The sequence below is a fragment of the Pipistrellus hanaki genome (genome assembly GCF_964339955.1).
Source record: "Pipistrellus hanaki genome assembly, chromosome: 3".
In the NCBI taxonomy this organism is placed as follows: Eukaryota; Metazoa; Chordata; class Mammalia; order Chiroptera; family Vespertilionidae; genus Pipistrellus; species Pipistrellus hanaki.
In genome coordinates this window covers 141,807,182-141,876,697 of record NC_140505.1, presented here as the reverse complement: position 1 = coordinate 141,876,697, position 69,516 = coordinate 141,807,182, and the positions used below count along the sequence as shown (strand labels likewise).

Here is a 69,516-nt window from a genome sequence, read left to right as displayed (position 1 = left end):
GGCGGAACTGCAGCTCAGTGACTGTGACTCTTCTCCTGCTACAGCAATACTCCCCTGGGGCTGCTGAACCTCTCCTGATGCTTATTTAGAGGCAAGAATAATCTGGATAATCCAACGCATCTGAATAATAAAAGGACATCTAAACAATTTAACCTGCCCTGGCTGGTTGCTCAATGATTAGAGTGTCAGCCCACAGACCTAAGGGTTATGGGTTCAATTCCCGGTCAAAGGTGTGTACCTCAGTTGTCCTCTGGCCCTGGTTGGGATGAGGGCAGGAGGCAGCCGATTGTGTCTCTCTCACATCAATGTTTCTCTTTCTTTCTCACTCTCACTCTCTTTCCCTCCCCTTTTCCCTCCCTCCCTCTTTTCTTCCTTCCACTTTGTTTAAATATCAATGGATTAAAAAATAAATAATCTAACTGATCTTAAGTAATCTGAGACCAAATTAGAACTTTGAAGGGACCTTATGTGACATTAAGGGTTCCCTCTGTGTGAGTGGTCTGAGACACCACAAAGATGCCTGGGGAGTTTCCTGAGGGATCTCAAGGACATTTGCCTGTCTGGAGGAGAAGTTTATCTGGACCTGTTGCTTTCCCTTACCTTCTTCAGAGTCACAAACTCATTCTCAATGTTGGCTCGGAGTTCTACCTCTTCTTCGTACCTGGGTGATTAGAATTTGGAGAGTGAGTTCTCATTCTGAACTGAGAGCCAATGACTTCCAATTTCCCAGTGAGCCTCTTAAGACCGCTCTGCTCTATCAGGAGTACAATTTCTTATTGTCCCCTACATGTACTCAGCCACTCTGTCCTTTCTTTAAGATCTTACATGAACCAGTAGCCCCCATTTTCTCCAAATCCCTTTAACTTTCTCAAATAGGATGTGGGGCCTGAAAACCTGGTCCATTTCTTTGCTTCTCTGCTAGAAAAGATTTAGAGTCATTGTATATGGCCAGAGAGGAAGTAGGACCCAACTTGTTGCTGAACATGGGCACTGTTCTTACAACCAGAGGGCTCTTTTTTTCTGGGACTAACTCACCCATTTCCACAGTGAAGATTAGGAAAAAGACATGCCCAATTTCAAGCCTCCTTTTTCTTTAGGACCTATGGAGGGCCTTCTCCTGCTCCCTTATATATCACTGCCCCCACATCTGTCTACAGACTGGGTATTGAAACCGGCATTCAACCCTGATCCTTCCAGCTGCTCTCCTCTGAGCTTGGCTGCTGCATTAGGACCTGCCCATGTCTGTCCTTGGTCAGTGTGGTCCAGATGCCACTCACTTCTTCTTGAAACCTTCAAGGACATCCTGCATGTTGTTCCTCTCAGCCTCCAGACGGGCCCGGTCGCTGCTGGCTGCATCCAGCTGCCTCTGTAGGTTGGTGATGTAGCACTCAAAAAGGGGCTCCAGGTTGCTCCTGGTACACTTTTGCTCTTGGAGGAAGTTCCACTTGGTCTCTAGAAGTTTATTCTGCTGTTCCAAGAACCGCACCTAAACCCACAGGGCAGAGAAAGGGCAATTGAAGTACTTGACACAGTAAGTTACATGCCCATCAGTTCTTCAGATGGTCAGAAATGACTCTCAACAGTGGTGACATTGTTTTCTCCTCTGTTGACATTCATTCCTCCTCTAATTCAGTAGAATATGGAAGAGTAGGCCTGTGACCCCTTCTTTGTGCTCAGCCAGGCTCAGCTACAAACAGAGGCTTTTGAACCAAAGAACCCCAGGACCATTACTTCCTTCTGTTCTATGAAAAAGGTGTAAACCAGTTCACTGGGAAGTTAGAAAGATTGATTCTGCCTGAGCTTGGGTTTGTCTGTGCCTAAAAACTGATGCCAGCCATTCTGGCAGGAAGTGAGAAGCAGGAAGTGAGGGGTAAGATATGTCATTAGGAGGTGGGAATTCTCAAGTCAGAGGTCATACCCATCATCCCAGATAGTCCATCAGCTGAGACTTATAGAGCTGGAGGAAAACCTAGGGATCATTTGTTCCAACCCCTCATTTCAGATAAGGAAAGTGAAAAAACTGTGAGTTTCCAATCTCAAATGCAATCAGAGCATTCCCACTCCATGGAGACATGGTTTGTGGGATGTCAGTTCCACATCATTGTTCCTCTCACCAGCCTGAAGACCAGGACTACCTGTGGTGATTCCCCACTATTTCCCTCAATCTGGGCAACTGGGCTGAATCTGGATACCCTATGTGGAGGTATGAAATTTTTTTGTTTTTTACAAAAATTACTCAACTCTATTATCCAATTTCCTAAGCCTGGTCAGATGTGGCCACCCAGCCTCAGGAACTGTGAAAACTTCAAAGAGAGCATGAGGGACTCAAAGATAAAACCTGTTAAATCTATATTAGGCAACACCTGGCCAAAGTCTACTGTTTCCAACCAATCTGGGAGATAGTTCTAAATGACTAGGTAGTAGGTCTTAGTTTGTCCAGATGCCTTCAGACTTGGCTGGAGATTCCTCTTTCCTCCAAAAGATGCAACCTCTGTGTCAGGCTAGCCCACCATGCAGCGCTCCTCAGGCCCATCCTTGCTCTACAGCAGAGTGATCCAGAAATCATACTGCAATGCCTTTGGTTGACACCTAAAGGAGTTTAGGGTCAAGGCCAATGCCCTAGGCTTGGGCTATTTCTTCTTAAGGAAAAGAACATCCGATGCATTTTAGCTTTAATCATCCCAGACCCAGGGGTTGAACTGTACCTTGTCGATGAAGGAAGCAAATTTGTTGTTGAGGGTCTTGATTTGCTCCTTCTCATCTCGCTTCACCCTCTGAGCATTGGGGTCAATCTCCAGGTTGAGAGGGGTCAACAGGCTCTGGTTAACAGTCACTGCTGTGATAGATGGGGCTGCTGGGACTCCAATTCCTCCAACTCTGTAGCCAAAGCCACCAAAGCCATAGCCAAGGCCACAGCTGGCTCCAAACCCTAGACCAGCACCACATCCACCACCAACACCAAAGCCAACTCCACAGGGGCTGGGACGAGAGCCTACAGCTGCTCTCCGGGGTGAGCATGATCCATAGGTGATGACGCTCCGACTACCAAAACTGCCAAGGCCTCGGAAGCTGGACCCACTCCTGCAGGAGAAGGAGCTGGCTCGGAACCTGTTCAGGTTCTGCGGGGCCATTGCTGAACAAGAGCTGAAGTTGCCCATACGGCGACCAGAGTTGACTTGGTAGGAGTGGCAGGACATGATGGCTTCTTGGATGAGAGCAAAGCAGCAACTGCAGAGTGTGGGGTGAGCTGGAGCTAGGAGTCCCTCTGAAGCTAGTGGATTCCTCTCACCCCTTTTATGTGTGTGGGGATCTCAGAATTGGCCCCATAAAAATGATCTCAGGATTGGCCCCATAAAAATGAAAAAAAGCCATTTGGAGGCATTTATGAGCTTGGGTAGTTAGCAGAAATTCTTCATGCCTATAACTTCCTTAACAATGTGCTAGTCTCAGGCACACCTATTCTCATTAGGATTAGGGCTATAACATCAAACCTATAAATATTAAAAACGCATAAACACAAACATTATAGTCCTATTTTTCCCCACAAGTCCACTACAATTGCCATTATGAGGATATTAATTTTCTTTGGTCATAAATCCAATAGACTTTCGCATTGCAAATGTGGCTAACCACCAGAAAGTTAGGATGGTGATAGCTCTAAAGTTAAGAGGCTCACAGGGATGCATCTATATAGACATATCTCTTTAAAGAGGTGGGATGCACAGAAGAGAGACAGAAACTGCAGAGTCCAACTAAGAAATAATATGGCACCCTGGCTGGTGTGGCTCAGTTGTTTGGGTGTTGTCCTGTGCACCGAAGGGTTGCCAGTTCGATTCCTGGTCAGGGCACATGCTCAGGTTTCATGCCAATGTTTCCCTTTCACATTGATGTTTCTCTCTACCTCTATCTTCCACTCTCTCTAAAAAGCAATAAAACTATTTTTAAAAAAGAGAAAAAGAAATAATATGGCAAGAATACAGTTTATTGCATTTCTGTAGATGAATTAAATAGCCCTAAAACCTTTAGCGGTATTTTATATATCCTCTATGATCTGGTTTGGCTGTTTACATAGGAGTTCAATATTTAGTAAAGCTGTTAGTGTAGACACCTGCCTAATTTGAGACACTCAGAGGAGATTCATTCATTCATTCACTCACTCAACTATGATCAGGTGCTTACTCTGTCCCAGTTAGTGTGGCTGGTACTGAAGGTACAGAGAGATAAGAAGGATGGTCTTTGCCCTCTTGGTGGTGGTGGAAGATTAGTCTTGAGTACTTCTGTCGCATAATTTGAGGCCAAAACACACCAATAATTTGGCCATTTGTCTGTGTGGAAAGTCAGCCACATGATTTTGAGCTCCTCCATCCCCAATACACATGAAGGCTCATCAATAGCTCTGTTCATGCAGGTTCCTTTAATTATTGATGAATTTTTGGTTAGATAGAGAGACACAGCAATAAGTATCAATATAGAAAACGAAAAGTTCTAAGCAACTGGATATTGTTATCATTGTTATCAATATTGCAGATATTTCAGGAGCTGGAGGCAGGTGTTCACCTTTTCTATTCTAGCGGGTGACATGGTTGGTCTCAACAGTCTTACCTGTGCCTGAAGAAACTTGTGCTTACTTGGACACTGGAATTTTGGGGGATGCTTGGGATTCTACTTGGAAGGGGGTGTGTGATTTTGACTGGAGCTCCTTTCTTCCTTCCTAATCTCTATACCTTTTCTTGCCTTATTGCAATAGCTATGGTTCCAGTATGATGTTGAAAAGTAGTGGTGAGAGGGGACATCTCTTTATTCCTAATTTTAGAAGAGAAGCATCAAGCTTCTCATCATTAGGCATGTTATTAGCTGTAAGTTTTGGGGTAGATATTCTTTATCAAGTTGAGGAAGTGCTCCTCTATTTCTAGTTTACCACTATTTTTCATAGGCCCAGTTACCAGGTATATGTTTAATGGGAGAAGAAGCAGAAAAATAATAACAAGAATATTTCTTGTGAAGATTATTATTATTCTTGTGACCTCCATGTTGCTAAATTTAGTGCTCTGTTCTCAGATCTCATTTAATCCAATTTATTAGCAAGTATTTGATATAGTGGATCATTCCTTTTCCTTGAAATACTTTCTTCTTTGGTTTTCAGATAGCAAACTCTTCTGGTTTTCTTGACATATTACTGGCTGCTTCTTTTCAGTCTTTTTAGCCAGTTCCTTTTCATATCTCCAACCTGTAGACACTGCGGCACTGTTGGACTCAGCCCTTGTACCTTTTCTCATCTTTATCCATACTCACTCCCTTGGTGAGATCATACAGCTTCATAACTTTAAATACTATCCACTGATGACTACCAAAGGCAAATTTTTATCCTGGACTTCCTTTTGCACTCCACATGTATATTTTGATCAATGTCTTTATTTGGATATCAAATAAGCATCTCAACCTTAATATCTCCAGCTGTTCTCCCAAATGTTCATGTATGTTCCAACTTGCCAGGCTAGACCCCGTGGTAGCTCAGGCCACAAAATCAGAGAGCCATCTTTATTCCTCTGTTTTCTCTATATCCCACATTCAAGCCACTGGCAAATCCCACCTTCATAGCTTATCTGGACTCCTACTACCTCTCACTATCACATGTGTGCCCAGGCTTATTGCTTCTCACAGGGTGATTGACATAATATTCAGTCTGCCTCCCTGTGTCTTCCTTTGCCCCATTCAGTCTTTACTTAACACCAGTCAATCATCCATTTAAAACATGTTAGATCATGTCATTTCTAGGCTCAATGGTTCTAATGGTTTCCCATCCAACTCAGAGTAAATGTGATACACAGTCTGCCCTCCCCTTTCATTGATCTTGTTGTCCTCAGCCACTCTGGCCTCCTGGTTGTCCATCAAACAGGCAGGAAAACTCCTGCCTCACACACTCCCCCACTTGCTCTTTTCTCTGCTGGGAACTCTTTTCCCTCAAATAGCTACATGGCCAGGCCCCTCAATTCTTCCAGGCCTAGGATCATAGGTCACCCCCTACTTCTCCCCTAAATCCCCCATATACTGCCTGTCTCCCCTCCTCACTCCCTTTTCTCCTTTGCAGTTCTCACCACTGAGGTCTTCTCCTGGGTGGATCTGCTGGCTCATAGTCTGTCTCCCTTGCTGGACTAAAGCTCCAGGAGGCAGGCACTGTGTTTTCAGTGCTTAGTAGAGTGGGGCACATGATTGAATGATTGGATTAAAAGCAGAGGAAAAGGGAGACAGCAGTGGGGTGTAAAAGGAAGGGGGATTTAAGCATTTGTTGGTGCAGACACTCAAGCATTCACAGGGGAACCAACCCAATTTGCCCTCCAGCTATTTCCTCTTGGGGCTTAAATCTGGCACTTGGAGGAAAGAGCATCCTCCTCCTCTGGGGATCCAGGAGACAGAGGAGGGAGCCCCTGCAGAAGTGAAAGGAAGAGGGGAACTAGAGGGATGGAACAGAGAACACCAGCTAGTGTGCCAGGCCCAGGACAAAAGACTTGACCTAGCCCTTGGAGTTAGATGGACCTAGGCACAGTGCCACTGTGGCCACCTCCCAGCAGCAGTGTGACCTTGGACAGGGTGCACTGAGGGCAGTTCTGCTCTAGGGAGCAGGCAATAACGAGTACTTGACTGTAGGGAACTTAAAATCAATAATATAACCAACTAAAAGTTGATCTGCTTTTTATTGTCACTATACACTGCTAGTCAGCAAACTCTATGGTGTACTAGTTATCTGGGAGAAATTATTTTACTTCTCTAAGCCTCAGTTTTCTAGTCTGTAGAATGGAATGATCCCTACTTCCCAGTATCTTGAGGATTAAATCTGAAAGCCTTTGGGTGTATACTGTGTGGTTATTGTCATCCATTCACCCCTTCCCTCTGGTGTCTTTCCTCTCTCTTTTCCTCTTTTTCTTCTGCCCCTTCTCTCTCTTGCACAACCCTCCCTTCCCTTTGAAGCAGTCATCCCTGTTCCAGTCCAGCACCCCACCCCATTCCCGCTCCAGCAGGTGTTCATTATCCCATCAGCCATTCTGGGGCTTCCCGAGTCTGGGTTCAGCTTCCTTCAACCCTGACCAGCCGGGTGGGGTGGTGGGTAATTGAGATCAGTCAAGCATAACCCCTGTTCTGGGATGAGCTGACAACATCAGCAGTTTATAATTCTCAGACATTATTTCGCCAGATCGCGCATAACACAACCCTCAGTCATTTTTAGGGGGTGGCAGGTGGGGAGAGGCTGAGGAGTCACCCTGCAAACCCCAGGCTGAAGGTTTTGCTGCTTCCGCAGTTTCTTCTTACTGCTGTCAGTCGGCCTGTAATGTAATCCTGGGGTCTGCTGGCCGGGCCAACCCACAGCACCTCACTTTGCTGCAGTAGTGTGGTTGCTGACTCATCTCCAAGCTGTGCAGTGGGGAGGGGAAGAGCTGGTTTGGAGGGAGGGGCTAACCAGGGTCTGGGAACCCTGGGCTCCCTGTGGCTGTGTGTGTGTGTGTGTGTGTGTGTGTGTGTGTGTGTGTGTGCGTGCCCAGGCGGAGAGTGACAGGGAAATCCCAGATGCTAAGAAGGCTTTGCTAAAAGCCACCTTCTTCAGAGTGTTTCCATTTTGCCCAGAGACAAGTTTGTGCTGGAGCGAGGCCCTCACAGGGAGGTGTTCATGCTGAGACCTGCCCTGTGGGCAGAAAAGCTGGAGTCCCCTGGCAGAAAGAGGGGCCAGTAAGATAGGTTGAGCCAACCCTGCCCTCTCTACCCCTTTGCCCTCTCAGACTGATGACCCTGAGATGGAATCTAAACGCTTCCCAGGAGAGATAAAGCACCCCTCTGGTTCAGACCCATCCCTATCCTCCAGGCGGGATGATTTTTTTAGGTTTAATCCCAATTCCTCTCATTGTCCACAGAGCTTCACCTGTCCAGGGTAAAATATTGCATCTCATAGAAATCAGGCAAGTTTGCTTCAACAAACCTTTATCGGGCACTGGTGTGTGCCCTGCTTTGTATTTAGGTGCTGGGATGGCTAGTGCCCAGCCCTCTTCCTCTGTCAGGCTCAGAGGTCCTAAGTCTCCTTCCTCTGCTTGCAGTCCCATTTCTGAAACCAACCCAAGCTCTGGGTGGGGAGTGGCAGTAAAGGGTGCACCTGAGGCCACTGACAGGGCTGGGATGAGGAAGGGATCCTGGAGAAAGTACCTCTGGGCGCCAAGGCAGAGAGCACCTGAGGGAGGGGCAGTGGGGGAAGGAAGGACCTTGTTGGGAGAAGAGAGGCCCGGTGAGAAGTTAAGAAGAGGGATGAGAAAATGGGAGACCTTCTGGGAGACAGACACAGACACAAGGAACTCTACCTGTATCCTCCCTCCTTTCCCAGGCCTTGTTGGGTGGTTCCCCACCATTCCTCACAGGGGCGCTCTGGGAGGGCCTGGATTTGGAGTCTTAGGGGTGATGAGAATACAGTGAGGCTTTAGCGTTACTCATCTGAGTCTCCCTTCCACCCCCAGTGAGGAGGAGGGGCCTGATCCTCTCTGTATCCCAGCATCTGTGAGGCTGCCCAGGGAGAAAGGAGCCCAGGAGGTGTTTGCCCAGGTGAATGGAATGTGAATCACTGGGCCACCACCAGGAGGCACCTTTCCCCACCTGCCTTGATTCACCCCCTGGGGAAGCAGGGAGGAGAGGGGTTACTGCTGCACATCACTAAGAGGTTCCCCTAGTGGAAGTGCTGGAGGGGGTTTGCCCAGGCTCAGAGCTCACATCCAGGACTGAGTGGGGCACCTTCACTATTGGATGGAGTTGTGCCTCCCCTTCCCAGGGTCCTGGGCACTCTGAAATGGGAAGTTCCACATGGACAGTCCTCAGGCCCAAGCCCATCTCTCAGTGATGGCGGGGGAATTGCCCTCCTTCTCCTCCTTTATTCCAGTAGGCGTTTTCTGGTTCCATAGGCAGTCATCTACGGGATAGAGGTGAATGGTCTATTGGGATCTCCTAGACAAGAGCTTTGAGTTATTAATCAGCAAGGAGCTTAGCTGGCTCTCCGGCCAGGTCCAGAGTGATGGGAATTCAAGTGGCAACAGAGGCTGTGTGGCCCCATTTTCTGTCCCCTCCTTTCATGTATCCCTGAACCTCAGACCTTAGGGCAGAACCCCTAAGCCTTGCTGTCCTTCAGGATTCAGCTCACCTGCCCCTCCTCCTGGGGACGTTCCCAAGGCCCCCGACTAGGGTAGGACCCTCAAATATGTTCCCCTTCACAATTCTCACATCTGTAATGTCCTGTTCCAGGTCTGAAGTTCCTGCTGTTTATCATTGAGATATATTTCACATAACACACAACTCACTCATTTTAAATTTACAGTTCAGTGGTTTTAGTATATTCCTAGATATGTGCAGTTATCATCACTGTCAATGTTAGAACCTCAAACTTAGTTATTACCCCCCTAATTCCCCCTAGTCTCCCCATCTTCTCCTTCCTCCAGCCCTAAGCAACCACTAATCTGCTTTCTGTCTCTTAAATTTCTATATTCTGGACTTTCATATGAAAGGAATCATAAACTATATGGTCTTTGTGACTTGTTTCTTTTACCTTCCGTAATATTTTCAAGGTTCATCCATGTTGTAGCATGTATTGCTCCATTCCTTTTATGACAGAACAATATTCCATTGTATGGAATATTGGTTATCCATTTGGTTATCCATTTGCCTGTTAATGGACATTTGGGTTGTTTCCACCTTTTGGCCGTTGTGAATAGTGTTGGTGTAGACATCCACATGCACATTTTGGTGTGGAAATGTGTTTTCCTTTCTTCTGGGTATATACCTAGGAGTGGAATTGCTGGGACATATGGTCACTCTGTGTTTAACATTTGGGGAACCACCAGACTGTTTCCCAACATGGCTGCACCAGTTTACAACCCCTATAATGGGCTCTAGGTGCTGTGTCTACCAGGTGAGTTGGCCCTGACTGGGACTGTTTTGCTCACCACTGTGTCACCAGCCCCAGCAGGTGCTCCGTAAATGCATATTGAAGGAAAGAAGTGAGTGGGTTCTTTTGAACCTGCTGCCCATGGATATGAACCCGAGACTTCCCTTCACACTCTATAAATCTCTCTCTGATCCCCTTGCTGGGCACAATCATCAGTTGCTCTTTTTCATAGCCTCACATTCCCTGGCTCTCCTCCTGTGTGACACAGAGTCCCTCAAGGGTTCAGAGGGTCTTAGTCACCCCTGTACCACCATCTCCTCATGCAGGCCTTGGTGCAGAATAGATGCTCTGTGAGGGGCTGTGGTGGAAGGGGACCTGTGCCTCAATGCTCAGGAGAGGGGAGCCACAGGGGTTGTTTTGGGTAATCAGTGAAGCAACAGGGAGGGTATCCAGCCCCACAGAGGGTGAAACTGTTGCTACCAAGTCTCATTCCCAGACCTTGGGCTCCCTAGAGAGGAAGAAGAGATGGAGGGCTCTCCTGCCTGGCTGGGCTGCCACTCATCTTCAGTGCTTTCCCCGGACCAGGAATGTCCTGCACGCAGACTGGTCCAGGATGGGGAGGCAGAACCCAGGCCTGGGAGCCTGATGAGAACAGACATTCTAGGGGTCCCTTGAACTTTCTCTAGGACACGTGCAGGGGACCATGTGGTGAGGAGCCTATGTATGACAGACACGTGGTTTTTCATGTGGCAAGCGACTTGTACACTATTGTGGTGTGATGTGCAGTTTTTAAGTGTAATTTGTATGGGTCCACAGGCCACTAGCAATTTGTTCCACAGGCTACTAGCAAATTTATTCCACAGGCCACTAGCAAATTGTTTATATGTAGTTTTCCCATTTATATAACAACCTTCCTTTTCAGCCCAACTTCCCCAGCTTCCAGCCCCAAAGGCGGCTTATTTGTTCTCCCTCAAAGGAGGTTCCTCCTCTCAGACCCACAGAGCAGGTTGAGTCATCCTGATTGCTGTAACCTGTGACCAGTTAGTTTATTGGGAACAGACAAGCCCAGAGGCTCTTGGCAGAGACTTGGGAGGGTGAGACTTCTGTGGATGCAGCCTAGGGGCGGGGCCTCTGGAGGGATGGGGTCAGCCCAACACCTCCTCCTCCCTCACAGCCCCTGAGCCAGAGCCTCCAGTTGGCTGGCCAGCCCCACATCGCTGCAGCCAGGAAAACACATTCATAGCAGACCCAAAGCAAGAAGAAGTAAAGGGAGAGGGGGTAGGAACCAGGTGGCTGTCTACAGAGGTGGGGGCGGGGCTTGACTTCATTGAGCAAATAATGTCAGCTCTCAATTGTCCCTATGTCAAGTAAATATCCCATGTCCCTTGCCTTTGTTCTAGGCATATCTCCACCATCAACAACCAATGCGAGCTCAGGGAAAAGACGCATTTTCTTAGCATGAGCTCAACACATTCGAGCAGGTAAATCTACTGCTAAAGGTGGCCTGGATTCTGTGTTAACTGAGAGGGCCTGGGTAGGTCCTGAGTGATCCCCAAATCCTAACTTTGGAATTCAGAATGGGATTTTGGAATATCTCCTTTTGACATTTGCAATAGTACATTTTTTTTAGGTGGGTGTTAAAGGAAATTCACTTTTCTTTCTTTTTTTTTTTCTTTAATATATTTTTTATTGATTTTTTACAGAGAGGAGGAGAAAGGGATAGAGAGCTAGAAACGTCGATGAGAGAGAAACATCGACCAGCTGCCTCTTGCACACCCCCTACCAGGGATGTGCCCACAACCAATGTACATGCCCTTGACGGGAATCGAACCTGAGACCTTTCAGTCCGCAGACCGATGCTCTACCACTGAGCCAAACTGGTTTTGGCAAAAGGAAGTTCATTTTTCTTAGGCACATGAGAATCAGAGGTAAGGGAGGTGGAGAACCTCCAGGGGTTGGGGGAGGCTGGCTTTGTGGGGAAACTTCCATGATTTAATCCGCAAAGCAGAACTGTGATCTGTGATGTGCGCAGTTGGCCTTCTCATCCGGAAGAGAAGTGTCCAGTGGCTGTTGCTATTCTCTTGGCCATGCTAGGGCCGGACTGTCAGTAGTCTAGGGGCATGGAGATTGCAGTCTCTGGCCTTGCATCCCGCTGCCGCCCCCAGGGCCTAGCTGGAAGTCTGCACACAGATAAGTAAAAGTGACTCTAGAAGATGTGATGGACCTGAGAAATGGCTCCCAGTGAAAACCTGAGATCGATACAGGAAGGGGAGGTTTTGGAATGTCCTGGTGTTCTGCCCTGGTAAGCATGGGCAACATCCAGGCTGAGGGCTAGTGCCCTGATCCTGGACTCCCAGCCTCGGAGGCAGTGCTAACACTTGTGGCAGGAGGAGCCGCCCCCAGTCCCTAGCTTCATGCTCGAGCAGCCCGGGCACCCCTGGGGCTCACAGGGGATGTAGAGTTCACCGGTGCTCATGGCGCTGCAGCCCCCACTGCTCTTGAGGCCACTGGTGCAGTATTCGGTCCTCAGCATGGGTGTGCTGACCACGCATGGCTCGTACAAGACCGCACCTTTTGAGCTGCTCACAGCTGCGGGAATAGAAAAGGATGCTCTGGACCCCACACTGCATGACTAAGGACATTGCCCTGAACCCTTCACTTGCTGCCACCACCTGTAAGCAACCTCCTCCTTCCCACCACCCCTCCAATTCTCACTCCAGCTGAAAGTGCCTATCAGGTACCCAGCGTTTCTCTGTCCCCAGAGCCCTGGCTTCTGCTTCACCCTCTCTGTTTCTACTTGTCTGAGCTGCTTCAAATCCTCTTTCTCCAGAAAAGCATTATGTTGTCAGACTTGCTCCTCATTCTGAATCCCAAAGACTTAGCTGCCCTGCAGGAGAGCTTCTCCCTCTGACCAGAGCTCCCGGCAGACAGAATCCCCTTTGGGACGGGGAGACAAGCTGAGGTCTGGTCAGGAGGTTAATCAGCCTCCAGGACCCCATAGCCCTTGGGAGACGCATCTACTCACAGATATTCACGGGCCCAGTGCCTTCACACAGCCTGGGGTGAGAGGAAAAAAGACACAAAATCACTGTATCAAAGTAAACAAGGCCAATAACTTTAGCTCCCCCACACCCACTTCTTCTGCCCAAACCACAGGTCACATTCATGAGAAGGGCCCTCAGACTGTGAGCTGTTCTGGGTTTTCCATGACTGCAAGATGGGCAATAGCCACAGCAACCCCAGGACGGAGCTTCTCCACACCTGGGGCCCATCCTTGACTAACCTGTGCTCCTCGCCCTCCAGCAGGCGCCTGTAGGTGGCGATCTCGATGTCCAGGCCCAGCTTGGAGTTCATCACCTCCTGGTACTCCTTGAGCAGGCAGGCCATGTCCTGCTTGGCTTTCTGCAGAGCGGCCTCCAGCCCCGCCAGCTTGCACTTGGCATCGTTGAGGGCTGCCTCACCCTGCTGCTCTGCCTGGGCCACAGCAGCTTCCAGATTGCAACGCTGGGGGAGGGGGCACAGAGGGCATTATTGGGGGCTTAGGAGCTCTGGGCTGACTCTCAGAGAGAATGTGGCCAGTGTGAGGTAATAGAATATATATACAGAACTCCTAAAACCTTTGAGATTTCCTAAGTGATAAGAGCATTGGAAATATCTTTTGTTTTAATATTTGGCTTTGGACCCAGAGCTCCTAAATTCCTTGAAATTTCCTGAATGACAGCAGTGTCTTTTGTTCTAATGAGTGACTCTGGGTGGGCCTCTGGGTGGTACCTTGGTGAAGGTCAGAGAGACCAAGCCATGATTAGAAGCCTGGAATTTTCAGTCTCACCCTCCGTCCCCCAGACTAGGGCGAGGGGCTGGAAATAATTATCATGCTTATGTGAGGAAGCCTCCACAAAAACTCCAAATGTGGGCTTCAGAGGCTTCCAGGGTGGGAAGCATGGGGAGGTGTTGGGACAGTGGTGCCCTCAGGGCAGGGAAGCTCCGCACCCCTTCCCATTTACCTTCCCTACGCATCCCTCCCATTTGCAAGTTCACTTGTATCCTTTATCAGCTCCTTTGATAACAAACTGGTAAATAGCAAGTCAACTGTTTTTCCTGAGCTCAGTGAGCTGCTCTAGCAAATTAATCAAACCCGAGGAGGGGGTTCCATGTGACAGCAGATTGGTCAGAAGCTCAGGTGACAACCTGGGCTTGTGATGGCATCTGAAGTGGGGCTTGTGGGAGAGCCTTACCCTGTGGGATCTGACCCTCTTTCCAGGTAGGGTCAGGACTGAGTTAAATTGTAGGACACCCCGCTGGCCTCACCTGGGCTTTGACATTCTCGATTTCTTGCTGCAGCCGCTGGATCAGCCTGTTCATTTCCTGGATCTCATTCTTGCGGTTGCGGAGGTTGTCACAGTGGGTCCCAGAGATCAGCCGCAGCTCCTCATACTGCGGGACTGAGAGGTCAGAACCCTGGGGCCTTGCTGTGGTACCTCCTCACCCGCTTTCTCACTGCCTGAGTCTCTCCTCCGATGACTCCCTGACTCAGGCGCTCTCTGATTCTCACACTTGCTCTGTTCTCCATCCCCTCTCCATTTCTGGTCAGTTTCTGAGGTCCTTTTCTGGGCTGCTCCTCACAGCCCTGCACAGTCAGGCTTATTGAACTTTCCTCCAGTCTCCAAGCTCCCCTCCTCTCTGTTTAGCTGTTCTGAGACTTTTCTCTCTGCACTGGAGCCCAAATGTCTCCCTCCGTATTCGATGTCCCTCTGGACGTTAGAAAGGGTTTCTGTGCTCATCCTGGAATGCCTAAGAGACAGAGGACTGAGGACAGACTATGTCACCCCCAGGGTGAGCATGACTGTATATTCTCCTCCAAAGCAATTGAAAACAAAGCAAAATTCTCCTTTGACATAGGAGTAACTCAGTTGCCATGTTTCTTTTGTCCTTTGCTTTTCTTTCTGCCAGGAATGAGTGTGTGATATGACAGTCATCTAGAGACAAGAGACAACTGTGAAGATCAAAGTGATGTGCAGGATGGCAGAATAGAAAGCTAGAAGGGGCCTGTGTCCCTGATGGTGACATAGACCCCCTGGGTCTAGTAGGTTGTCTATTTTTGTACTTCAAGTTATTTGAGAAAAAAGTGAAAACTGAATTGAACTATTTAAAAAAAAAAAAAGTCTAATCCTCACAGCTAATCATGATTTAAAAATAATAAGATTGTCTTTCTGGTTTTGACTTAGGAAGATGGGACACAGGTTGTTTCCTCTGAGCCACTTGTTTGATGGGCAGCCCAGGAGACAGCGGGAGGAGGGACCAGCCACCTGGTGTGGATGGGTTATGGAGTCACTGGGAACTGACCTCAGGCCAGCGTTTGATTCCTTTGTTCCAGGGCAGAACTTTGCTGGAGGCACTCTCTGAGCCCAATTGCCTTCAGAAAAAAAGCCCAAAGCATTTAACACAACCCTGAAGATTTGCTGTCATCTGGCCCCATGCTACCCCCTCCAGCCCCATCGCTTTGCGGTGCCTCACACTGGAACCTCACTGTCATGCTTCCGCATCCTGCTCAGCTGCCCCTCAGCTGAACGCCCCCTCCTCTCATGCTCTGCTCACTGCTATAGTGCTTGGCCTTCCAGATCCAGACCAACACCACTGCCCCTGCCTTTCCAGACACTTCCCTCGACCTTGTTTTTCTGTGTGGTTGGTTACACGCTTGTCTCCCGTGGACTGTAATCCCCGGGAGCACAGGGATGGTCTGACTCCTAGCGTCCTCGTGGTGCCACACACCTCGGTCAGGCCGTCCTTCCCTGACAACCTCACTTAAAATCATGTTCCCACAACACGCCCCATGCTTCACCCTGATTGACTTTCTTCATAACATGCACCACCATCTAACATACATGGACTTATCTGTCTTGCTTGTTGGCTGACCTTCCCTGGCCCTGCCTCTAGAATGAAAGTGACACAAAGGCAGGGATTGCTGTCTGTTCTGTCCCTGTTTAGAATCCAGCATCTATCGGGTCTAGTAATAATTAATGTCGTTTTCAACATTCGTTTAAAATCTTGCTTGGCGTTGACTTGTATTGACATAACCTTCAAACACGTGGTATCTACAGAACGTGTGAAGTGCAATTAACAAGTTTTGCTTGAAAAAGTTTGTGTTTGGTTTGGTTTTTGTTGCAGAACTAGGGCTAAGAAGATGGCGGATGAAGAGCATATTCGGCACTGCATGCTTTACGAGTTCCAATTAGGAAGAAAAGCAAGTGAGGCTGCAAAAAACATCTGTAGTGCTCTTGGTCAAGATGCAGTTAGTGCCAGAAAATGCCAGCGTTGGTTTGAGAAATTTCGCGAGGGAAATTTTTCGTTACATGACAAGAGTGGTCGAGGCCATGTGTCCAATTTTGATCAAGAAGCTCTTCAAGCTCTTTTGGTGCAAAATCCTCAAATTACCCAACAAGAGCTTGCGACAACTTTAAATTGTTCACAAAAAACAATTTCCAATCAATTGCGTGCACTTGGCAAAGTCCAAAAGTTTGGAAAATGGGTTCCTCATGAGTTGACCGACAACAACCGTAATCAAAGAGTCACAATTTGCAGTTCGCTCCTCTCTCGTCAAAACCGTTTGCCGTTTTTAGAGCAAATTGTTACCGGAGATGAAGACTGGGTGCTGTATGTTAATTTGAAAAGGCGGCCTCAATGGTTGGACAAAAATGAGGCTCCGCAGCCCACGCCAAAACCTGACTTGCATGCGAAAAAAGTGATGTTGTGTGTTTGGTGGAATTTTAAAGGAATTCTTCATTATGAACTTTTACCATCTAACCAAACCATTACAAGTGCAGTGTATAGTGCCCAATTGGAAAGGTTAGCCCAAGATTTAAGAGAAAAAGAACCCGCGCTGATTAATCGGAAGGGCGTAATTCTTCACCACGATAACACACGACCGCATACTGCAAGAATCACTGCTGAAAAACTGCGCCAGTTGGAATGGGAAGTTCTCCCTCAACCTGCATATTCTCCTGATATTGCCCCTTCCGATTACCATTTGTTTCGTTCTTTGCAAAACTTTCTTCTTGGAAAAAAATTTAATAATGAAGAATGCCTCAAAAATGCATTGACTGAATTTTTGCATCAAAATCACAAGAATTTTACAACAGAGGGATTAAAATGCTTCCTGAGCGTTGGGCACAAGTAGTAGAAAACAACGGCAACTATATTGTTGATTAAATTTTGTTGTATTGTTTAAATAAGTTCGATTTAAAAAAGTATTAGAAAACGACATTAATCATTACTAGACCTAATAGAACAGTGCTTAGCACGTGATGGGTGCTCAGGAAGCAGTTACTGAATGAGTAAGTGTACGAGAGAATGAACGAATGAATGAATTCATGGTGCCTTTCACAGATAGGGCAGGTGGGACTGGGATGATGATATTTGTTCAATCAAATTGCCCTTGGGGACACCAACTGCCCTTACAGCAAGCCCCTAATTATCTAAGTCTGAGGCCATCTTAATCACCTTCCTGCTCCACCATTAGTAAGCGCTCCATGCCATTAGCCTCCCCTGACTCCTTAAAGCCCAGCGTCCTCTTTGCCATTATTGCCAATTAGTGCTCCTTGAATTCATGTCAAGAGAGTCTCTGAGTAAATAGAGCTGGGGCCCCCTGGCACCCTGATGACAGGCCTGGGCGGTCCGTGGGGTCCACTCCCACATGCTCCGCAGACACCTGGCCTGGGGCCCGGCAGAAACAACAGGGGCTGGGATTTATGGGATTCCCTGTCTCTGTGACATGGCGTGACTCCTTCATTATCTTCTCTCCCACTTTTGGGGGAAGTGGGTCTAAGATGCCCTCCTCCCCTGGTCCTCACCCGGCACTGGTACCAGGCCTCCGCTTCTGCTTTGCTGCGGCTGGCAATGTCGTCATACTGGGCCTTGATATCAGCAATGATGCCGTCCACATCCAGCACCCGGCTGTTGTCCATCTTCACGATGACTGAGGTCTCCGAGATCTGAGACTGGAGCAGGCTGATCTCCTGGAGGGAGTGGGAAGGACCAGTGAGCTCTTTGAGAATCACAAGGGGAGGACCTTCCCATAGCAACTTTGCACAGACTGTGGTGGCTGTGACGGGCCTTCAATCACCAACCTGCTCCCTGTCCCACTCCAGTTACATAGTGTCTCGCTGCTGAGAGCCAGCTATCCCAGGCCAACTTCTCAGTCTGCTTGCCCTGAAATGTACCCACTGGGCTGGAGCTTCTCCACCATCGTTCTCATGAACTGGCCCTGATCTACCACCTGTGGGCAACATGGCTGCAGGTACCTCCTCGTACAGGCCTTTCAGGAAGTTGATCTCCTGGACCAGAGCCTCCACGTTGGTCTCCAGGTCAGCCTTCATCAGGAAAGCCGTATCCACGTCCTGTGATCAGAGCATTGACAACTGTAACCTGAGGCTGGGAGAACATGGGAGGGCCACCCCTAAGCTCATGTGAAAGTGAAGAGGTTACAAAGCCAAGAATGGAGGGAGGGGTCCACAGTCCCAGGACCACATGCCTGGGTCTGGCCCCCTATTGGGGAAGTGTCTGAAGGGCATAGAGTTTAAAGGAACCTTGAATGCAGTGTCTCTGAGCTCACTGTGTAGGGCTGGGGCCAGAGAATACCTAGCTATCTGTCTGAGAACTCGTGGCAATGGTTTCCATATTTTGGGGCTTGAGTCAAGAGTTTTCATTTGGATTTGGCATCATCTGCATTTCCAGCTCCTTGGGCAGGTGTGGACATAACCCTGACCAGCTTTGGCCCCTGTGAATTAGGAGGCACAAGCCCAGTCAGCCACCGCCCCTCAGCAAAGGATGGGAGAGGAAATGCCGGCCCCTCTTTCTCAGGGTCACTGAGGCTGGCACCGGGGCAGGAAGGGGAGAGACCCTTCGGCGGCGGGTGGGTTGCAGACTCGTTTGGACACAGTGCAGGGGCTGAGGCACGCTTGGCCAGCTCCGGGGCTTTCTCCCTCTCTGAGCCAGCTCCTCACCTTCTTTAAGGCAACGAACTCATTTTCCGCACAGGGCCGCAGGGACAGCTCCTCTTCATACCTGGTAGGATGGGAAGAAACAATGTTTGAGTCAACCCGTGGGGTTTGGAAGGGGCCTTGGTATCAGACCTGAGGGAAGGGGCCTTTGGGGGCACATCTGCCTCGCACTGGCTGCATGCCCCAAAGAGTCGCCAGGTGCAGCTCTGTCTCTGGACACTTCTCGCTGCTCCAGCCCTTCCAGACAGGTGATTATTACCATAGCCTGTCATTAGCCACGTTGCCAGTTTACCCCACTCCCCAGTCACCTGCTCCTGTGATAAATCTTCCTCTGGAAGTCCTTCCTCAGGCAAACTTCCTTCTGTCTTGGTGCTAAGGAAGCCCACTTTATCTGATCATTTCCTCTGGGAGGTGGTGGAAGCCGGCGGCCTGTTGCTGGCCTAGCTGTCTGTGCAGGGTTGTTCTGAGAGTTGGCTGTAGTCACTGAAATCCCAGCTGCCCTGTGCCCTCCTAACCAGAGAGTCCTGAGCCTAGCCCCTACCTGCAGCTCCGTTGCAGAGGTAGCAATTACCCACGTTACCAGACCCATACACACAGCCCAGCTATTTGCTCTAGGTCCTCGCCCACTCCCTGCCCCCCAAGGCAACTGAATCAGGGTCAAGAGGTTCCGTCTGGCCAGAATGACTCAGTTTGAAGAGCAACTTCGGTTCATTAAAAGCTTCGCTGCGCTTCCTGACGCCCAGGCTTCCTTGTCCCAGCAGAGCTCTGCTGCAGCATGCGCTGGCTGCTGGAGCCTATGCCCTGCTGTGAATCTGGGCTCATCAAGTGCTAGTCCCGTGACTTTCAGTAAGTGACCTGGCTTCTCTGTGTCTCAGTTTCACATTCTGTAGAATGAGGATAACACTGGTCCTGCCCCATGGGGCTGTTGTGAGTTAGCATATCACACAAGTTAATATCTGCAAAGCACTAAGCCTGACACGGGGTACGTACTATGTCAGTGTTGGTTATTATTGTTAAGATACCACCCCATCTCATCCTTCCACTGTTCCGCTTTTAAAATCCAGAGTCCTCGTCTTCAGCTGCAAGCCAAATCTCTGGCCACTGTGTGTCTTACCCCTTGGGAAGGCATTGCTCCTGCCGAGAGGGCTGTCCTTCACCCGCACCCAGCCTGGCCACATCTTGCCTGTAACTGGAGGCTAGAGTTGTCTCCTCTAACCTGTCACACTCTGGCCCTTCCTTGTTATCTGCTCCTGTCCTCTCTCCTTTTCTAAGCTCTACTCTGGACTCCTATAAGAAGTAACTGCAATGAAACATATTCTTCAAGGCCCTGAGCAAATGCCACCTTCCCCAAGATGCATTCCTAGGCCCCTTTTGCTCTCTCTCTCTTGGGATTTCTCCCCCCTTCTGGCCTGTACCACCTTGTAGCTATTGGTGTGTTTACACAAAGGTATGTGTTTACTGGGCTGGGGCATCTTGAAGGAAGGAGCCAGTCTTTTCCATCAACCATGAGTGGGCATGTGGTTGACACCTGCAGCAAGAGTGTCCCCTATGTGACTCTATGCCATTGACCCACGTCCCTTCTGAACTGTTGCTCTCAGAATACTCACACCATTTCTTGTTAATGGAAATGTGTCTCTCTCAGTCTTCCCCCATCAACATGTGCTCCGTGGGACTCTGGTCCCGGGAGAGACTCACTTAAGCAATTTGCTTTGGTCTCAGCTTCTTGTAAGCACTGGGTTTATAAGCCTTCAAGCTCTTCATTCATATATGCTTATCAATCACCTTTTCCTGCAGCGAGTCAGGCCAGAGCTGCAAGTCTGGCATGCTAAAGATCTTCACCAGGAAGAACTGGGCCAGGAGACAAGGGAGACAGAGGATCTGCTAGTGACAGGAGGGGTGAGGACTTCTAGCTGTGACAGAGGAGGGGCAGGGTGGGGGGGGGGGTAAGGGAAGGGAAAAACCAGAGTCAGGGGGTGAGAGGAAAAGTGAGATAAATTAATCTGAATGTGGTTCAAACCGATGATGAGAGGAGGCTTACGAGAAGAAAGAACAGAGGGAGCAAAAGCTTGGAAGGAAGAGGGTTTGGGAATCTGTTTGGGGAATAAGAAGTAGTTCGGGAAGTGCCAGGGGATTGGTGCAAGATGAAGACAAATGCACAATTTCAGAGTTTCTTCCAGGTGCCATGTGGGCCAATGGTTGGTAAGCCGAGGCTTGCAAGCCATATGCAGCTCTTTGGCCCTTTGAGTGTCGCTCTTCCACAAAATACCACGTGTGGGTGCGCACCTACAGTGCGATTGAAACTTCGTGGCCCATGTGCAGAAGTTGGTTTTCGGCCTGGGCGAGTCTATTTTGAAAAAGTGGTGTTAGAAGAAGTGGGGGTGTCAGTCGGTAGGGCGACGGGAGACACGGCACATGTGGAGTATGTGGCTCTCAGGCCGCGGTTTGCCGACCACTGCCCTAGACACTCTGCCTACATTATCCTGCCTATTCGACCAGCTGATGAACTAAGTTTTAGGTTCCAGATTGTGTACGTAGCTTGCCCTGGGATCCCTGGCAGGGTGTAGTCAGAGCAGACTCACTTTTTCTTGTAGCCCTCCAGTGTGTCCTGGAGGCTGCAGAGCTCCGACTCCAGCCCGGCCTGGTCCCTGGCCACGCAGTCCAGCTGCTTGCGGAGGGCGCAGATGTAGGCGTCGAAGATGGGCTCCATGCTCCTCTGGCAGCACCTCTGCTGTTGCATGAACTGCCACTTGGTCTCCAGCAGCTTATTCTTCTGCTCCAGAAACCGGACCTGCAGCCAAGAACAGGATGTCACTTGGCAGTGGGTTCCCTGGGGACCATGGCTTGGAGAGTAAATAAGTGGTGGTGTAGTCCTGATCGGTTTGGCTCAGTGGATAGAGTGTTGGCCTGCAGACTTAAGGGTCCCAGGTTCGATTCCAGTCAAGGACATGTACCTTGGTTGCGGGCACATCCCCCGCAGGGAGTGTGCAGGGGGCAGCTGATCAATGTTTCTTTCTCATCGATGTTTCTATCTCTCTCTCTTCCTCTCTGTAAAAAAAAAAAAAAAAATCAATAAAATATATTTAAAAAAATAAATAAATGGTGGTGTGGCAGTGAATCAGTTTCTGCTCTCTCTTCTGTCACACCGCCGCCAATGCAGTAAATGGACAGATTGGGTCTCTGCATAGACTGGCACATGAGGTTATGTCTCTGTGTCTCCCCCGCCTCGGAGAGCGTATAGGACCCACCTTCTACCCAGGGGTTGCACATTGTAGTGGAAAGAACATTTCCTCACAAGGCCTGGGCAGGTCCTCCTTCCAGCCCTGCCTGCCTCCACCAGCCTTGTGACCTTGTCCAGGCCACCCCATCCCTGTAAGCTTTGCTTTCTTTCCTAAAGCTCCTACTTGGGGCTATGCATGGGAAGGGCTTTAATCATACTAATGTAAGCAGGTGACATTCTAGCTGGAGCAGTCGGGCTCTCTTCAGTGACAGCCCAGCGACACTTGGGGAGAAGATCCTATCAAAGGCTCTGTCCCAAAAGCTTCAAGTTTCAAGCTCTTTCATGGGCTGCCCCATCCTGCATGGCTGCATCCTAAACAAGTCCCTGTTGCAATATTGTAGCTGCGGCCCCCTCCTCCATTTCTGTGCTTGGAAACTTAGATGAGGAGACGCTGAGCGAGTTGACCAGGTATCCAGCTAGATGCTGGCAGAGGAAAACAGTCTCTAGTCCTCACCCTGGGACTTTGCATTCAGTGCATTATTTCCCAGGAGAAGTGTAAAGGAAGTACTTCTGGTCAAGGCCATGTCACTAGGAGGCTTCCAGCCCCACAGAGGGTGGTGTGATGTTGGTGACAGCCAGGGCCCATGTTGTTAGAATGAGCTTAGAGCTTTGTAGAACTTATGGGTTTTCAAAATTAAACTTTGTGACCGTTCCCATTTACTAAAGCAAGTTTCTTTTTGGGAGGCTTTTGCATATACTACCTCCTTTAATTTTCCCACCATCATTCCCCTTCTTCCCTCCACCCTCCCCCGAGGCTGGTTTGCATGGGTCCTCAGGGTCACAGTCAGGAGTGAAGCCAACACCAGAATCCAGGTCTCCTGATTTCTGGCTCACGCCTATTTGCACTAAACCTTGGGGTCACCAGAAATGCCTGTTCAGGCCTTGGCATGTGTCCTGACCCCCAAGAGCCTTTCTGGGGTTGGGAACAGGCCTAGAGGCAGCCGAGGGAGACAGGCCAGTTTAGTGCCTCCCAAAGACAGCACACGACCTTCCCCGAAGGCTTTCAGAGGTGTGGCTCTGGGGTTGGCAGATATGACTTTGCTCACACCACCTTTATCCCTAGTTGTCACTGCTCCACCTTCTCATCACAGGATGAAGCTGATGGCAAATTCTGAAGTCACAGGCCCATCTCCAGGCCCGAAGGTCTTTGCTCACCTCTAGGCCCGAGGGTCTTGCCCCAGCTCAGGCACTTAGAAAGCAGCTCTATTGTTTAAGCCTAATCAAGAAGGCCTCGTAGGTTGTTCCTTTCAGTATCTATCATCGCTTTGGAAGTCCCTCTTGTAGTCTGACCTCAGGCAACTTTGGTAATTTTATCAGCTAATATCCAGAGAGAGATGTCAATGAAAACGAAGGATCAGCAAATAGAAATGTTGAGTGCTGAGCCTGATCTAACTAGCTTTCAATAGTTAGTGCTCATGAGTACAGGAGAAGCCAATAGATGAACTGTGACCTCCTCTTTGGTCAGTCTTTTCCCGTCTCCTGGGCCTGACACAAACTGTCCTCTGCATCCCATGGCCCTGGACCTCTTACCTTGTTGATGAAGGATGCAAAGCGGTTATTGAGGCACTTGATCTGCTCTTTCTCGTCCCTCTTCACGCTCTGCACCGTTGGGTCAATTTCCAGCTGAAGTGGAACTAGCAGGCTCTCATTGATGGTAACGGGAGTGATGCAGGCAGGAGACCCACAGGTAGCCCCCACTCGGTATCCGAAGCCAGGAAGGCCACACCTGGAAGCGACCCGGGGCCTCCCAAAACCCACGTTGCACAGGCTCCGTGAGCGAAGGCAGCCCAGGGCCCGAAGGCCCCCGCCACCCCCAGACTGGCATGGTCCCGAGCTCACTGCATAGTGGGTGACCCTCTGAGGGAAGACAGCTGAGCATGAGCTGAAGCTCCGACTGCCACATCTGGAGCCCTTTTGGTAGGATAGGCACGACATGGCAGAAGAGAGAGGCAGAGAGGCAGGCCCTGGTGGGGAGAATGAGAAGCAAGAGCTATCAAGTCAGCTCAGCTCCCACCCTTTTATCTGTCAGGTGCTAGAGGTCTGAGCTGGGTCAGACCCCCAATCACCATTAAATCAGGTTTATGAGCTTGGGAGACTGGCAGCTCTAAGTAACCAGGTGGATAATTAGAGTAGCAAAGAGTGGAGAAAAGGAGCCAGTGGTCAGTGCTGGCGGCCCTATAAAAGTCCCATGTGTCCTCCTTCCTTGTTAACAGGGGTTATGAAAGGGGCATATTCAGAGGGTCAGTCTCAAGGAAAGGGAGAGTTGGGACTTTATGCCAGTTCAAGGAGAGGGGCCATGAATTACATTCCCTATATGCCCTGGCTCAGAAGCCAAGTTGGATATGCTTGAGGATGCTCTCTTTCCTAAAGGCTGTTTTTATGTTTTTGCAAATGCTCCAGACCCAAGTCCCCTAAGGACTTCTAGGGGATCCTGGGAGTTCCCAGGGCAGAAGGGTTTTGGGTGGGAGAACCCCTCAGGCCAGCCTGGGTCCTGTCTCTGGCTCCCTTACCTCCTGTCTCCCCAGGGTTCCTGAGATAGAAGACTCCAGACACAGAGTCTTGTCTCCAGGGTCTGTTTAGTCCAGAAAGGCCACAGGGGACTCAAGAGGAGCTGCCTCATGCTTGAGGAGAGGAACGAATGCTTTCCCCCAAACATGCATTGATGCCAGCCATTAGGTTGGGGTTCCATGTGGCTATTTCTTTCCCTTCTTACCCACTCCATCCCCAGTCTCCCTGAGGTAGACAGAGCCTGCTCTGGCCCGAGGACATCTCTGGGGACAGTTGTTGCCCCCAGGAATTGTTTAGGTGTATTTGGGATAGAGCCCTTCTCCCCAGCACCAGGTCACAGCTCTTTGAAAATGCTCGAACTACTACCCTCATCCTGTTCTCTCCCCACCCCTCCCCCGCTCTTCCCTCAGTCCCATCAGTGAAACTGCTGCTGTGGCCAATGGGTCTTTCTCTTCTACATTGTGACTTTTTATAGATCAGAATCAACTCGATAATAATAATAATAATAATAGTAAGAACATTTATTGGGTGCTTACTATGTGCAGGACCACCCTGAGTTCTACATTTACTATCTCATTTAATTCATGTAATGTCACCATGATGGAGTTTCTATTTTACAAATAAGGAAAGTGAGGAGCAGAGTGGTTAAACTTCGCCAATACTGGATTCATCCCATTCTTTCTGACGTCACTGTGCTTGCTGTTCCCGTGGAGAGAAGCGAGTTAGGAATTGGATGCTGCCACTGTGCATTATATTTCCTCTGTTTCTCAGCTTCTACACTTATAGACTAGGAGACTGGAACTCAATGGGAAATTCTCAAACTGTGATATTTCACAGTGTCCCTTTTTTGCGTAGTCTTGACTTTGGTCCCCGCATACTGAGGAGAGAAGAGGGGGGCCGGGGCAGGTGAGGTTTGTCATGAGACAATGGGTAATGATGGTGTTGGTCCTGTGCATGGTGCAGGAAGAGGGGATTCTCACTGTGCCCTAAAGGAAGTGTCACAGAACTGGGCCCCAGAGATGATATTAGTGGGGATGGTGATGCTGAGAAGCCAGATGAGGGATTAGACTCCCTCCAGACTCCCATCAGAGGAAATGAATGAGATAGTGGGCAGACCTGTGAGGCTGGGTTCACTGGACACTGGAGAGCATCCCCCAGACACATCCATGCCAGAGTGTGGTCTCAATGACCATGTTGGACTCCCTGGAACCAGGACCAGAGCTCTGGGGCAGAGAGCAGGGTAGTTAATTGGAAGGCATCTGCTTCTGGAGAACCCCAGGTCCAAGGTTGCCCTTTGAATGTGAGATAAGACAGACTCAGTCAACACCCAGAGAGCTCGGTGACATTTTATTGAAGCTATTTCAGGGAACAGGTAGGCTCAGGGAGCCGGCGGTAGAGAAGGGTTTGAAAGGATTAGAGCGGGAGTGACTGTTCTCTGAAGCAGTGGATGCTCCTGTCTTCATGTCAGCAGCACGCAGCCTATCACTCCTCATCTTGTGAGTGCATTTTGGTCTTGAACACATGGCAGGTGTTTTGAGGGTTTACATGTCTTCTAACTAAATAGAAAACCACCCTTGGAAGGCCACCTCAAAAATATTTCGGTGCCTCCCCTGCTCCCCTGTTCTACCGATACCCTATTTCTGCTTCCCTTAAGGGGCTGAGCATCACATCCACATCCCTGGGGAACACCTAAGGAAGAACTGCCTCGCTTCTGAGTCTGCTCTCTCGGGCCTTCCCTGTGGGGCAGGGCATTTGGTGGACTGACTGCTTTCAAGAGTTTCAGTGGCTAAAGCTGGGGATGGGCAAGGCCACAGGCAGATATTTCAGAGACATGAATATAGAAGAATGGCCTGGAGAGAGAAAGAATGGGAACTGTACTGGCAAACAAAAGTGGGGAAGTGAAAGGAAGAAAAGAGAAATAAAGAGAGATGAGGAGAGGAGCGGGGAGAGAGAAGAGACACACTGGGTGGCAGAGGATGAGTAGAAAAGGACTGAGTGGGAAAGAGAAGGTGGAAAGAGCAGGGTAACAAAGGGAAGAAAACTTTCCAGAAAAGAAGTGATGTGGCAGCCCAAAGGAGGAGAAGTCCTGCGCCTGCAGGTTATTGCAGGGGGGCTCTCCCTGGGCAGTTCTAGAACAGGCTGACTTGGTTCTTTCCTCAGTGTGTCTGTTGTAGGCATCTGGTGCTGAACAGCCTCCCACACCTTCACATCAGCCTGCCTCCTCCCCCTCAGCATCAGGACATTTCTGTTTGGGCCCATAATTCTAATTTTGGCTTAAATGAAGCAGATTTCGGAAGAAGGGGGCTATAAAATATTATCAAATGCAGCCCTGGCTATGGAGAACTTTTGGATTCTTGAAGTATTGCATTCTCCTGTGAGTAACCAACAGTTGGCAATATTTTAATAGGTGTTGATTTCTCTCCCAAATATTCTGCTGCTGGTGGTTGTCAGGGGAAGTGGCTAGCGTCCTGGGTGAGGACAAGAAGGAAGGAAGTGCCGAAACCTGTTTGGCTCAGTGGATAGAATATTGGCCTGCGGACTGAAAGGTCCCAGGTTTGATTCCGGTCAAGGGCATGTAACTTGATTGCGGGCATGTCCCCAGTAGACGGTGTGCAGGAGGCAGCTGATCGATGTTCCTCTCTCATCAATGTTTCTAACTCTCTATCCCTCTCCCTTTCTCTCTTTAAGAAATCAATAAAATATATTTTAAAAAATAAAAAAAAAAGAAGGAAGGAGGTGAGGAGGCCATATGTGGGCAGCGTTGGCATTACTTCCAGGTCTCAGTGGCCTGCAGAAGAAGTGTTCTGTCTGCGTGAGAAAGCTCACGTGAAAACTCTGGCCTAGACTACATTCAACTTTCTTGGAGCACCAAGGTCAATTCTAAGCTTCCCGTGAAGGACTGTGATTACAGTGGAACCGGGTCAGACAGGAGGAGGGAGACCCAATTACACCCCCGCTCTGGAAGCTACTGAAGGGCAAAGTCCCACCCAGCCCAGGTCTTGGCTCAGAGCAGTTGAATCAGCATTAGCTAGAATGGATGCCTTTAGCCCTGGAGGGCCCCAGGGTGGGGAGTGAAAGGGGTCCCTCTGTAGGGACCTGTCTGAAGCAGAGGGACTGACAAGGTGATCTTGGAATGCATAGGCTGCTTTCCCACTCCCTGTGCGTTCTGCTGCCAGGATTGACTTTGTGCAGGGGTGTCAGCAAAGCTGCAGGCCTTGGGGCTGGGACCTGGGGGTCTGGTGGGTGGGGTTGGAAGGGGTGGGTGAGGCAGCAGAGGCAAGTGGAGCTCTTTAGCTCCTATAACTCTTCTTGGTGGATGACGTCTTGGAGATGATGCGCATGCTGGAGGTGCTGCCACCCATGTTACGGCCACTGGTGGAACTGAAGCCTCCGCTGCCACCACCATAGGAGAGGCTGCTGCTGTAGCCGCTCCCGCCCCCGCTGTAGCCTGTGCCTCCAGAGGAGGAGACCACAGCTGTAGAGAGAAGGCACAGGGCACTCTGGCAGTCTTCGCCAGTTTCCCAAGACCCACCCTCCCTGGGCCTGGGGCCCATGGCACTTCCTCAGGGAACAGGAATCTCCTCAGTCCCCCAGGAGCAGGGTCAGAGGGTGGACATGTGCTCCCCATCCCCATCATATGCTGCTCAACATGAGCATCTGTACTGGACATCGCACCTTTCAAAGGCCTTCACAGCTGAGACCACACTGTCTCAATAGGTCTGAGAGGACATTATTACTATGAGCACCCACATTTTACAAAGGAGAAACTAGAGGCACGAAGAGATCAAGTGGCAAGCCCAAGATCACACTTTCCAGAAACTAAGGTTGTAGGCTCCCATGCTGTGTTCACTCTTCATCTACACCAGGGGCTCTCACAGAGTGAAGGCCCCCCGCTGTGAGGGGTTCAGGGACTCCCAATCTGGAAGAGGCTGGAGGCCATCCAGATGACCTTTTCCAGGAGTCGAGTCCCTTCTACCGTATCCTGAGTCTAGCTTCTGCTCAGATACTTTCAGCAGCAGAGAGCTCACTATCTCTAGGTGCAGCTTCCACAGCCTGTCAAACATGTGACCTCCCTTTAAGTGTATGTTTCTCCAGGGGAATTTGTCTAGTTCCCTCTATTAAACTCTCCCCCATCCTGGTTCTCCAGCCTCTCTAATTCGGTCTGACCCATATGGGGCCCAATGGATCCACTTCTCATGCCTGGGATGCAGGATTCCACGAATGCCACTTGCTGGGACACCCTGGCAGATGACTCCTTCCCATCTCCCTGCCATTGCCTGAGGCCAAGCCAGGCCAATCACTGCTCTGCTTGTTCCATTAATTTGCTTCAATTTTTTACATTTAACCTATCTAGTAGCCTCTTGTCAGTTGTGTGAGTTTGAATCCCTGCCAGAACCAGCTGAAAAATCAGGGACCCATTGCTCTGCTAGCGGACCTGTCCTGAAACTGGGGTCCCTGGGGCCTGGCTGTAGTCATTCCTGTGGACATATGACCCCACTGGGATGGGCCCTAGGGATCAGAAATCATCACAAATCTCTCTTGACTGATTGAGATGAAGGGCTGGAGAAAAGAGTGGTCTCCGTAGAGCCTCTAAGAGCATCTTAATGATGTCCCTAACCCAGCCTGGTCATTTTATAGTCTTTAAGTCCTTGTGATGCCCTTAGCTTCCACTCTGTCTCCCACTTTCCTATCATCCCAAGGCATGTACTCACAGATATTCACGGGTCCGACACCTTCTCCACTGAGTCTGTTGCAGGTGGGAGAGAAAGAGACATTTGCTGAGACTTTAAAGAGCCCTGAGTTTTTTGTGTTTAGAGTCGTCGGCACAGAGCACTTACTGGGTGCCAGGAACTGTGCCTACAAGCTATCCATTCCTCTCATTAGCCTAAAGAAGTTAACGCGAATCTGTCAGAGGACATCTAGGAGATAAACCCAGTCATAATATGTTGAGGGATGGGGAGAGGGACCCCTGCTCACTAGAGAGAGCGGGGCAGTTAGATTGTAGGCATCTTTGGGCAACATAGAGCCCTGAGGCTTGTCCCAGGTGTGGCCTGGTTTGTCTTAGGGTCTGGGCAGAAATGGCCCTGCTTATGGCCTTCCAGGTAGTCATGGGCCACTTTTTCCTGACATCTTTCCCCTTGGTCTCTTGCACTGGGTCCAATAGGAGCTGTGGAAGGAGTTGTGACCTCAAGAGACCTCCAGGGAGCACTTGTGTTTTAACCATGTATCTACCCTTGGAATTTTTCCCCAGGGCTTGACACTGTGGGGCTCTTGACCGCTGTGGCATTGGTCTAGTGCTCCGGTGGAGTCTGTTTGAGCTATGGTGGAAGGAAAAGGTAGCCCACCTGCACTCCTCGCCCTCCAGCAGCTTCCTGTAGGTGGCGATCTCAATGTCCAGGGCCAGCTTGACATTCATCAGCTCCTGGTACTCGCGCAGCTGCCTGGCCATGTCCTGCTTGGCCTTCTGCAGGGCCTCCTCCAGCTCGGCCAGCTTGTGCTTGGCATCCTTGAGGGCCATCTCCCCACGCTGCTCAGCATCAGCGATGGCGGCCTGGAGCGTGGCACACTACCGGGAGGACACAGGAGTTGGTGAAATCCACAGAGAATGCAGAAAGATGTGGGCTTCGGGTTAAAAAGATGGAGGACATTTTTTTTTTTTAATGGATTTCATGCAAAGGTTACTAGAGCTTCATCATATTTAAAAATAAGATGAATCTCTGTCCCCCTTGGATGATTCACTCCTTAGCTAGGATAGAGACAATGATTTGGGGGGAGGGGAGAGGGGGTCCTTTTCCATACTGAATATCTCTGGATAGTGGGTAAGTAAAGCTGGTCAAAGTTTTGCCTTGGATGCCTCCAGAGGACAGAGCCCTTCCTGGAAGAATTGATGTTGGACAGAATTCAGGAAGAAGGTTATAACACCCCTAGACAGGCAGGAGACCACCTTCCTGGGTGGTCACTCATCTGGCGCGGCTTCACTCTGCATGGGCTGAGTTAGGACCAGGCCCAGGTCTGCCCGGGTGCAGGGACTTAGATAGGATGACCTCTGGGAGGTCAGTCCTACCTGCTTCTTCAAGTTATCAATCTCAGAACGCAGCCTGTGCATCAGCCGGTTCAGCTCAGAGATCTCCATCTTGGTGGTGCGGAGGTCGTCCCCATGCCGGCCAGCAGACCGCTGCAGCTCCTCATACTGGGGAGAAAGAGAGGCAGAAGGCAGGCAGATTCAGGCCAGAGACAAGGAGGTGGTGGTTTCCCAGGACCCAAAAGGCTTTCCATACACCACTGGAGGCCCCTCCCACTCCCCACTCCATTCTCCATCAATTCCATCCCCATCTTCCCTGGGCTCTGCTCTCACTGTGTCTACAGCTCAGCACCACAATCAGACCTTTCTTCTTGGATCCCATCTTTTGTTCTTCTCCCTTGACACCAGGCATCTCATTCTCAACCTGTAACTCTCTGCTTCTAAAGCTCCTTTGCACCAGATCTCATATTTCTGTGATTCCCCAACTCAGTGTTTGTTCTAACCTGGAACATCTCATTGTGTGACCCAAATCCAGTCCTTGTCCCCGCCTCCCCCCAAGTCCCTCAGATCCAGACAGTTCCACCTTTCTCCTCTGCATCTAGGAGGCTCAGCCTGCCTTTTGTTCCCACCCTCCCTCTCTTTTGTTCTTCCTGGCACTGGTGGCTGGTACTCTCCAGCTGTCCCTTACCTCTCTTCAGGGTGTTGGAGGTGTGTCCATACTCCTTGTAAGGACAAACTATCTCCTGCCTTCATATGGCTATTCCCCCAGTATAGCCCAAGAAGTGCTCAGTACAGAGGATATGCCTCAAGCTGAACTCAGATCTCTTCAATCCCATCTGATTGGGACATGTAAGAGGACAAGGCTCTCATCTAAATTGCCTTGGGAATCCCAGTTTTCCATAATTGTTTCATGAACTTGATGTTAACACCTCACCTTGGTCTGATACCAGGACTCAGCCTCAGCCCTGCTGCGGTTGGCGATGTCCTCATATTGGGCCTTGACCTCAGCAATGATGCTGTCCAGGTCCAGGTTGCGGTTGTTGTCCATGGACAGGATCACGGAGGTCTCAGAGATCTGGTCCTGAAGCTGAGCCAGCTCCTGTGATGGGGTCCAAGTGGGAGAGCTGAAGCAGGGTGCAGGAGTGTGCGTGCATGTACATGTGAAAGCGTGTGTGTGTGTGTGTGTGTGTGTGTGTGTGTGTGTGTGTGGTGTTTTGTATGCATGTGTGTTGGGGCACTGTGACCAGAACCCTGGAACAGATTTTGGCATCAGGGAAACATATGCACTGCTAAGGCCTAAAAAGGCTGGGAAGGACATTAGGGAGGTCACTCGGCTTACTCCCAGGCTTTATCATCAACTCATCACAGATAACTTTAGCTGCCACGTCACTCCTGTTGCCAAGGGAATGCACCTTGTTGTAACCTGCCAGTGCCATGATGTCTCATGTTCTGAGGAAAACGGCCTTTCACACTAAATAAGGAAATCATCTTGTGAACTAAAACTGAGTCAGAAGGAGCCAGAAAGCTTTGCTACGTCTCAGTTTTGTTTCCCAACTTCGCTTCTCCCAGCTCCTCGGGGACGGGAAATGGAAACAGCAGAAAGGACACCAGACTAAAAAATTCAAGTCTTGGATCTTCAAAGCAGGCTAGATAGCATCTCTGTCCCAGGGAGGAGCATTAAATAGTCCATGTCTATGTAAGATGGTCTTTGAAACAATAAACACACAATTAATTTGTTAATGATCACTCCTCAGATTCCTCTAGAGCAGTGGTTCTCAACCTTTCTAATGCCATGACCCTTTAATACAGTTCCTCATGTTGTGGTGACCCCCAACCATAAAATTATTTTCATTGCTACTTCATAACTGTAATTTTTCTACTGTTAATAAATAATAATGTAAATATCTGTATTTTCCAATGGTCTCAACCTGTGGGTCGCTACTGTGCCTGAAATGGTATTGCATCTGTGTGGCCTGTCTCCCCCACTGCAAGGAAGCTCCAAGAACTCAGCGGCTTGACGGTGTTTGCTCAGCGCTTTGCTGCAGCCCCCAAGAACAATGTCTGACTCTTAACAAAATGTGTCTTCAGGAGAACCAAGCAATGTGTTGTGTGCTTCTGGAAGCATCTAAAGACTCACTAACTGTCACTTGATTTGCATAATTGCATCATCCTGCAGCCAAGAATAACAGGTAAATTTAAGCTGAAATGGGTGAGCCGGTTGCTCAGGTAGTTCTATGGAAACCATGCATCATTCAATGATGGGAAGTTCCTTTGTCTGACCGACAGAACATGCTTGGCACAGGTGATCAAGATTAAATTTCTCACCTCACCTGACTCACAACTACTGGATAGAAACTCATTTTCTCTCTAGGTAGGGGAAGTAGCCTCTGCTCCATGAATTCCAACCCAGGGATGGGGTGGGGAGCAGAGAGGAGATCAGAGAAGCAGCTTGTAGCCTCTGTGCCCAGCTGAGGCCCCCCCTCTCCCAGCCTCCAGCCCCTCTGAGGGAAGCAGTGGGCCCTGCTTACCGCTTCGTAGAAAGCTTTCAGGAAGTTGATCTCATCCATTATGGCATCCACCTTGGCCTCCAGCTCTACCTTGTTCATGTAGGCGGCATCCACGTCCTGGGCACAGAACAGGCCATCACCCTGAGTCTTACCCAGTCAGGGTTAACCAGCTCCTCTATTGGGCGGGAGAACTTCAGTTCCCAGGGATGAAAGCCGTGTTTTATTCCAGGCTATGGAGTGGACTGGCATGGGAGTGGGGAGGGGGAAGGGGAGTCCATTCCCTGAGGACCAAGGCTCTCAGGGAATGCCCATCAGGTCATCAGCTATGTCATCTCCATGTGGTGAGGACAACCCCATCCTGGGCCCATGAGCTCTCCCAGCCTCTCCCTGAGGCTCATGGTGACTTCCCCTCTTCCTCATACTCTCTTCCCCTTCCTCCTCTCCATACACCATGCTCCATTCTCCCTGCTTCAGCTCAGCTCTGGGCTGGTTCTCCTCTCCCTCTATCGCCCTCCCAGCCCCATTACGCAGGAAGGTCCACAATGCTAAGAAACTGATCCCTGTCTTGTGCCCATCCCCCGAGCATGCCTTGACGTCCTGGAGACTCAGCTCAGCATCAGGCCCATTTGCTTCACCTCTCCCTTTCCTGGACTCCACATGGGAGGGGCTAGTGTCGGGACTTACGACTTGGACTTTGAAGCCCTGGATCCTGAATATCTGGGTAACCTGGGGCAACGTGCTTAACCTCCCTGATGATGAGTTTTTTAACTTTTAAAGTAAAACCTGTTCCCAAGATTGGTTGCACAAATGAAATAAAGCCTTGTATGCAAGGCCACGAGTTTAAATTGCAGCTGTCACTGCTGGAAGGGGCTGCCTGAGAGTCAGAAGGGAGCATCCCTGTCCCCTCACCTTCTTGAGCACCACAAACTCATTCTCCGCCACTGTGCGCTTGTTGATTTCATCTTCGTACCTGTGGGAAAGGTCAGACGTGGACTGATGTTAGGCACAGGGGCTCTGGGAGTGAGGTTAAACCAGGGGGCTGTAGGTGGGCAGGAGATGGCAGGTCTGCAGAGCATACCTGGAAAATGTGCTGCTAGAGAAAGGCTCTCCTGCCACACACATGCCCCCAAATCCCATATCAACCAACACCCACCTATCCCTTCTACACAATGCCCAAACCTCAAATAATAACAACAACCCCCCCACTCCCACCCCAGCGCTCATTCTTTCCTGAGTTTTTCACACAGTTTTGCTCCTTAGAGAGCGTAGGCCCCACGAAGGGGCATACATGTTTCCTTTTACACCCCGTGGTCTTGTCCCAACCCAAACAGAGGCCATGAGGGGAGAAACAGAGAGAACCGTAGGAGGTGTGCAGTCCTAGGCCTCAGCGGCTTCTGCACCCAGTGATGCCCTCATGCCTCTCTGTTCTGTTCTCAGCCACACTGACTCTGGGCTGGGAAGCTGAATCTTCAGGCTAAAAGGAGCGACCCACCCCCCTCTCCAGTTTCCTCTCTTCCCCTAGGCAGCATCCCCCTTGCTCACTGATCTCTGGGTGACCCATTTTCTACCCAACCTGTCTAAGTAGTGGGGAGTCCCACCCGCTCAGTGGCTCTGAAGGCTGTGGTTGGGGCTTTGTCTCCTTCACCTTCCAGCCCAGTAACCCCCAGGCAGGTCACTCAACCTCTATAGATGCCCTTCCCATCTATGAAATGGCATGCCGTTATTCTAAAACCACACAGCACGGTCCCACACGATGTATATAACCAGATCTCCCTGCTTTTGTATTGCCTCTGCAGTCCAGTAGTACCTGAGACAAGCTTTCTCCTGCCAGTTGATTTATTTTTCCTTATGATTTCCTTGCATTGCCTTTTCACTAAATATGAACACCTGTTCTTCACCTAATTCCATACAACTAACTGTCCTTGTCTCCTGTGCTTCCCAGCTCACAGGCCCTCTACCAGAGGGCGAGTACCAGGTGGTCCTGAACAGGCTCTTAGTCACTTGCCACAGGAACATCACCGACTATTACCATGAGCACATTCTCTAACACTCCCCCAATTCCTCCTCTTTGCCTCTTTCTTCCTCTACATTAAACTTTCATCTCCTTCTCCAGGAGGCCCTCTTGGATTGAAAAACTGTTACTACACATTTGCACACATATTATAAATTATCCATTTGTATTTGCTTTTCTTGTCACTACATACATATGCCTAAACATCAACACAATAAAATAACTAACACTTATTAACAGTTTACTCTGTGCCAGGAAGTCGGCACCCTACCAAGTAGTTTACAGGCAAGTTTTGATTTAATATGCTCATACTATTAATATGTCCTTTAACAGGCAAAGGGGCTGGGGCTTACAGAAGTTAGTTTTCTTTAGGCCTTTTAGCTAGTAAGTGGTTGAGCCAGGATTCTAATGCCACTGACTAGATTCTATACTGCTGTCCAATAGAACTTCCTGTGATCATGGATATGCTCGGTATCCACACCCATTAGCCACATGTGCATTGAGCACCAGAAATGTGGCTAGTGAGATTGAGGAGCTTAATTTTAAATTTATTTAAATTCAATGTATTTAAATTCAAATAGGCACATGTGGCTAGTGGCTACCATGTTAGTGCAACTCTAAAGCCTTAACTCTTACTACATTACACACACAGTACCTAAAAAAACAACAACTCTGTATCAAATGACTTATTTTGTTTGGACCAATACAATTAGAAATAAATTAGAACAATAAAAATAAGAAATTACTTATGTCTATAGGCACAAGATACTACAATATTTGTTTAATGGTGTGTGTGTGTGATTTCAGGGAGAAGGCAGCATGTATGTGTCTTTCTCCTCTGTTCTCTGCCCCTTGGCCAGGGTTGGGGTAAATGCATGGACATTATGTAAATTAGCAATGGGACTGAGTGAAACAAATGTAAGGGTGAGATTATATAGGCTTAATTCTTAACTCACAAGTTGCCACTTATATAAACTTAAATGAGTCAGTCACTCTCTCAGAGCCTCAACTGCAGAATCTTTCAGGTTGTTGTGTAAATCATGCTTTCTGTGCCCATGTTAGTTATCATCCTGTATAACCTCAGCCCTTCCCCAAAGCTTTAGGGTCCCAGTTCTTTTTCCAAGTAACATCAATGCCCAAGTGTGTCCCATTTCCCCACTGAACTGGGTTCTTCTGGAGGAGTTGGCCCCGTGTCCACTCACTTGTTCTTGAAGTCCTCCACCACGTCCTGCATGTTCTTTAGTTCCGTCTCCAGCCTTGTCCGCTCCCCACCCAGGCTGTCCAGCTGACGCCTCAGGTTGCTGATATAGGCTTCAAACATGGGCTCAATGTTGGCCCTGGTGGTTTTATGCTCCTGCAGGAGGCTCCATTTGGTCTCCAGGACCTTGTTCTGCTGCTCCAGGAACCGCACCTGCCCCAGTCAGAGGTGAGAGACTGTGAGGGCTTCCTTGCAGCAACCCCCCAAAGAGCTCTGGGATCCAGGACCCTCCTGGGGTGGGGCTGTAAGACCCCAGAGTCCAGGTAGTAGGCTCCTTTTCATCGTTCTCTACCAGAAGGTAGAGAGCCAAGCAAAGGTAGGTGCGATGGAAGAGAGGTGGTGGATTGATTTGGAGGTGGGAGAAGCAAGGAGGGACAGAGGGATTGGAAATTGTCTGACCACACCAAACCATGCTGATGTGTAGAAGGTGAAGAAATTTCACCTCACATTACTGGGCGAATTTTTGATTCCTATTAAATGGACAGGAAGTTCTTAGCAGAACATTCAACCTGTCTATTTTCTTTCAAACATGATTTCTCAAGATCTAGACTCTGGACTCAGTTGCTCACACCCCACAAGAATTTTGGAGTGGGTCACTCTGTAGTCATATTGAAGGTATTTGGGCATAATCCCAGCCCTGTCTCTCCAGCTGTGTGGCCTTGATAAGCCCCTTCCTCCCTCTGCTCTTTCAGGTCTTCTGTGCTCTTGTGCTACAAATACCGTTTCCTTGAATTGCACTCATCTTCTCCTCAGCCTGGAAAAATATGCAAAACCTTTCTCCCTAAGCAAAGTCCTTTCACTGGGAGCAGCTGGAATGGCACCCAACCTCAGAGAATGAAGGAACAGAGCCTCCAAGACTTTGGAGATGGCAATTTGCCTGCTGAGGGTCTTTGACAAATGCACCCACCCCACCATCTTTCTCATCCATTGCAGAGGAATGAGGGCAGTCCTGGCTCTAAGTCCCTCCCTAGTTACCACCCTTTGGTTCCTAGGTGCCTTCCTGACAAACCTAAAATGGCTTTCTTTTCCTCCGAGCCAGGCTCCTGGAAATCTCACAGCTGTTGATGTACACACAAGGTCAAGTAGGGTGACATGGGTGATAAAATTGAAGAAGCACTGCCTCAGTGGTTAGGTTTTACACATTTAAAGATCTGGGTTCATATGATGAGGCATTTATAGACTGTTAGACCTGCAAAGGCACCACAGAGTCCATCTATCCAACCCAACTGAGGCCCAAGAACTTAGGGATTCTCCTAGCAGAAGAGCCAAAAATGAGACCTTGGCTGGTTGCCTCTTTAGCACTTTCTTCTAGATCCCAGGTGTGGAGCCTGAATAATCCAGATTCTTGAATTGGTTCTTCCCAGGCAAAAGCAACCAGCTCAGGTGTGAAGCAGTGGTGATGACACAAAATAGAATCCAAAATAGAATGATATCTTTCCCCCAAACTGGGGAAATCCCTAGGATTCCAGGCCATATACCAAGGTGGGACCCAGGGCTGAAGTCATAGCTTTCCTCTCTCTAAAAGAAAAGAATGAAACACTTTGAGCAGCCCCTGGCCCACCACCAGCTTCTCAGACAAACCCAAATCACCAGGGCGGTTGCCACAGGAGGGCTTGCCCCTATTAAACTCGGCAGGAAAAAGTGACCTCAGCCCACTTCTGTGGACTGACCTTGTAATCTTTCTTCCCTTTATCTCCTTCCTCCAAACTGATCTCCTTTCACTCTCTAATTGTAAGCCCAGCACACGATCACAGTCCATCAAAAGAGCGATGTCCTTGCAGTGGGTCAGAAAGCTCAGGAGCCTGGAGGTGGTCATTTTTCTGCTTCCACTTCAACAAAGTGGGAAACCACCTCCCCCTCCACCCTGTCAGCAGTCTTCCCACCCCAGGATCACAGGTCTTGGGCAAGTCACAGTTGACCTCAGCAAAGCACAGAGAGCAGAGATCCCCCAGCGTTTCTAGTGGGGATCCCACTTGCCTCTCACCTTGTCGATAAAAGAGGCGAACTTGTTGTTGAGGGTCTTGATCTGCTCCCGCTCCTCTTTCCGCACCCGCTGAAGGGAGGGGTCGATCTCCAGGTGCAGTGGGGTCAGGAGGCTCTGGTTGACAGTGACCTCCTGGATGCCCCCAGATCCAGGCATCATCCCACCTCCATACCCTCTGTACCCTATGCCGCCAAGACCCATCCCATAGCCAGCGCCACCGAAGCTGCCCCGGCTGGAGCGGTAGCCCCCGCTGACGGAGATTCTCTTGCTGCTCCCAAGGCCATGGAGACTCCTGCTCCCAAAGCCGCCCCCAAAGCCACCTCCGAATCTCTTCCCGCCCTGGGTCACGGAGACAGAGCTGAAGCTGGTCCGGGAGCCCGGGAGGAAGTTCGCCGAGGAAGTACTGAAGTTCCGAGTGCCCCCCGACTTGATGGTGAAAGAGGATCGCTGGGTCATGGTGGGAGTTGATGGCAGAGAGTCAGAGGAGCAAAAATGTCACAGGGATGAGGAGGCTTCAGAGTCTAACTGTCCCAAAGTCTCCTTGGCTTTTATCCCTTTAAGAACTGGGCTTGGCCGGAGAAGATCAAAGACCACTGTGTTGAGTTCACCTCAATGGCATGTCTGGCCATGGCCCATCTTCCTGCCCCGCTAATCATAATGGGGAACTCCCTCCCTAGGGCAGGACTGGGCCTGGGCATTCGAGCCCCGGGCAGGCCTGGGTCCCCGAGGCCCCCACTTGCCCAGGTTCTCTGCCACATGATGTCAACACTCCCACTGTGTCTCATGGGCTCCTCTCTTATTGATCGCCAGGTCTTGGACTTTGAACCCAAGCACTTCCTATCACTTACAAAGAAACCCCATTTATTGAGGACTCAATCTGTGTAAGACCATGTGGAAGATAGTTGCAAACACTGTGTCATTTGATTCTCATGATAACTTTGTGAGGATAGAGGGCAATAAAAATTGCTAACATTTCCCAAGTGGCTGCCATGGGTAGCTGTTTTACACCTGCCTTCTCATTTAATCTTTACACAGCACCATGTGGTGGCTATTACTTTTTTATTTTATTTATTTTATTATTATTATTATTATTATTATTATTATTATTATTATTTTGCATGTGAAGCCATTGAGGTGTGGAGTAGTTAAGAGACTTGGCAGACCTCAGGTAGCCAGTAACTGCTGCGCCAATGGTGGGGCCCAGTGGTCTGACTGCACCTCAGCGACAGAGAGAGGTGGCTTGTTACAGAGAAGCAGACTCAGGACTTCAAACTCCTGCCCCCTCTACTCCTCTTGTTCCAGCTTTTAACTTTTAACTTGACCCTACCCCTCCACCAGGGATGTTTAACAGTTGTTCTGAGTGCCATCTCTCTTCTTCTTGCCATCCTTTCCTTTTCAATCCTTCCCAATTTTCCCTGATTAGAGGGGTCCAAGAGACTGTAAACTCAGGAATGTGGGCGCTTCCGGATGTCTCATTGCTGCAATTATGGGCCTAATCGTCTCCTGTGCTAAGTGAAGGTGCTGCCCCGGGGCTGGCTTTTAACTCCGCTCCTGCCCTGTGATTTCTCTGCTCAGGTCTGCAAGTTTGAAGCTGTCAGGGAACAATGGTCCCTTTGCTGGCAGAAGGCTGGGCTCCCCAACCTACGTCAGTGTCCTGGAGGAACAGTCTGGCTTTGGGAGGGATGGCACTGCCCTGCATGACATACGTAGCGGGGAAGCTGGGCAGAGCTTCTGCCCAGGGGCTGGGACTTCTCAAAGAAGATAGCCCAACGAGGGGTAGGAGAAAGTGGGCAGAAGCTTAGGTACGGAGTCTGTCCCCCTGTCCTTCCCATCTCCCCCCAGTACAGCCTTCTGAGCTCTGGGGAGAAGTGGGGAAGGAAAGTCTGATGTGCTTTGGGTACTCCTTGGGTGAGGCCTTGTGCTAGGAGGAGGAGGAGAATTGTTCTGTGCTCTGTCACCATTCTAAACAGAGGGCTGGACACCAAACACATTACACATACATTTAATTGACACATTCCAGAGAGGGGAGAGAGGGAGCCCTCACTCCCAGCAGGCAGCTTGTAAGCACCGTGAGACAGGGGGCCTGACAACCTGGCATTAAGATGGTCTGGGAGACACAGACTCCTCATTTCTGTATCTGGAGGAAGGGAGGGAGGCGGAGTTGAAGGGGAGCCTCTATAAGACAAGCCTAATGTGAATCTTGGAAGTCTGTGCTCTGGCACGGAAAGGGCTCCGTGGGCAGTCGGGAGACTGTCAGGAGGGCAGAGGCTGGCTCAGGTTGGAGTCGGGTTTACCAGGATGCCAGGCTTCCTAGCAGCACAGGTGGGCCTTGTGACAGGGAGAAGAAGGAGAAGGACCCAGGTGTCTAGGGGCGCGTGCACACAGGCCAGGTCAGTGGGTAAACCTGGTTTCAGGACCCGGGTGAGGGAGTGGGTGGCTGCATTTAGTGTTTATAGCTCTTTCGGCTGGAGGACGTGGTGGAGACAAACTTGACGCTGGAGCCATTGCCCCCGAGGACCCGGCTGCTACTGGCACTGAAGCCGGAGCCTCCCAGCCCCGTGCCCAAGCTGTGCCCACCACTGGTGGTGAAGGAGTAGCCGCTGCCCCCACTGAGACCCAGGCTTCCACCTCCAATGTTGCCGCCACCGCCGTAGCCACTGGAAATAGTGGAGGTGACCACAGCTGTAGGAAGAGAGGAGATGTGGTCAGATTCAAAGGCAGAAGAGAAGACACTGGGGGTGTCAGGGCCTGTGCCCTGAAGTTCCTGGGGAGGGAGGGCAGGGTGGTCTTTTCAGGCAGCTGTTAGCCACCTAATTTTCCCTCCCATGTAGTGGGATCACTGTGCTATGCCTCAGCCGGGTCCTCTCTGTGCAGCAGGTTTGCATCCTCCCAGTCTGGAATGGCTTTCTGCCTCCCCTCCAGTACTCCATGCCTCTCTCTTCTGTTTAGAACTTAATGGAGACTTCTCCCCTCTGGAATCTGTTCCAATCCAGCTGCCTCCCCTTTGATCCTGCCCCTCTAACCCCACCTGCTGCCCCCAGGCCTGGCTGCTGTCCCATCTCCCTCTACGGACCCAGCTCTGGTGTCTCCCTTCCTTCTGGAAGCTCATAGGAAGGCACACACATGCTTACCTTGGTGCCCCCCCCCCCAGCTCTGTGCTCAGAATCCTAGAGGGGGGCTGGAATATTCTTGATAGACCAAGTGACAGATGACCCATTTGGCCAGCCAACTATTCTCCTCCCAGCCTGTTCTTTTCCTAACTTTTATAACCACCACCACCTTAAACAACTAGTCTCCTACTTTGGGTTCTTGAGAAGAAAAGTTGAAATAAAAAATAGATTCTTTTGTGGGATGAATTGTGTCCTTCAAAAAATATGTTGAAGTCATCACCCCCAGTACCTGAGAATGGGAACTTATTTGGAATATTTGCTGATATAATCAAGTTAAGAGAAAAATCATTAGGGTGGGCTCTAATCCAGTATGGCCAGTGTCCTTATAAGAAGATGGAAGGTGTCCTAATGTGAAGACAGACACACAAGGACATGGCCATTTGACCACAAAGACGAAGATTGGAGTGGTGAGCCAAGGGTTGACAGCAACCACCAGAAGCTAGAAGAGGCAAGGGGTCATTCTCCCCTACAGATTTCAGAGGGAGCACAGTCCACTGGCACCTTGGTTTGGGATTTCTAGCCTGCAGACTGTGAGACAATAAGCTTCTGTTGTTTGAAGCTGCCCAGTGTGTGTACTTCATTGTGGCAGCCCTCAGAAACCAACACAAACTTTCAGGTGCTTTCAAGGGAATGGAAACTAGAGGCTGTGCCGTCCATTCCCCAAATTAGCTTTGAGGATCTCTGGAGACACTAGACAAAGACATCAAGGATGGACACCTGGGTGGTTGAGAGGCTCTGCCTTCTAGAGCCATTGGCTAATATAAGCAATGGCTTTTGTGAACCTCACATAGAGAAACAAAGCTCACTTGCAGAGTGTATGTTGTAGAAGTCATTACTGTTGGCCTCAAGGTGCCAGCACTGAGCTCTGAGTGACGCCTTCTGCCTTCTGCTGGGGGTTTGGCCAGTTTGCTAAAGCTTCTCATTCCTCAGCCGCTGCATCTCCCTGCTATGTGTATGGTGCTCTCACTGCCCTGAAAACCCTTGGTTACTCTCTATGTTTATAATCTATAGAGTTAAGACAAGCAGTGGGGCTTCTTCCCAAATTGTTCCGGGAAGAGGCTGTCTAAATAACAATGCCCTTGCGTTCAGCATGAAGCTCCCTCCAAAGGCTGAGGGCAGACCAAGAGCTTCCATAAAGTCTGTCCACATCAAACACTCATCTCCGCACAGTAGAAGTCCCAGGGAGAACAATGGGAAGTCCTGGGAGAGGGGAGGTGTGGCCTGTGGGTCTTCTATGCAGAAGGAGTTCAGCAAATCTCCCAGTGCCCCTTTGTGGCACTCACTCACTTACAAAGAGGTCAGTTTTGTGACATGGAAGACTCTCTCTTAAGATGGCTCTCTTTTTAACAAATTCAGAACGTCAAACCTTCTCAAAACGAGCCCTTTTGATGGGATCCCCTCCAGTGCTTCATGTGCACCCACCACCTCTCCATCCCCCAATCACACACACTCCAAATGACACAAAGGATGTCATACTCACAGATGTTAACCGGAGAAACACCCTCTCCACTCAGCCTGATGGGAAGAAGGGGGGAGAAAGAGGTTACTGTTGTGCCCAGAAGTTTGTGGGCATTTGAAACAATGACATTTTTGTAATTGTTTTAAATGCATTAAAACCCCTTTATTTTTATTGCAGAAATAGTGGAGGTTGCAATTATTTAAATACTAGTAATATTAAAAATAATAACTTAATGAATGAAATAATGTGGAGTTTGAGATTAATAAGAGTAAAACCTGTAATCCCAGGAATGCGTTTTTGGTTTAGACAAGGTAGACACCTTATAAAAATTAAAGCCATCATACACTGGTGTCCATTGAAAAGGCAGGACTTGTCATAGAACAAGAATTATCTCTGAACAATGGGCCATTGTTGTGCACTGGGCAGTGCTGAGGTTATTATATGTGTGGAGGCGAGTCTGAGTCATAAATATAACACTTGCAATAATCAGTCTATTATCATGGTAGCAAATAGAGTAATTTTGTTTTAGCATCTTGAGGACAAAACTGGCATTCATTTATAAACACACACTTAGAACATTAAAAGAGCTAACCATTATTGGGTAACTGGTACCTACATTCTGCCACTTAATGCTCTCAACAACTCCATTAAGTAGGTGTTATTATCTCAGTTTTACAGATGGAGAAATTCAAGCTCAGAGAGGTTAATTAATTTGTCTAGCACCACAATTTGAAGCCAGATTCATTGGACACCCAAGCCCATATCTTTGGCCACTAAATTGAATGCTAACTTTCATTAAAATGTACACTTTTTGTTTTACTCTGCATTATTTTAAGAGCGTCATGTATAGCCCCTATATCAACACTCTTAAAGACATATGAGCTAGAAATGGGGTTACCCCCATTTTGCAGGTGAGGACACAGGAATGGAGAAGTTAAGTAATTTGCTCTGGGTCACACAGCTGGTAATTGGCAGAGCACAAAGTTGCCACTGAGCCAGATCATGTGACCTGCTCTCTATTATATCTTTGAAGAAACTGAGGACCGGAGAAAGGAAAATGATTTTGCTAAGCTTGCATAGCCTGTTAGTGGCAGGCATGTAAGCCTAACTCCTAGGACAATTTATTATCAGTCCAGAGCCTTTCAAACCACACATCCAGCCATACCACATAACCAGATTTCTCCTTTGATAGAATTTGATCACTTAGACCTGATCAAGCACTAGATTTCTATGGGGTGCTGTAAATAGTTATACCTCAAACATGGCAATTTGATAATGATTCACTAACATGAAGAAAATTGCACCTGTATTCTTTGTCATAATTCAATTCCACCTGCATTTGCTCTCCTTTCCAGGTGAGGAGAGGGCTGCAGCAACCTGTGCCCTTAGGAATAGCCAGGTAGCTGGGTTACTGCTCTGCCCTCACCTGCATTCCTCGCCCTCCAGCAGCTTGCGGTAGGTGGCGATCTCCACGTCAAGGGCCAGCTTGACATTCATGAGCTCCTGGTACTCGCGCAGCAGCCGGGCCATGTCCTGCTTGGCCTTCTGCAGGGCCTCCTCCAGGTCCACCAGCTTGGCTCGTGCATCCTTGAGGGCCAGTTCTCCGCGCTGTTCTGCGTCAGCGATGGCTATCTGCAGGCTGGCGCACTGTGAGGAAAGGAAGAAGCTGAGAGCCTTCCTGGTAGCCCCTGGACATGTGGTGCTTCTTGGTTGGATTCCTGTGCACGTGGCAGAATGACCCGGGAGGAATGAGTGTGCAGGGAATTCTTGGCCCTGCCTAACCTTTACCTGCTTCTTCACATTGTCAATCTCAGTTCTCAGCCTCTGGATCATCCGGTTCATCTCAGAGATCTCTTGTTTGGTGTTTCGAAGATCGTCACCGTGTCTGCCCGCCGTGATCTGCAGCTCCTCATACTGAAGGAACCAGAGCAGAGTCAGTCATATGGTCAAACGCCAGGGCTGGGACTCCCTGTGTGCACAGCCTGGCCACCAGTGCCACAGCAGGCCCATCTATTTGCTGATCATTCACACATTCCCTCACTGATTTATTCAGGTGGTATTTCTTGATGGGCATGTACTAGGCTATCGTAAAGAACATAGACCCCTGCTTACAGCTTATTGGGGGAGATAGACATTAGCCAAAGCAGCATATTATTGAATATATAGTTCCAAACTGTGAAAAGTGCCCCTTAGGAACTTAACAAAGTCCTACCAGAGTGTAATAAAGAAATCTGACCCAGATATGAAAGTGGGGGAAGTGATCAGGGCAGTCTTTCCAGGCATGGAGATGCTTGAGCAGTGCTCAGAAGGATGGGAGGGAGGGAGCTATCGACTGGTTGGGGAGAGACCACTCCAGATGGGAAACAGCCTATGTGAGGACCCTGGGGCCCGAAGAAGTGTGGTGAGCTCTGGGAGTGAGAGGGACTTGTTCACTGTCCTTGGGAAGCTCCTGGTCACAGAACATACATCCAGACTGATTGTGATCATTTTGGTAGCCCTCCAGACACCACTGCTGGGGAAATGGTATGGCATGCAAGGAAATTGTGCTGGGTGGAGCCGAGACTATAGAGGGTCCAGTTCTGAAGACTTTGTAACAGAATCTCCATCTCGGGTAGCTCCCCATCTCATCTGGGTGCACATCCAGGACATACTCATTTAGGAGAAATAAATGCACCTGTGTTGAGTGGACTGGCGTGAAACCCACACCTTTTCCAACAAAAGAAGAGCCCTTGCTGGAGCAATTATCTGTTGGGTTTTGAAAATGCTGGATAGCTAAGCTCCTGTTTCTGGATACACACAGTTAAAAGGAACAACAGCATTGACAACAAAGGAAATAATTTGCTGTAAATTTCAACCACTCCACTTGGGGGTTAAGTGTATTTAACCTCCACTCACCATCAAAGGGCTGCCTTTGCCCTGTGCACCCCGGTCAGCTGACTCCCTCTTCCTTCCTACCACCTTGCAGGGGTAGGGACTAAGGCATGAGTGCACAGAGCAGGGCAAGGGATAGGAGGCAGCCTGTAGGTGAGCAGCTGCCCCCTGAAAAGCCTCTGAATTTGTAAGGGAGCTCATCTCAGCCACTGGACTATCCTGCTTACTACAACCTCCAAAGCCAGGCCTTCGTACCATCTGTGCTTCTGGACAGTAGCTCTCTCTGGTTGTCCCAACATCTCTCTTCCAGATACAAATTCCCTTGCTTAGCAAAGTGCTAATTTCTGCCTTCCAGCCCCACAGAGCTGCTTGCTCAGCCCTGAACACCTTGCTCAGCGCTCTTTTGTACCTTGCTGCTTCCAAAGTGGATTGAAAATGCACCTCTTCTTGGAAGCTTTTTGTTGATGTTGTCTTTTACCTCCCAAGATTTTCTATTCACTTCATGATCTCCCAGACCTTGGGTCCTGTTTACAGTTTATCCATTTACAACTTTGTAATCTGCTTGGCATATTGTAGGAGCTTTATTAACATGTACTGAATAAATAAGCAATTTAGAAACAGCTTTATGACTGTTTCTTGGGTGTTTTAGAGTCTCACTCAGCCCCAACCAGATCCTAAGTGATGTGGGGCTGGTGGCTGTCCTGAGTGCCTAGCATGGCCTGACCACATAATAGTGTGCATGGGTGGGTTTCCATACACATTTCAAGCCAAGTTTTCAAAGGATCAGCAATGCTTCTGCCAAATTGAAAGAGATGGAAATGCTCACATGTTTCTGGAAGCTTGTGTCTAATAGTTAAATGATGATTTGGGGCTTCAGAAAACACTAGCCCTGGACCTTATCACAGAGGTACCCACACTCACCTTGGTCTGGTACCAAGACTCAGCCTCGGCCCGGCTGCGGTTGGCAATGTCCTCGTACTGGGCCTTGACCTCAGCGATGATGCTGTCCAGGTCCAGGCTGCGGTTGTTGTCCATGGACAGCACCACGGAGGTGTCGCTGACCTGGGTCTGCATCTGGGACAGCTCCTGCATGGTCAGTAAACTCAGTGTCATCAAAGAGAAGAAGGGATCTTGGAATCATAAAGTTGACCACCCATCAAGGTCAGGAAGCCCTCCTTTGGTATTCCTGACAGGGCGTCTTCTGCTCTTCCCTGAGCAGTCCCAGCATTTATGGGATTCCTTGACAATGGAAAATTTCTTTAGGATCAGATGATTTTTAGGTCCCTCTGTCCCCTGCACAGTATGTTTTTATCCCTCCCTGCTTCTCTCTTCTCCCACAGGCCCAGATCTCTGGTTTCCAAGCACAGTGCCCAGAATGAAGCATCCTCAGAGGTTAAGAAGTTGACCGGTAAGCTGAGGCACAGCTTGTCTTTCTGAACTTTTCTGAGAGGGGGAATGGAAATGTGAGTCTTGATCCCTTGGGAATGCTACCCAATAATCTGGGATTCAAGAATCAGCACTCTTTCCTCAATATGCTATGAGGTGGGAGGCATAAGCCTCACAGCTGGAGTAGGCTTTAATGTGGCAAGATTTTCAGCAGTTCTCCTGGGTCCCCCGACCTTCCAAACCCTAGTTTGGAGCACCTGGGGCACAGTGGCAGGTGGGGCCATTATGAGTATGATGCTCTCTGAGGCACCCCTTTCTTTCCCGGGGCCAGACCTAGGGGGGATAAACACATTTGCAGGCTCTTACTTCCTCATAGAGCATCCGTAAGAAGTTGATCTCGTCGGTCAGACAGCTGACCTTGGCTTCCAACTCCACCTTGTTCATGTAGGCGGCATCCACGTCCTGGAACAACAGCATAGGGAGCTCCTCTGAGACCCCAGCCACAGCAGCAAGTCCAAGAGAAGCAGAGAAGACTCCTCTCTGGCCCTTCTAGGTTGGATTTTTAGCAAACTCTACATCTGGGGTTGAGGGAGTGGAGGTAGGGGGAGAACTAGAGGTTTGAGTTCCCTGGGCTAACAAAACCCTAAGCAGGGATGGTGGGCCATAAATACAGAGGAACATTTTGGCAGGTTTGAGCTCTCCAAATATTCTCCAGGTCATATGACATTTCTTGAGTGACCCAAGGGTTGGATCTCCCCACACTCCCAGATTCAGTTTTGAATCTTCTCCTTTGAGAGACATTTCCACCCACCTTTTTCAGGGCCACAAACTCATTCTCAGCAGCAGTGCGCTTGTTAATTTCGTCCTCATACCTGTGAGCAGAGGAGAGGGGGGTGTGCTTTTGAGCAATGTTTTGATGGAGTTCTTCCTGGGCTAAGGAGGAGGGTGCTGGTGCAATAAGAGCTAAGAGACCTCAAATCCCCTCCAGCTCTTCTGCTCGCCTGTGTGTGACTTTGGGTGATTCACTTAACCTCTACTTCTCCCTCTATAAAAGGAGAATAATTTCTTCTGCTAGATGGTTACCCTCCCCCCTTCTTCTTTCTTTTGTAAGACTAGAAGGTGAGCATGGAACTTATGGAAATAGAAATATGTATTTATGCAACTCTATCTTCTTAGAGATGTACAATTCGAATTAAAAAATATTTTGTTGTCTCTGCTGGGCTGGCGTGGCTCAGTGGTTGATCATTGGCCTATGAACCAAGAGGTCATAGTTCCATTCCCAGTCAAGGCATATGCCTGGGTTGTGGGCTCGATCCTCAGTGTGGGGCATGCAGGAGGCAGCTGATCAGTGATTCTCTCTCATCATTGATGTTTCTAGCTCTCTCTCCCTCTCCTGTCCTCTTTGAAATCAATAAAAATAAAAATAAAAACTTTTTTTGCTGCCCCAAGTGCCTGCTGTAAACTTTGTTCAGGACAGTTTTCTTGGCAGATTTTGGTACCGTATATTTTGGTACCGTATATTTTCACTGAGCCTCGGAGAAGCTGTTTGAGCAGTGTGCTTTTAGCAAGTAAGTGTAGCTCTAACTCAGAAACCAGAGCTAAGGCAGCTAAGGGGTCAGTTGAGGACCACCCTTTTCCCCTGGATACATCACTGACTGTGGCCTGGGTGATCACCAGTCAAATTTAGCCTCCCAAGGAGGACTAGATTGCCTCATTTTACTCTAGTGTGCATCCTGGGAAGCAAAACCCATCTCAATAATAGAGCCTGTGCCCAGTGGAGTTAAATAACATGTTCACCTTAAAATAATATTATGCTTTTCAGAGTAACAATATTTTGTTAGGTGATATAGATATCCCTTTTTGGTTGTGTAAACAGTGAAGAATCGGCTTCTTATTAATAGTGATGCAGGGGATGGGGGTACCTCTGCCACCTCCCACCATGCTGTCTTCATCTTACGGGGTAATGACTGCAAGTTCCAAACCTCCCAGCTGATACTAGCATTTGCTCCTTTGCACCCAGAGATGGCTGCGTGTGACCAGAAGCCCATCTCCCACCTACCTGACTTTGAAATCTTCTACGACATCCTGCATGTTCCTCAGCTCAGCATCCAGCCTGCCCCTCTCACTGGTGACGCTGTCCAGCTGCCGACGGAGGTCATTGAGGTAGGCATCAAAGAAGGGCTCCAAGTTCTGCCTCACCGTCTTGGTGCCCTGCTCTTGCAGGAGGGCCCACTTGGTCTCCAGGACCTTGTTCTGCTGCTCCAGGAAGCGCACCTGGAGTGAGAAAGAAGAGAATGGAATCCTGAGACACAGGAGAGAGTTGAGAAATTAGTTGGAGCCAGGTACTCCAATTCATGAGGGAAAGAAGAAAAGTATACTTCTTACACGACACCCATATGTCAACTATTTAATTGACAACTCCAAGTCAAGATGAGAAAGCCCTTGAAGTTACCCCACAGTTCTCAGAGGCTTCCATAGAACTACGGTAGTATAGTGGTGGTTGGAGGCCTCTATGGGGAGCCTCTATTCTTGGGTTGACATTCTCAACAAAGCCTGTTCTGGGTTAGGTTAGTTGGCTTAGTGGGACTCCTCCTGCAAAGAACAAGTTATCTTTCCTGGTGCTGACTGAACCAGCCTACATGGCTCCCAAGCAGGATACAGAGAAATTTCCACAAGGTCCCTTGGAGCAAGCTGGTCCCACTTTCAAACACCTCACCCCACTGGGAGGCACCTGCTAATCAGATATGCTTAGCAGGGAGGTTGTTGCGTTGCTGCTTCCCCTCTCGGCTGAGGGCTGCTCCCAGTGGTCCCACCAGCCCAACCCAAGGGAGCAGAAGCAGCTCCTGGCTCACCTTGTCGATGAAGGAAGCGAACTTGTTGTTGAGGGTCTTGATCTGCTCTCGCTCCTCTTTCCGCACTCGCTGGATGGTGGGGTCGATTTGCAGGTTGAGGGGAGTCAGGAGACTGTGGTTGACGGTGACTTCTTGGATGCCTCCAGGGGGGCAGACAGGGAAGCCAGAACTCCCATAACCTCCGCCCACCCCACCCCCATAGCCAAAGCCACTGCTGACCCCAAACCCACTGCTTGCCCTACCACCAAAGCCACTTCTGAAGTTGTTGCCACTCCCACTGATGGAGACCCGCTTGGTCCCCCCTAGGTTGTAGAGGCTGCGGCTTCCAAAGCTGGCCCCTGGACCGCTGATTCTTCCCAGCCCTCCACTGCCCCCTGTGGTGCGGGCCACAGAGACTGAGCTGAAGTGAGGGCGCCCGGAGGCTGAGGTGGTGCTGAAGCCCCTGCGGCTGCCGGTCTGAAAAGTGATGGTGGACTGCCTGGACATGGCTGCTGCTCAGAAAGAAGAGCTCCTGGCGCAGGTGCGTATGAAGGGGGATAGAGAAAACAGGGTATCTGAGGAGCCCCAGGCCCCATGGCTTTTATGGGTCTCTGGGAGGGGCGGGGTAGTGCCAATCAAGGCCTCTGATGGCATCTTCTAGGCATTTGCCAGCCCTGAGCTCACTCTCAGCTCCCCTCTGGAAATGGTGTAGGAGCCACTGGTTGGCTCCCTGGCACGCCTCCCCCATGTGCAAAGTCCTTTCTAGTCGCAACTTGATCAGCAAGTGAATGAGAAGCACATTAATTGCTTTCAGTCATGTCCTAATCATGCATCTGATAATGGACTCAAAAAACACTGCCTCATTTCTAAACCGTTTTCTTAGGCCTGGGACCGACTCCCTCCTGTCCAAACATCTTGTGTCATTTCAAGTGACGGCGATTTACTGTTTCCTGTTCCTTCGTATCCCTTAGCTATGCTTCCCACCCCTGAGCATTTTCTCAGCTATTGTTGCCCAGTCTCCCGCCTCCCACCAAGCTGTCTCTCCAGATCTTGAAAATCCTGCTTTAACCTCATCTTTCTCAGGAATTCACTGAGTTTTGATTGCCCCTTTATTTTATTCTTAAGCTTCCATCTCTATTGTTCAGGTCACAGGATATTCTGGAGCACCTGGAGTGGGAAAGAAGAATGTGCACGTGCATGTATGTCTTGTCTATTCCAATGCAACATGACTAAAGACCAGGCCCCATGTGCCATGGAGAGAAGCCATGAGAGTAGACAGACAGGGTTGAATCCCAGGACTGCCTTGTACTCATTGTGAGACCTTTGGCCAATCACAAATGTCTGTGAGTCTCAGTCTGGATGTCTATAAAGACAGTTTTCTGATGAATATTCATGTGTGAAAACAACTTTTGCAATGACTTGACCATGTGAGTAAATGTTCAGTCTTCTCTCCTTCTGACACTATCAAGCCAGTATGAATGAAATGCCAGTCCATTCTGTGGCGAGTTTGAAAGAAACACAATACATATTCTTTTTCCTTTATAGGAAACTCGTGGCCCTGTTGGGAAGATGACTGTGAAGCCCACTGGATAATTTATGAAAAGGTGGTAGACAGCAAAGCACTCCATCGCTGCTGTTTGAGGCTGCTTAATTCCAGAAGTCTCCCAGACTGGCCACTCCTCCTATTGAATGCCAGGGTCCCTACCCTTCAATCCTTCATCAAAGAGCTCCAGTGGTTGCATCAAGTAGAGGATTTTTTTCTTTTTCCCAGGTAGTCTTATTGACTGTGCCTGCTTTCCTCTATCAGGCTAAAACTGAAGAGTCTACAAGGCTCCTTATTCCCCTTTTATCTACCTCTCATTTCACACCACCCCGTACGCCCCCCCCCCCCCCCCCCCGTCTCTACCCTGGGGGAGTAAGACAGAAACATTGTTAGATTCCTTTCATCTTGCTGACTTCTTGCTCCTTGAAGTGGTTTTGGAGAGTGGCAGAGTGAGAGAGGACCTGAAATGCATTTAGTCTCCTTTTGGTGGATGAGGAAGGTGCATTCCTGAATGGAAAATTAAACAAATGGACATTGTCTAACTAGAATTAGAGCAAGATCCATGGTCTTGTCACACAGGTGCCCTTCCAGAAGCACACCATAACTGATGGGCTGGCAGACGCTTGGCACCTGAAATGGCAGCTTGGCACCTAGAGGTGTGGATCTCTGTTGTCTGAGCTATTTCCTCCTTGGAGCCGAGGCCAGGGAGTGGGCCTCTGCTCCATCAAGAGATTGTTTGAGAGTCTCAGTTTCCACAGGGAACCTATGAATCATAGCTTTTGTTGATACAGGCCAAGAGCAGCACAGGAGTTCTCACCTGGTGGCCAGTGCTTCCAGGTCCTAGCTGGGGTGGTGCATGCGTCTGGGGTGGAAAGAATAATTGCCTTTGTTTTCTGTACTCCTTGCACGATAATCTTTCTCCCAGAAGAAGGATGCTTGTTTTCTGAGCCATGCTGACTAAACCCTTCAGAGCTTCCTGGGAAACAAAGGGTCAAGGCCTGGGGAGTGCCTTAGCTCGCATGCCTATGGGAGTGATGGGAGTGGGAACTGCCACAGCTTTCTCTCATCAAGCCTCCCGAGTGAGCTAGCAGAAGCTAGCTTCCTCTTCCTTTCCTCCTGGGTCATTCATTTATTTCCCGAATGCCCCCTCTCCCCGCGCCCCCAGGTGCATCCAGCCTGCCTCTCATCCCTTTCCATTCTTGTTTTTCTCAGCCATCACTTTTTGTCTGGAGTGGCCCACTTCCTTCCTTCTTTGCCTCCTCTCTCTAAATTTTTTCACCTGGATTGGTGTTTCCAAAGCTGGATTGTCTTACTCACTGACTTCTGTAAGATAGATGGAAATAGATACGTCTTTTACTACTTCCCTTTCTTCCTCACTCCCTCTTCTGTGACCTTTGACCTTCATTGTCATCTTTACTCTGGTGGACAATGTCTACCTAAACACCTAGACCACATGTGTCAAACACAAGGCTCGCGGGCCAAATCCAGCCCGCCAGGCCTTGCAATGTGGCCCACACTGCGCTGTCATCACTGCACTCCGCTGTCAGTTTATGACATTGTCAGTTTATGACTGTTCAGTAAACCATTCGGCCCGCGATTTAGGCTGGATTTTAGATTTTGGCCCCTTCTCTGATTGAGTTCGACACCCTTACTGCCAGGGTCGCTGCCCCCTTTAAAACCTTAAAACTTAGAGACTAGGAACACTTTCCCTCCTTGTGCCAAGGAAGGTTTCTTTGATTTTATTTTAACCTCCAGTTTTATTCTACTTAGAACTCACCCACAGAAGCCTTCTCAGATAAACTGTGCACAGGTGCTACCCTCTTTATATTGCTCCTTGAGAACATCCGCATGTGGCTTTCACATTAGTGTATTTTTCCACCTGCACTTGTTTTCTGGTGGTCTGGATGTGAGTTTACCTCTGAGGTTTAGGGTGTTTCACAAATAGAATTGTGGCAGAAGTTCAGTTGACAGAGGTTGCCTAATTAAAGAACAGCTATGCATTCCTGTCTGTTCTCCAGGTCTCCTGAGTCTCCAACTTTGTATTATTGGGTCTTTCTTGGAAGAGTTTCCTTGAGGTTTTGGGGAGTGGTAGATTCAAGAGTGATGGTATTGGCTCTGGTGCCCAAGCCTGGGAGTGCCAAACTCTTTGATGTCCTTGCTCCCTGCCTGTTCTTCTCAGGGTGGTCTCTCCCATCCTCAGAGGGACCCTGAGGCCATTGATAGTGGTGGATTTCAAGGAGACTGGGCCACTAGGACTGTGGAGGTGGGTGGAGGTATGCCTGTCCAGGTGACGGAGTGGAGAGTGCACCAAAAAACTTTGGCTTCCAACCAGGTCAGGGGCAGAGGAGGGCAGGCTGGGGGCAGCAGGTATTAAATTCTGAGAGCAGGCTGACCTGCTGCACAGAGCCAGGGTCTCTAGACACAATCTTTAAGGACTCAGGCCCCTGTCACCCAATCCCTCAAAAGCTATATCCCTCCCAGACGGCTCTCTCCTACTATCTTGGAGAGTCTTGCCTGCAGTTAATAAATGTTTATTAGCAACTATTTAGTGCCAGGTATTCAATGTCCTAAGCACAGGCAACAGATCTGTGAAAAGATAGACAAAGCCCTCCCTCCTGGAGCTCACAGTGAAAGGGAAAGGGCAGAGGAGGCCATTTGGAGGTGCAGTCATAACATGGGTCTCCCAGTTTACAGCTCCTAGAGTGTGGAGAAGATAGTTTCATGTGGTGACACCTGAGACTCCCAATCAGAAACACTTTTCACCTTAACTATTCATGACAGGGCAGCCGACTTCCTCAATATTTGTGTCTCTAAGGTGCACCCAGCCTCTCTCTGGGGGTCAGACCCTCCACCTCATGGACCTCTTTGTTCCCGCATTCAGTGGCAATATTGTTCCCCAAAGGGACTAAATGTGCCAATTGACCTCAAGAAACTACCAAGATTCAGGACTTGGGACATGTACTTGCACATAGCCAGACCTCACCTGATCTGCTCCCTTTACCACCCACATAACCAGGCATTTCACTTGGGCTCACATTTGATGGGCAGGTGGATGCAGAGCTTTGTGCAGGTGAGCAGGCAACGCTCAAGTTTTCTTTAGTCAATTTTAGTGGCAAAATTGGGTGCTTTCCCCCCACATTCAAACATGTGTTTAGGAGTAACAAGATGGAGTAGCCACTTCCCTCCAGGGTCAAATCCTTCAGACACATCCAACAAGTATGCACATGCAAAGCATGGACACACATGTCTTAGGAACATCCACAAAACAATAATCCACACACGAACATGCTGCCAACTGGATGCATAGGGCAAAGAAGTAAAGCAAAGGTACAGAGTCAGTCTTTTAAAATTTGAAGGAGACCTTAGAGATGAGGACACCACGGACAAGAACATACAGCCATTTGGTGGCCGAGGCAGAGCTCCTGATTCCTCCTGATGCCCACATTCACCCCACACTTCCCTCACATCATAGAGCCCAGGGAGAAAAGCTCCCCATTGCCTGGGAAGCACAGTTGGAACCCTTCCTATAGTGAGAAGGTCAGTGCAATGCTAGCATCTTCAGGGCCTCACACTATAGTGACTATACCCCCAGAGAAAGCACCTGAAGGGATTTAGACAAGATTTTTCCAGGTGCATCTTGGCCATTCCCCTCTGACCACTCTAATGGCCTCATTTGTTCCCAAGACAGGAGCATTTCACCAAGTCTCTCTGGTTGGTGCTCAGGGGCTGCCATAGAGGGACATTGCTGGAGAGGAAAGTGGGGGTGAAATGGGGTGCCCCTGCAGCTCCTCCTGGAAGGGAGTGGCATGACCAATCATAGGATGGAAGTTGAAGGTTTCAGATGAGCTTTGCTCTTCCTGTTGGCTCTGAGGGTCACATTTCGGATACACAAAAGAGGATGTAGCCTCCTGAGCATGGGAGGAGAGGCTGGGGAGCTGGCTTGGTCTAACATTTCTCATGGATAAATCACAGAGTGAAGCCATCCAAGAATACTTAAGATGGGATTGTTTATCTGCTGAACGTACACCTACCTTGTCTGTAAAGCTGTGCTTCTGTCTGAGGCATCTTGGTGATACATCATTTACCTGGGTGTTTCCATAGGCAGAAGGGTGTGGGGTCCTGTTTTCCACCATCTCCCAGAGGGTTGGGCCCACAGGACAACCAGCCTTGGCCTAGGAACCCTTGCTCATTCTGGGCAGTCTGGTGCCCAGCTGACCTGTGGGCACCAAGTGAGCGCACACCGATAATAAGGATGGTGACAGAGACAATGGTGCTGAGCCCACAATTTGTTAAGCTGGGAGAGATTGACTCAAGGTCCTAGAAAAGGGTATCTGTCAATTGCCCTATTTAAGAGGGGCAAACAATCAAAAGTACAGACACAGAGGGATGAAAAATTACAGCCCATGACTCATTATTACAAAAGAATTTGTTTCTTTGAAGGATTCAACAGAGAACTCAATGAGCTGACTCTGTTTGCACTCAACGTGCAATGGATGTGTAGCTTTGCAGAAGGCTCCTCGGGTGGGAAATCTGACATATTTCTGGAATCTGATGGGATGAAAGAGTTTCCACTGAACAGACCACACCATGCCTGTGATGCAGGTTACATCTGAGCGACCAGGACACTGCTCTCACTCCCTCTCTGGAAAGAGGATAAAATGCTATATGATCCCACAGGCAGAGATGGCCCAGCACCCTCTGTGAAATTCTGGATGTGCTCCCATCAGGCCAATGAGAGACACCAGTCCTTTTAAAGGAATCTTGCAAGTGCTTTTCATTTGCCCCAAGCACTGGCTTAGTAAGCAAGAGTTGGTCAACCTGGAGTGAGCCCAGAGACTAATGAAAATGACGAGTGAATTGGGAAATAGGAAGTGTGAGGAAAGGGGAAAGTCATTATGGTAGGAGACCAAACCTGTTTGTTGTTGTTGTAGTGACCAGGGAAAACACTTGAATCTTGGCATGAAAAATTCAATTTAGTATCAAAGGGCTTCTGTGGTCTAATTGTAAACAAGGATACCCTCTCTCCAGAGAAGTTGTGACACTTTTTTTTTTTTTTCCCTGTAATGATGTAGAGGGTGTGATTCTTCAATGAATGAAATTCTTTTTTTATTTTTTCTATTTTCTTGGAGCATTTAATGTCTCTCTAAGATAAGCAACCTGTACTCTCTATTTTGATAAGGTTGTTTAGGCATCATGGTATTTTGTGGATTTAGTTTTAATTTATGATTTTCCTATTTCTTTAAAAATTTCCCTTTGAAAGAACTGACATCCACTTAACCTCTCTGAAGTTGGACCTGCCATTGATCAAATGCTTTCATACTTTGCACACATTGCCCTTGTCTTATGTGGGTAGTGTGTGTGTGTGTGTAGTTCTGGCTCTGCCAGGAGAGAGATTTTTTTCCTAGGGTAGCCACATAATTCAGTTGAATCTAACATGTACCTACCTTCCTGTAAATTATCTGTAGGGTCCAGAACTCAGCTATGCCACAGGTAATCTTACACTGTATTTCTGGATGACTCTGCTGGATTGCTGAGTGGCATTGGGTATACATGAGCAAATAATGAGGTTTGGAAGACAGTTTTTGAGACAAGGATAACACAGGCTAAAGACAATCACATTCTACTTATCACTCCCTCATTGCCAAAGAATAAATAACAAGTCAGAGTAGGGAAAATAAGGTTCCAGATATCAATAAGGCCTCTCAGAAAGAGAAAAGAAAAAATTAAGCTTGAATTGAGTCCAGAGCTGGAGGAGGAGAGAGCATAAGCTGTGCCAGCTAGGGCAAAAGCATCATCCCTCTTCCGCCCAGTGTGGGCTGGGATTCTCAAGCTCAAGGGCAGAATGGGTTGGTGTTTGCCCTCAGTGTGTGAATATGGCACCAACTGATATCATCCAGCAGATACCCCATTTAGTGAGCATCCCACTCCTATGCCTGCTCTTTTCTTTCCGGGGGATTGGCATCTCCACCAGAGGGCATGCAAAGCAAGAAAAGGCTAGAGTGCTAGGGTAAGGCCAGGTCAGTCCCTCCTTGTTCTTACCTGCACCTCTCCCCAGGGCCAGAAGGTGAAATGATAGAGTCAGAGTCTGGATGAGATCACACCTCCCTCCCACGGGGGAAGAGCACAGATTCTGAAAGAAGCCAGGTCGATTCTTGGATCCTGGCTCTTACTCGTCATTTATCATTATAACTGAGATAAAGTTCAGCAAGGTGAGTGGATACAGAAATCAATAATTCTCATGTACTACCTTTTAGTGACTATAAAATATGATAGGAAAGAAAGGATTCTAATTAACAATACAAAACCTCTTAAGATACCTAGGGATACCTAATAGTAGCAATAACAACAAAAGAAAATGCACAAAAGAGCCAGAAAATACTGAAAAACAAATGAACCATGAGTAGGAATTGCTGTATAAGAAATCAACATGGAATACAAAGCTCTAGTAATTACAATGGTGTGATTACACAGAAATCAATGGGACAGAAGAGAAAACCAGCATGTAACAAGAGTGATATTTCAATGGGAAAAATGAAGATGTTTACTTTTACGTAGAGAAAAGTACAAAAAAGAAAAAAACAATTGCCCAAGTTCCCACTTTTTAAAATTAGTCACTATTTATATTTTGACTTATTTGCTTTCATCCTTATTTCCATATTAACAACTTTTAATAAGTCACATACATAATAAATAAACACAATGTCCTTTAAAAAAAAAAAAAAAGTCCATGGCTCAAGTTCCAGCTAAGCTGGCCAACCAGCTGGTCATGCTGTCTCCCTCCCCCAGGGTTAATCCTGAGAAACTGTAGAACAAATGGAATACATGAATAGGCCTGGGGTAGAAGAGAGGGGATGGTTAGAGGAAAGGGTCTTAAGTTTGGTCCTTGCCTATTGTCTGCCCCTTTAAAGTAGAGATCCCGAGCAGTAGTGCCCTGTCTGTAGTCCAGTACTAGAGCAGATCTACTTCATAGGTAGAGTTGCCAGTGTTAGCAAATAAAAATACAAGATGCACAGTTCAAATCAAATTTTAGGTAAACAACAAATAATTGCTTAGTGTAAGCATGTTCCATGCAATATTTGGGACATACTTATGTGAATTTATTTTAATTGTTTATGTGAAATTCAAATTTAAGCAGGCACTCTCTATTTCAGGGGTCTTCAAACTACGGCCCGCGGGCCACATGCGGCCCGCAGAGGAGTCTGATCCTGCCCGCCAGGTTTTTTGGGCAGTGAGCGCAGCCGAGGTGTTACAGTAGGAATTAGTAGTTCATATAGTCCGGCCCTCCAGCTCTCTGAGGGACCGTGATCTGGCCCCCACTTTAAAAAGTTTGAGGACCCCTGCTCTATTTTGTCTGAGTGGCCCTATTTATAGGTGATTGAGATAGGTGTTTACTCTGTATCAAGCTCACTGCAGAACTGAGTACTCAGCTGGTCTTGACTCTAGGATGGTGAGGGAGGCCTGTAACCTATTCTCATGGAGCTTCTCATGTGGAGAGAGATAACCAGAGTCTGAGACTGTATCATCGGGAAGTTTCCCTATTAGCTTCTAGGATTTATACAGCACAGCAGTGCCTAAGCTCTACTTCCACCATGTCCTTGATCTTGATCTCAAACCTCATGTCTATATAATAGAAGGGTAGGGAGGTCCCTAATTATCAAAAGTCTCTTTGTGCCCCAAATTTCTGCTTAGTGACCAACTCAGCAGCAAGACTCTCACCAACCTGCAGGCAACCATGGAACAAGGCTAGTCTGTAACTTGACTCACAGGGATTGTACCATGATTTCAGATTATAAAAATATTATTTTAACTGAGTTGATTGTAGTTGTTATTAGGAGTTTTCCTTGCTTATTTATTTATTTATTTATTTATGCCTATAGATAAGATTGGGCATAAAATACCTGATTAGCCAAATTCTAGAATAAGCTTGTACAAACATGGCCTGAAAGATAGAATCCATTTCTGTCTAAAAGTCAAAATATAATCCTGACACTGATATTTGGGAAGAGTTTAATGAATCTCCAAAATCTATTTTTGCTTATCAAAATTTGCATGCATCTTTACACTGAAAATGGTTTTTGGATATCTCATCACAAAAGGAGATTGTTCTCAGCTAGAACCACCTACCTGCTTGTCCACATGGACCATTGTTCAATCTTATCTTTTTGCCAATAGCTTTTCAGAACAAAGCTCTGAAAAGAGCTTTTATTAATATATTTTATTGACTTATTTTATTTCAAAGTTATGGAGATGTAATTAACAGACCATCAAATTTGCAGGTCTATAAATTTTAACCAGCATTTGTCAAGAGAACTTCTTCAGTGAATCCAACTGTCTTTGGATGCAAAGGAAATCTTTCCCAACTCATTTAGCACTATGTGGCTTTATTAATCCATCTACCGTGATCTGGGGATATTTCCCTTTGGTACTAACTGGTTTAATACATCTCAAGATGATATATACTAGTAAGGGCAACTAGCTTTGTGGCAAAAGTCTTCATTATCATAGAGAGGAATCAAGCATTTTGCCTCTTACCAATTGGCCTCTCTTGCTGGGTCAATACAGTGTTTCCTTGTTTCTGGGTAGGAGTAGTGAGGGGTATCTATGAGAGTCTCAGAGATCTGGGTGGAGAAAAAGCCACCAAATGATGGAGCTTGAAAGACAAAACCCCTCAATTATGAGGTTATGCTGATTTAGCTTCCAGGACCCTGGCTTCCTTTTCTCTAAACACTCTTCATTCTGAAAAAGAGACTTGAGTAGCAGATGACTGAATAGTTGTTGGTAGTCATTGACTCACAGAATAGCTGAGTATCACACAATGCTGACTGATACAGTTGGGCATGAAGCAAGGTAAATTGTCAGTGGGGCTGAGAAGTGGTTCTCTGAACATGAGGACCATTGTGTGGTATGAGAAAGTTTCAGAACCGATACACAATCAGAGATACTAGTCTAACACAGATTCTTTGTATTAGAAATATGCTTTATTGAACACAAAAGAAAGCAAAGAGCAGAGAAAAATATTGCAGTAATATAACTCTGTACATAAGAGTGTTGTGTCAATATCATCTAGGGACACTGATGGAAAGATAACTTATTTGTCCTAAGGACAACTCCTGTGTGGAGTTATAATGAGTAGGGCAGTCAGACATCAAAGGCAAGATTCCCCATTCTGTAGATGATGTAGGTCAAGTTTCAATTTTCATGGGGCATAGGTCATTTTCTTACCAGAATTATGGCAGACTGATATAACTGATAATAATATGGGAACATCAAAAAGATGTCTACATGTCTGCATGACACTGATTGTTGACCTTCTTAGAGTGAATAATGAAAGCTCAGATCTAACAGGAATAGATTAAGGAAATGAGGACTTGGCAACTTGAGCTTAACCCAGGGACCAAGAGAAATCTGAGACAGGAGAAAAGAAGCAACCTGAAGAGAGGGCCATGCAGCTGAAGAAGAGGCCTTGAGACAATGTGGGACCAAGTGCCAATGGGAGGCCTTCAGTGCTTGTAGCTTTTCCTGCTGGAGGATGAGGTGGTGCTGTATTTGATGGTGGAACTGCTGCCCCCAACAGAGCTGAGGCCACCTCCAAAGCCTCTGCCACTGCCAGAACTGAAGCCACCTCCAAGGCCGTGACCACTGCCATAGGAGTAGCCGCTGCCTCCGCCAACACCACCGGCACTGCCATAGCCACTGGAGACGGTGGACTGCACCACAGCTGTGGAGGGAAGGGGGACAAGGACACACAGATATGGTAAGCTCATTCTGCCAGCCCAAGCCAAGTCAGAAGAACTCAAGGGTAAGGGAGGGAGGCAAGCAATGATACTTACAGATGTTGACTGGTCCAACACCTTCCCCACTCAGCCTAGGAAGGAGGAAACACAGAGACCATGAGACCTCAGAGAACCACCACTGGACCAGTGTGGGAAGCCTCCATGTGAGGACAACCCATGGGAAACTGCCTTTTCCATGGTTCTCTGAGAGTAGTAATTATGGCCATCACTAGGAGCTTTACTGTTTTGGCCATCACTAGGAGCTTTACATTTGTGCTCACTGGCTGCACATCATGGAGAAGCACCCAGATGACAGAGGAGGTTGTAAGTTTCCCACCTGCACTCCTCGCCTTCCAGCAGCTTCCTGTAGGTGGCAATCTCCACGTCCAGGGCCAGCTTGACATTCATCAGCTCCTGGTACTCCTTCAGGAGCCGGGCCATGTCCTGCTTGGCTTTCTGCAGGGCGTCTTCCAACTCAATCAGCTTGTTCTTGGCATCCTTGAGGGCCATCTCCCCACGCTGCTCAGCATCAGCAATGGCGGCCTGCAGGCTGGCGCACTAGAGGGAGAGATAAACAGAATGAACTTGCAATCTAGTCCTCCAGAGGAGACTAGCTGTGGTTCCTATTTCCCAGTGTGGAAGAGAGCCAGAGCCCAGATGGCATGGAAATGCAGCTCAGACCCTTTCTATCCAATCTTTGTCCATTCTGCAAACCTTATCTAACTTATGATTCATCTGAAAAAACCTGTGCCGCTTTCTATTAACCACCCTGCATGAGGATGTGGGGGCTGACTGGTGGAAGGTACTACAGCAGATATAGATCAGGGGACAAAGGAAGAAATGTACCCACTAACTTGTTTTGAATCTTGACAGCTTTTGATAATCTCATGTAGCAGCCACACTAACTTGTACAAAATCACAAACATTTTCATGGAGGTGATGCGATTCTTCCACCTCACAATTTTAGGTGACAATAGTCTTTGTCAGATGTCTTTGCTTGACTATCATTTTTTTTTTTTTACCTTGAATCTTGAGCAGATTTGCACCAATCTTCCTCACTTCCTGGCCTGCCTTTTCTTTCCCAGTTTCCTCCATTCAACTGTTCTGTCATCTGTGTTCAATGCTTCTAGGCTATATTTTATAGCTCTGACAGGGGAAACTGGTTTTGTCCACCTGTTTCTATCATGCTCTTGAGTTTGGATCCATCTCAACTACCTTGAGAACTCACTCAGGATAGACACTGAATTGTGTCCTCTTCCTATTGTCTCTCAAATTCCCAGGAATCACAAATGATGGTTAATGACCATGTGGTGGTCTAGCAAGGAAAGGATGCTTTTATTATCCTTAGTCCCCACCATACCTGTTTCTTGACATGGTCAATCTCAGATCTCAGCCTCTGGATCATGCGGTTGATCTCAGCAATCTCCTGCTTGGTGTTGCGCAGGTCATCCCCGTGTCTGCCAGCTGTGACCTGAAGCTCCTCATACTGTAGCAAAGAGGGAGAGAAGCTGATGTATATGGGCTTTCACATGTTAACAGCGACTGTCACACTTTTATTAAATTAAGCCTAATGGCTTCTCCAGAAGGATTTTGGGAAATGCTGATACTAGGTCATTGGATGCTCTACACTAATCTTAGACCAATGTTGTCATGAAACCAATGCCTTTCTAGTTCTCTTCAGAACCATCAATGCCCTGCACTGGTTTTCTGAGAGGCAGAGTCAGTGTGAAGCTAATGCAAAAATCATTAGATTCTTATCTACATCAGCATTTCTCCCGCATGAGTTTCTTTGACTTACCAGAATTGCACATAAATTCTGTCAATATCTACTCTATCGTTGCAGGGTACACATTCTGTGAGAGGCCAACAGCTTCATTAGAAGTGCATTTACACTGTAAAGTCTGATAGTCTTGCTGGTATTTAGGGAATGAACACAGGAATTCATCAGCAGCTGCCCAATCACTGCTCACCTTGGTCTGGTACCAGGACTCAGCCTCAGTCCGACTCCTTTGAGCAATCTCCTCATATTGGGCCTTGACTTCAGCAATGATGCTGTCCAGGTCCAGGTTACGGTTGTTGTCCATGGAAAGCACCACAGAAGTGTCTGAGATGTGGGTCTGCATCTGAGCCAGTTCCTGCAGAACATAAGATGGTGAGATCATTTTCTCCTGTAAAGTTTACAAGCTTCCCAACCCCAATATCTTCCACCCTTTTGCAGAGCCCCATTAGAGTAACTCAAACAAAGGTGTTGATGCTTACGGCTTCATAGAAGGCTCTGGTGAAGTTGATCTCATCCATGAGAGCATCTACCTTGGCTTGGAGTTCAACCTTATTCATGTAGGCAGCATCCACATCCTGGGGAATAAGCCAACACCCTGGAGTGAGCTGAGCCCTCCTTCCCCATCTGCCCATCTTTTAGCTTCCCCACCTCTCATCTTCTCAGATGTGAGTGGGAATCCAGATTTTCCTCCTTTGGAAAAGAAACATGAACCCCTGGTTGTAATCAGCTCACCTTCTTCAGAGACACAAATTCATTCTCTGCGGTGGTGCGCTTGTTGATTTCATCTTCATATCTAGAGTAAGAAAGGCATACTTCAGTGGTGACATTGATACAGAAAAGTCAACTTGGGGTCAGAACTTTCCATAATGGGTATATCCAAGGGCAACTTTCTTGACAGTATGCCTCAAAGATGAAATTGAGGTCCCTAAATTGTTTTCTTCTTTACTCTCCCTATGCACCTATATGGTTTTTTGCTTCATTTCTTTCAGGTTTGTTTTTAAGCAATATTTGTGATTTTCATTTTTATGGACATATTTTGCTACAAAATCATGACCACATGTCAACCTTGTCTTGAAGTGTGCAATTCTGGAAATTGACCCATATTTCTTCTAAACTCACTTGTTCTTGAAGTCCTCCACCATGTCTTGCATGCCCCTGAGCTCTGAGTCCAGGCGGCCTCTCTCCCCAACGATACTGTCCAGCTGTCTCCTGAGGTTGTTGATGTACTGCTCAAACAAAGGCTCTAGGTTCTGCCTCACAGTCTTGGTGCCCTGCTCCTGCAGCAGGGTCCACTTGGTGTCCAGGACCTTGTTCTGCTGCTCCAGGAAGCGCACCTAGAGGAACAAGTGATTATTTGCCAGATAAAGGAAGAAAGTCATGTGAGTTGTCAGGCCTTTGTGGTCACAGCATTAGGCTGTGTATATAATGTAAATATCTGTGTTTTCCGACGATCTTAGGCTCTACAGCAGCAGTTCTCAACCTGTGGGTTGTGACCCACAGGTTGAGAACTTGCTAGCAGGGTCGCTTAAGACCATCAGAAAACACAGATGTTTACATTATGATTCATAACAGTAGCAAAATTACAGTTATGAAGTAGCAACGAAAATAATTTTATGGTTGGGGGTCACCACAACATGAGGAACTGTATTAAAGGGTCGCGGCATTAGAAAGGTTAAGGATCACTGGCATAGAGGCTCAAGCTGACAGTTTTGCTCCCTCAAACTGTTTCTATTCACACCCCACTGATCTCCGTGAAGTTCCCCCATGGGCACATAGATGCTCTCACCCTCTAAGTAACGGAACCTACCAGAGACCTTCAACATTTCTTTTGTCAAGTGCAATCACACATCTAGTTTAAAAGTAGTGTTTCCCTAATATAAAGCACAACATTTTTATTTAGTTATGACACAGATAAATGTTCAGAATCTAATAATTAAAATTTAAATCTAATTAATAAATGGATTCCATTCTAACTGCCCATTCAGTGCGTGAGTGTCCTATAAAACATCCGTGTTGAATGGTCATTCTCTGTTTCTAAAATCAATTAGTGTTTCTAGGAGACATGTAAGTGTTTCTGTCTTTTTTTCTAATCCAGCTAGAATATCTTTTTCTTTTATTTTTTCTCCACTATCCAAGCTCTAAAGCAATTTTTATTGGATTTTTATTTTTAATGTCTTAGATTTTCCTCCGAAGGTAAAGTTAATTTATTCCATTTTCTCATTGCTTTTTCTTTGCTTTAGGGTTATCAAAAGTTGAGGATTCGTTCTAGCCTGAAATGAGGGACATTTAAGATATTCAACATCTCTAAATGATTTCCACCAGCTACTGCCTATTGGATCCCAGGAGGGAGCCAGTCTGAGTTCCTTTTTCCCTCTACCAGTCTCCCACTGAGAAAACATGTGTTGGTCCTCTACTTTGGAGACTCTGGGTTCCCACTGGAGGACAGGTCCTCTGGCTTACCTTGTCAATGAAGGAGGCGAACTTGTTGTTGAGGGTCTTGATCTGCTCCCGCTCCTCAGTCCGCACCCGCTGGATGGTGGGGTCGATTTGCAGGTTCAGAGGAGTGAGGAGATTCTGGTTGATTGTGACCTCTTGGATGCCTCCAGGGGGGCACACAGGGAAGCCAGCGCCCCCATAACCACCACTGAGCCCAATGCCACCACCATATCCACCGCCATAGCCAAATCCACTCCCTGCTCCACCTCCAAAGCCAAAGCCACCTCCAACTCTGCCACCATATCCTCCACTGATGGCACAGCTGCCAACTCCGATGGAAATCCTCTTGGAGCCCCCCAGGCTATAGAGGCTCCTGCTGCCAAAGCCAGCTCCTCCACACACTCCACCGAGGCCTCCACTGCCCCTGGAGCGGGACACAGAGACACTGCTGAAGCCAGAGCGGCAGCCCCCAGGGACTCTGGCTGAGCTGGCACTGAAGCCACGGTGGCTGCTGCTTTGGGTCCTGATGGTGGATTTGCTCGACATGGTTCCTGAAGATGAGAAGGCTGAAGGAGGCGAGAGAGGCTGGAGGGTAGAGCTGAGAGCAGCAGGTGTGTGATGCGTTGGCAGGCAGCAGTTTATATATAGTGGAAATGGGCTGGGCTCAGTCCTGGAAGGTGAGCTTGCAGATTGGGGAGGGTTGGGCTTTACAAGCAGTGAGATCACAGCTGGATTATTAGAAAAGTTATGAAATATGAAGATTGCATATTGGCTTCCTATAGTCAGGGAAAATTTTCTTGCCTTCTAGCTTTGACTTGATCTGAGTACAATAAGCCTATTCTCAATTCAGTGAGCTAGGAGTTAGTCACTGAATCACACAAAGGCTCTGCATTTTATGCTTGTGTATCAGAATGTACTAAGTGCTCTCCTCTGCAACCTATTTTGTTCAGCAGAGATACTGAAGCTCAATACAGGCTGTTGGATATGCCTAATAGAAAGATTCCTGTTCTTTTTATTGATTACAAAGTTAAAAATGACTTTTCTTCAAGGTAAAATTTGACACAGGTAGATAAGTAGAATAACACCTCGATGTGCCCTTGTGTACTTATTACCCTGCTTTATAAAATGTATCATGTCACGGCCAGACTTATTTCTTCTACACTCCCACATACATTCTCTTTTCCAATTATGTTTTACTTAACTTTATCTCCCACCTCTTGATTCTCTTTTAATACTTAGGATTGTTTTTTCATATATGCTGGCTTTTCTCCACCTTCACCTGTTTGTCTCTTATTATGCATTCAGCAATGTCTTATTTTCTTTGTACTGCTTTCAGTTAGGGCTTTATTTCTATTGTGCCTTTTAAAAAAACAACAACTCCTTTTTTATCCATTTCATAGAGGAAGGGAAAGGGAGGGGAGGAAGAGAGAGAGAGAGAGAGAGAGAGAGAGAGAGAGAGAGAGAGAGAGAGAGAGAGAGAGAGAGAGAGAGAGAAGAAACCTCAATGTTGAGAATCATTGATTGGCTACTTCCTGTACACCCACCCTGGGGATCAAGCCCACAACCCGGGCATGTGCCCTAACTAGGAATTGAACCATGACCTCCTGGTTCATAGGTTGATGGTCAACCACTGAGCCATGCCAGCCAGGTGACTATAACCCCACCCCCCTACTTCTTTTCTGAGCTCTACAGGCTAATGTTTTAATCTTTTCTTGTCTCACTAGGGGTCCAGTGAATGAATTTGTGTACCTTGAAAGGAACTGTGGGATGTGAGGCTGTAGTGAGCACAGGAGTGGATCTTGGCCCATTCTCCACGCCCCTGCCTAGCCCCTTCCACCAAGGCCCCTGGTCCCCTGTCTGCCAGCAGCACCACTCCCACTCTTACTGAAGCCACCCCACTCTCACACACTGATGGTGCTGCCCCACTAGTACCCTCTGATGGTATGGAGCGATTGGGGCCAGTGCCAGCAGCAGGTGTGAGTGGCAGCTGCTGTCCAGATTGCCCCTCAGGAGCAAGGGGAAGTGGAGAAGCCCTCAGGGGCGGTTGGGCTGGGAGCAGCCACTCCCACCCATTGATGGTGCCAAGCGACTGGGACTAGCAGTGGGTGCAAGTGGCAGCTCTGGTATCAGCAGTGGTTGAGAGTGGTGCCAGCACATGTGAGTGGTGCACATGTCCCCTGGTGGTCAGTGCATGTCATAGCGACCGGTTGTCTGTCTGTTCTGCCATTTGGTCTATTTGCATATTAGGGTTTTTTATATATAGATCATGTTGCCCCTTTCTTTTTTGATTTTGTCATGGTATTTATTTCATTGACTTTCAAAGTCAATATAATGTTATTTTATTGCGACTTTTTCTGTTGAGTGTTTTTTGTTTTTTCTAGTCCCTGAATTTGTAAAAAAGTAAAGTATCTTCTGGTGGCCCTGGAATGGTTCTTTTCTGACTAGTGCTCATCTCTGAATGAGGTGAGCTACTTCTGGATCTGAATTTGCAGAAAGGATTCTGAGAGGAGGGGCCAAGGCCATCTCCAGGCTAACAGGAATTCCCATTATGACACAAGGCTGGGGTAAATAATTATTTTAATATTTAATTCAGCATACCAACGAAGATTGCCACAAAGTGGTTCATAATTCATAGTCTTTCTTTGCTTCCCCAACACAAGGCTGCCAGCAAGCCTTGACTGATTCCTTGTTCAATGCTGCCTTCAGAGTTTCTTGATACTTCATGACATATGGGGACCTGCCTCCAGCCCACACACCCAGTTCTGACTGCTGCAACATGAGCTTCTTGGACTTGCACCTGAGGAAGTGTCCTTTTCATCGGCTTAGTGGGAGTTTCATGAGTCAATAGTGCCTGGCAAGTAGGAAAGCCTCAGCATTTGCTTTGTCTGGCATTCCTTTGTGGTTTTCCTGTTGCTTGGTTTGGATTTGTTTATTAGAATGTTTCCACTGGCTTTTTCTCAAATCTTCAGCTCGGGGAAGCTACTCTCTCTGTTTTCCTAATAATTGTGAGTCAATTCTTTACCTTTGTCATATATATATATATATATATATATATATATATATATATATATATATATATATAGTAATTTAGGGATTTTAAGATTTTTTTGTGTGATTGAGGGTGGAGTTAACCTTTATGTTTCTTGTTCTTATTGTTTTTAGGTAAATCCTGAGAAGCGGGAAATGCCTCCCTTTCCTCTGCTAGGTTATATTCAGAAGTCTCCCATCCACATATTTACATTTAACATATAAACTAAAATGTTAATTTAATAATTTTAAGTTAGAAATATTGATTTTCCTCTTTTGTAATTCATTGAAATAATTTTATTCAATGTAGATATCATTGACCTCAGGGCTTCTCTCTTTTCTAGAACCATGTTGTGGGTCATCTGAAATGTTCCTACAGGACATCGTATTTCCCATCACTAGAAATTTAATTCCAAACATATCTGTGCTCTTCTCAGTATGACACACTACTTTATGACTTACATAAAATTTGTATTATTGAAAATTTCAAACAGATACAATTAAAGAGAATAGCATTCAACCAACATATTCCAATTACCCAGATTTAATGATTATCAATATTTTATCATTATGGTTTAATCTAATTCCCCTACTTTTTATACCTTTATTCTCTATTTATTTTGTTGAAGGAAATCCAGATATCAGGTCATTTCACTTACAAATATGTCCATGCATGTCTAAGTAATAATTACTTTTTCATCTAAATCTGAATGTAAATAGGTATTAGATTTAATTAAGGAAGGACTAGATTATGATATAATAACTGTTAT

At 48.0% G+C, this 69,516-nt stretch overlaps 5 protein-coding genes across 5 annotated transcripts in view; all 5 read right to left on the bottom strand.

The window, feature by feature from the left end:
- The window catches only part of KRT84 (keratin 84), a gene marked incomplete at both ends in the record, with an annotated part of 7,571 nt that extends 4,374 nt beyond the window's left edge, over positions 1-3,197 (bottom strand). Inside the window, 3 exons of the mRNA XM_084877445.1 lie at positions 601-661; positions 1,278-1,486; positions 2,706-3,197. Of these exons, the coding sequence (XP_084733571.1) occupies positions 601-661; positions 1,278-1,486; positions 2,706-3,197 (762 nt within the window). The remainder of the gene's footprint in view (positions 1-600; positions 662-1,277; positions 1,487-2,705) is intronic.
- A 9,081-nt stretch (positions 3,198-12,278) lies between these two features.
- On the bottom strand, positions 12,279-24,115 carry KRT82 (keratin 82; the record flags this gene model as incomplete). The annotated part of the gene is made up of 9 exons (XM_084877478.1): positions 12,279-12,496; positions 12,933-12,964; positions 13,191-13,411; positions 14,216-14,341; positions 17,755-17,919; positions 18,205-18,300; positions 18,907-18,967; positions 21,483-21,691; positions 23,711-24,115. The coding sequence occupies 9 exons, from the start codon at positions 24,113-24,115 to the stop codon at positions 12,279-12,281; spliced, it is 1,533 nt and encodes a 510-aa protein (XP_084733604.1).
- Positions 24,116-27,978: 3,863 nt separating this feature from the next.
- On the bottom strand, positions 27,979-38,926 carry LOC311619264 (keratin, type II cytoskeletal 75-like; the record flags this gene model as incomplete). Its single annotated transcript, XM_084877456.1, has 9 exons — positions 27,979-28,163; positions 29,401-29,435; positions 30,034-30,254; positions 30,753-30,878; positions 31,645-31,809; positions 33,239-33,334; positions 34,127-34,187; positions 36,431-36,639; positions 38,471-38,926. The coding sequence occupies 9 exons, from the start codon at positions 38,924-38,926 to the stop codon at positions 27,979-27,981; spliced, it is 1,554 nt and encodes a 517-aa protein (XP_084733582.1).
- Positions 38,927-40,554: 1,628 nt separating this feature from the next.
- On the bottom strand, positions 40,555-50,776 carry LOC311619253 (keratin, type II cytoskeletal 75). Its single transcript, XM_084877430.1, has 9 exons — positions 50,209-50,776; positions 49,416-49,630; positions 48,168-48,228; positions 47,723-47,818; positions 46,892-47,056; positions 44,888-45,013; positions 44,526-44,746; positions 43,121-43,155; positions 40,555-41,152 (listed from the first exon to the last, which is right to left on the bottom strand). Exons 1-9 carry the CDS (start codon positions 50,692-50,694, stop codon positions 40,914-40,916), a joined length of 1,644 nt encoding a protein of 547 aa, XP_084733556.1. The 5' UTR covers positions 50,695-50,776; the 3' UTR covers positions 40,555-40,913.
- A 9,924-nt stretch (positions 50,777-60,700) lies between these two features.
- On the bottom strand, positions 60,701-66,351 carry LOC311619252 (keratin, type II cytoskeletal 6A). The gene is made up of 9 exons (XM_084877429.1): positions 65,744-66,351; positions 64,403-64,617; positions 64,016-64,076; positions 63,763-63,858; positions 63,474-63,638; positions 62,864-62,989; positions 61,841-62,061; positions 61,561-61,595; positions 60,701-61,448 (listed from the first exon to the last, which is right to left on the bottom strand). The coding sequence occupies exons 1-9, from the start codon at positions 66,263-66,265 to the stop codon at positions 61,231-61,233; spliced, it is 1,659 nt and encodes a 552-aa protein (XP_084733555.1). The 5' UTR covers positions 66,266-66,351; the 3' UTR covers positions 60,701-61,230.
- Positions 66,352-69,516: the final 3,165 nt, after the last annotated feature.

What these genes read in the sequence shown, in the direction of transcription:
- LOC311619253 (XM_084877430.1), bottom strand. Translation starts at nt 50,694, where the DNA reads ATGTCCAGGCAGTCCACCATCACTTTTCAGACCGGCAGCCGCAGGGGC. An exon ending in CTGGAGGGCGAGGAATGCAG is followed by an intron (nt 43,156 to 44,525) that starts GTGAGGGCAGAG and finishes TCTTCCCATCAG; the next exon opens with GCTGAGTGGAGAGGGTGTTT. An exon ending in TGTTTCTCCGGTTAACATCT is followed by an intron (nt 41,153 to 43,120) that starts GTGAGTATGACA and finishes CTCTTCCTACAG; the next exon opens with CTGTGGTCACCTCCACTATT.
- LOC311619252 (XM_084877429.1), bottom strand. Translation starts at nt 66,265, where the DNA reads ATGTCGAGCAAATCCACCATCAGGACCCAAAGCAGCAGCCACCGTGGC. An exon ending in CCAGAGCCTTCTATGAAGCC is followed by an intron (nt 63,639 to 63,762) that starts GTAAGCATCAAC and finishes TATGTTCTGCAG; the next exon opens with GAACTGGCTCAGATGCAGAC. An exon ending in TGTTGGACCAGTCAACATCT is followed by an intron (nt 61,449 to 61,560) that starts GTAAGTATCATT and finishes TTCCCTCCACAG; the next exon opens with CTGTGGTGCAGTCCACCGTC.